Raw genomic sequence first — 72,089 nt, forward strand, 5'->3', positions numbered from 1 at the left:
TTTACCTTCCTCTGCAATTTTCTGGAAGAGTTTGAATAGGATAGGTGTTAGCAATTCTCTAAATTTTTGGTAGAATTCAGCTGTGAAGCCATCTGGACCTGGGCTTTTGTTTGCTGGAAGATTTCTGATTACAGTTTCAATTTTTGTGCTTGTGATGGGTCTGTTAAGATTTTCTATTTCTTCCTGGTCCAGTTTTGGAAAGTTGTACTTTTCTAAGAATTTGTTCATTTCTTCCACGTTGTCCATTTTATTGGCATATAATTGTTGATAGTAGTCTCTTATGATCCTTTGTATTTCTGTGTTGTCTGTTGTGATCTCTCCATTTTCACTTCTAATTTTATTGATTTGATTTTTCTCCCTTTGTTTCTGGATGAGCCTGGCTAATGGTTTGTCAATTTTATTTATCCTTTCAAAGAACTAGCTTTTGGCTTTGTCGATTTTTGCTATGGTCTCTTTTGTTTCTTTTGCATTTATTTCTGCCCTAATTTTTAAGATTTCTTTCCTTCTACTAACCCCTTGGTTCTTCATTTCTTCCTTTTCTAGTTGCTTTAGGTGTAGAGTTAGGTTATTTATTTGACTTTTTTCTTGTCTCTTGAGGTATGCCTGTATTGCTATGAACTTTCCCCTTTGCACTGCTTTTACAGTGTCCCACAGGTTTTGGGTTGTTGTGTTTTCATTTTCATTCGTTTCTATGCATATTTTGATTTCTTTTTTGATTTCTTCTGTGATTTGTTGGTTATTCAGAAGCGTGTTGTTCAGCCTCCATATATTGGGATTTTTAATAGTTTTTCTCCTGTAATTGAGATCTAATCTTACTGCATTATGGTAGAAAAGATGTTTGGAATGATTTCAATTTTTTTGAATTTACCAAGGCTAGATTTATGGCCCAGGATGTGATCTATCCTGGAGAAGGTTCTGTGTGTGCTTGAGAAAAAGGTGAAATTCATTGTTTTGGGGTGAAATGTCATATAGATATCAATTAGGTCTAACTGGTCTATTGTATCATTTAAAGTTTGTGTTTCCTTGTTAATTTTCTGTTTAGTTGATCTATCCATAGGTGTGAGTGGGGTATTAAAGTCTCCCACTATTATTGTGTTATTGTTAATTTCCCTTCTCATACTTATTAGCATTTGTCTTACATATTGTGGTGCTCCTATGTTGGGAGCATTATATATTTATAATTGTTATATCTTCTTCCTGGATTGATCCTTTGATCATTATGTAGTGACCTTCTTTGTCTCTTTTCACAGCCTTTGTTTTAAAGTCTATTTTATCTGATATGAGTATTGCTACTCCTGCTTTCTTTTGGTCTCTATTTGCATGGAATATCTTTTTCCAGCCCTTCACTTTCAGTCTGTATGTGTCCCTTGTTTTGAGGTGGGTCTCTTGTAGACAACATATATACGGGTCTTGTTTTTGTATCCATTCAGCCAGTCCTTGTCTTTTGGTTGGGGCATTCAACCCATTTACATTTAAGGTAATTACTGATAAGTATGATCCCGTTGCCATTTACTGTATTGTTTTGGGTTCGAGTTTATACACCCTTTTTGTGTTTCCTGTCCAGAGAATATCCTTTAGCATTTGTTGGAGAGCTGGTTTGGTGGTGCTGAATTCTCTCAGCTTTTGCTTGTCTGTAAAGCTTTTGATTTCTCCTTCATATTTGAATGAGATCCTTGCTGGGTACAGTAATCTGGGCTGTAGGTGATTTTCTTTCATCACTTTAAGTAAGTCTTGCCATTCCCTCCTGGCCTGAAGATTTTTTTATTGAAAGATCAGCTGTTATCCTTATGGGAATCCCCTTGTGTGTTATTTGTTGTTTTTCCCTTGCTGCTTTTAATATTTGTTCTTTGTGTTTGACCTTTGTTAATTTGATTAATATGTGTCTTGGGGTGTTTCGCCTTGGGTTTATCCTGTTTGGGACTCTCTGAGTTTCTTGGACTTGGGTGATTATTTCCTTCCCCACTTTAGGGAAGTTTTCAACTATTATCTCCTCTAGTATTTTCTCATGGTCTTTCTTTTTGTCATCTGCTTCTGGGACTCCTATGATTCGAATGTTGTAGCGTTTAATATTGTCCTGGAGGTCTCTGAGATTGTCATTTCTTTTAATTTTTCTTTTTTTCTCTCTGATTCATTTATTTCTACCATTCTATCTTCTAATTCACTAATCCTATCTTCTGCCTCCGTTATTCTACTATTTGTTGCCTCCAGAGTGTTTTTGATCTTATATATTGCATTATTCATTATATATTGACTCTTTTTTATGTCTTCTAGGTCCTTGTTAAACCTTTCTTGCATCTTCTCAATCCTTGTCTCCAGGCTATTTATCTGTGATTCCATTTTTATTTCAAGATTTTTGGATCATTTTCACTATCATTATTCGGAATTCTTTATCAGGTAGATTCCCTATCTCTTCCTCTTTTGTTTGGTTTCTTGGGCATTTATCCTGTTCCTTAACCTGCTGGGTATTCCTCTGTCTCTTCATCTTGTTTATATTACTGCATTTGCAAATATATTTCTGTATTCTGGCAGTTTGTGGAGTTCTCTTTATTGTGGAGTTTCCTCACTTTGGGTGGGGTTGCATCGGTGGCTTGTCAAGGTTTCTTGGTTAGGGAAGCTTGTGTTGGTGTTCTGGTGGGTGGAGTTGGATTTCTTCTCTCTGGAGTGCAATGAAGTGTCCAGTAATGAATTATGAGATGTCAATGGTTTTGGAGTAAATTTGGGCAGCCTGTATATTGAAGCTCAGGGCTGTGTTCCTGTGTTGCTGGAGAATTTGCATGGTATGTCTTGCTCTGAAATTTGTTGGCCCTTGGGTGGTGTTTCATTGCAGTGTAGGTATGGAGGCGTTTGATGAGCTCCTATTGGTTAATGTTCCCTGGAGTCAGAAGTTCTCTGATGTTCTCAGGATTTAGACTTAAGCCTCCTGCTTCTGGTTTCCAGTCTTATTTTCACAGTAGTCTCAAGACTTCTCCTTCTATACAGCACCATTGATAAAACAGCTAGGTTAAAGATGAAAAGTTTCTCCACAGTGAGGGACACCCAGAGAGGTTCACAGAGTTACATAGAGAAGAGAAAAGGGAGGAGGGAGTTAGAGGTGACCCGAATGAGATGAGGTGGAATCAAAAGAGGAGAGAGCAAGCTAGCGAGTAATCACTTCCTTATGTGCGCTCCACAGTCTGGACTGCTCAGAGATGTTCACAGAGTTATACAGAGAAGGGAAGAGGAAGGAAGGAGACAGAGGTGGCCAGAAGGATAAAAGAGGGGAATGAAAAGGAGATAGACAGATCCAACCAGTAATCAGTTCCCTAAGTGTTCTCCAACTGTCTGGAACACACAGAGATTCACAGAGTTGGGTAGAGAAGAGAAGGGGGAGGGAGGAGACAGAGGCGACCTGGTGGAGAAAAAGGAGAGTCCAAAGGATGAGAGAGCAGTCAAGCCAGTAATCTCGCTCCCAAGTAAAAATGGGTACTGAAGATTGGGTTCTTAAAGGTACAAAATTGATAACAAATACCAAAAAGCAAAGATTAAAAATCTAGAGTAGAGGTTGGATTTTCAAAAATACAATATTAAAGAAAAGAAGAAGAAGAAAAAAAACCAAAATCACAAAAATTATTAAAATATATATATATGAAGTTTGCTTTAAAAAATAGGGTCTTTTTTTTTTGAAAGGTAATAGTAGGTTACAAAAATGAAAATTAAAGGAGTAACAGAGGACTTAAAAGTTAAAAAAAGTTAAAAAAAAAAAGAAAAAGAAAGAATGATCATAAAAATAGTAAAAGTATATCTAGGACTTTCTCTGGTGTTGTGGGCAGTGTGGGGTCAGTTCATTTTTGGATAGTTCCTTGGTCTGTCTTATATTCCTCAAGATCTATAGGCCCCTTCCTACGTAGTTGGTACTAACTACAGGGTTTTAGTCTATTGCACCTGTCACTTCCAAGGCAGTTCCCTCTGTTTTAGCTTCTGTTTGCTGGTCTCTTCAGTGTCTGATTTCAGCCCTGACACAAGGCAGGGTGGTGGTGGACACTTTTTTTTAGGCTCACTTGTTCAGTCATGCTGTGGGGAGGGAGGGACACTGTAAACAAATAACACTAGCGTGTGTTCGCAGTGTCTCAGCCACACTGGGCCTGCCCTTGCTCATGGCACATGTGCCCTCCCTGCCCACACAGCTCAGGCTCTAGGTTGCTCCGCGGGGAACTGTCCAAGGCTGGCCCTAGGCTGCATTCACCTCCCAGGTCTAAGCTGCTCAGGTTCAGGCATGGCGCAGACTCTGTTGGGCCTGCGTTTTGTGCCCTTCCCAGGTCCGAGCAGCTCAGCTGATGAGGTGTTTGGTGAGCGCAGTCGCTGCGATTTATTGCCTCTCCTGTCCCTGCTGCTCGGTTTTCTGGGTGTACAGCTGGTGCACCTTCTCAGGCAGATGATGACTGTCTAGAACCCCAAGAAATCTTAGTTAGCAAAGAAGCCTGCTTGCAGTTTGATAGATAATGTCTCTCTGGGGTTGCGATTGCCCCTTTCCAGCTCTTGCTGCCTGTCACCGGAGGGGGATGGTCTGCAGCCGGCTAATTCTGTTCAGTCCTTTGTTCTGTGCGTGGTCCTGGTGGTGTCTTAGGGCTTTTCGTGTGGTAGCTATCCCACAGTCTGGTTTGCTAGTGCAAGTTAGTTCGCTCTGATTACCCTCGGGGCATTCAGGCCCAATCCTTACTCTAAGCAATGCAGCCTTCACCTCCCTGCCCAGCCCCCACTTGCTAGTGGCGGATGCAGGCGTCTGAACTGCCTCTCCACTGGGGGAGTTACCGTTGGGCTCGTAATCTGTGGGTTTTAATTATTTATTTATTTTTCCTCCCTGTTATGTTGCCCTCTGTGCTTCCAAGGCTCGCCACAGACTCGGCAGTGAGAGTGTTTCCTGGTGTTTGGAAACTTCTCTCTTTTTAAGACTCCCTTCCTGGGATGGAGATCCGTCCCTACCTCTTTTGTCTCTTTTTTTGTCTTTCATATTTTTTCCTACCTCTTTTCGAAGACAATGGGCTGCTTTTTTGGGTGCCTGATGTCCTCTGCCAGCATTCAGAAGTTGTTTTGTGGGATTTACTCAGCATTTAAATGTTCTTTTGATGAATTTGTGGGGGAGAAAGTGGTCTCCCTGTCCCATTCCTCTGCCATCTTAGGACCGCCTCTACATTTTCTATTAGAGTATAATTGATTAAAAATGTTGTGTTAGTTTCAGGTGTACAGCAAAGTGATTAAGTTATACATATACCCATTCTTTTTCAACTTCCTTTCCCATTTAGGTTGTTTACATAATGTTGAGTGCTATACAGCAGTTCCTTATTGCTTATCCGTTTTAAGTAGAGTAGCATGTACATGTCAATCCCAAACTCTTAATGTGAATAATGCTGCTGTGGACATTCTTTTTCTGTAGACACATGTTTTCATTTCATAGTGTATGCCTAAGAGTGGAACTGCCAAACTGTTTCCCTCAGTGGCTGCACCATCTTACAGTTCCACCAGCAAAGTACCAAGGTTCCAGTTTCTCCAAATCTTTGCCAACACTTGTCTGTTTTTTGTTTTTTTGAATAGCCATGCTGGTGGGAAAGAAGGGGTATTTCATTATGGTTAGGACTTACATATTTCTAGTGATGAATATTGACCACCTTTTCATGTGTGTTTACTGGTCATATGCATGTCTTCTTTGAAGTAAGGTCTATTCAAATTCTTTACCCATTTAAAAAATTGCTCTCAGAGAGAATAAAACACAAATTTAAAAAATGACCTAAAATATGAGATCTCTTTATATCTTCTGAATACAAGTCTTTCATCAGGCATGTGATTTGCAAGTATTTTCCTCCATTTGGTGGGTTACCTTTTCACTTTCTTGATGCATTATTTGAAGCACAAAAGATTTTACTTTTGATGAGGTCTAATTAATCAATATTTCTTCATTGCTAGTGCTTTTGGCAATACATGTAAGAACACTGGAGTGGGTTGCCATTCTCTTCTCCAGGGCACCTTACCAACCCAGGGATCAAACCCAAGTCTCTTGCATTGCAGGTGGATTTTTTACAGTCTGAGCTACCTGGGAAGCCCATAGGTAGGAAACCATCACCTAAAGTCATGAAGATTACCTCCTGTGTTTTCTTCTATAAGTTTTATATTTTCAGCTTTATCGAGTTAGGTCTATTATCCGTTAAGTTAATTACTCTATATGGTGTGAGGGTAAGGTTCCGCTTTAGTCTTTGCATGAGGACATCCAGTTGTCCCAGCACCATTTGTTGAAAATCCATCAGTTAATTTTTAAAGTCAAAGTTATCTTACAGATATAGTATATAGCATATTTGAGTACATTTTAAAAAAGTTTTTTCACTTGCTTAAATGTGATTTTTTTTAATAAAAGCCAGAATGTATCAGTTTATTCACAATGACTAGGACACTATCAGAAACATATTATATACTCAAATATTTAATGACTGGGCTTTTACATTATGCAAGGCTGCTAATAGACGGGGCTTCCCTGGTGGCTCAAATGGTAAAGAATCTACCTGTAATGCTGGAGACCAGGGTTCAATCCCTGGGTCAGGAAGATCCCCTGAAGGGCATGGCAACCCACTCCAGTGCTCTTGCTGGGAGAATTCCACAGATAAAGGAGCCTGGTGGGGTCACAAAGAGTTGAATACAACCAAGCAAATAACACTTTCCTTATTTTGGATGTTACATCCAATCTTCTGCTACATATACCCATCTATCACATCTTAAAAACAGCAACAAAGATGTTGCATGTAGGGGAAAAGAAAAAGAATAAAGTAGAGCTTTAAGAAGAAAAATGGGATAGAAATATATGTTCATCAGATTAGATCAGATCAGATCAGTCACTCAGTCATGTCTGACTCTTTGCGACCCCATGAATCACAGCACGCCAGGCCTCCCTGTCCATCACCAACTCCCGGAGTTCACTGAGACTCATGTCCATCAAGTCAGTGATGCCATCCAGCCATCTCATCCTCTGTCGTCCCCTTCTCCTCCTGCCCCCAATCCCTCCCAGCATCAGAGTCTTTTCCAATGAGTCAACTCTTCGCATGAGGTGGCCAAAGTACTGGAGTTTCAGCTTTATCATCATTCCTTCCAAAGAAATCCCAGGGCTGATCTCCTTCAGAATGGACTGGTTGGATCTCCTTGCAGTCCAAGGGACTTTTAAGAGTCTTCTCCAACATCACAGTTCAAAAGTATCAATTCTTCGGCACTCAGCCTTCTTCACAGTCCAACTCTCACATCCATACATGACCACAGGAAAAACCATAGCCTTGACTAGACGAACCTGGCCTGTGTAATTTTGAGGTTCTCAATCAGGGTAGTATTTTTGCGGTTGTTTCAGGGATGCCTGTGAGATAGCATCCTTGCTGAGAAGTGCTCTTTAAAACATGGTCCAAACTCTAAGGTTCTGCTCTCTCTTTTACAATGATATGACTGGGCAATGGTGACTTTATTTCCTGAAAAGTAGGACAAAAACAACTTCTGCACAGGATAATGGTAAGAATTAAGAGATATTGCCTTAGTCTGTTCAGCTGCTATAATAAAACACTATAAACTGGATAGCTTAACGGGCAACAGAAATTTATTTCTTGACGTTCTGAAGGTTGGGAAGTCCAAGATCAATGTGCTGGCAGATTTGTTGTCTTGTGAAGGCCCATTTTCTTGTTCATAGACAGTGCCTTTTCATTTGTGTACTCATATAGTGAAAGGGGCAAAGTTGTTCTCTGGGTCATTTTGTGTAAGCTCCTAATCCCATTTATGAGGGCAGAGCCAAAGGCCCCACCTCCTAATTCCATCACATAAATTTTGGGGGACACACATTCAATCTATATCAGATACCATACACTACAAAAACCCATTGTCAGTAATATATAAATACATGCTTCTTTATCCAGGTACTCTCAGAAGAGAGAGCAAGCAGTGAAAAATATAAGAAAGAGCCCTGTATGAGAAAGAACTGCCCTCTGAAAATGACCATAGACTCATACACTGATAGTTTTTCTTCAGGAGGGCATACACTATATCAAATAGAATTCTATTGGTCATGGAAACTTTCTAAATTGCTCTCTAAATTACTTCTCTATCTGGGCACTGGGCAGACATTTTCCATGAGCTTACTCAGTTTTTAATAGCAAGATTCACTTTTTCAAGTCTTTGTGTACATAGGTCTTGAACTCCTAAATCTTGCCTTCCTGTAAGCAGTGTTTTATATTGGAAACAAACTTAAATTTGAATCCCATGATTTCTAATTACTAGCTGTGTGACTTTGGACGTGTTGCTACAATGCTCTGAGCTTTAATTTCTTCAGTTATAGCTTTCTTTTCAATTGAATGTGGATAGATCAAAAAACTTAAGGAAACACTGAATAACCAGGACTTTAAAAAATAAATAAATAAAAAGAATAGAAAACCAGTGTGTAGTCTTGGAATCTAAGGAACCAATGGACTTTTTTTTTTTTGGTGGTAGTGAGGAGGCTCAAACACAGGCATCAATCAGTTCCAACTTTTTCTCCATCTCTATCACCAGGCTTCCCAAGAGAAACAAAAATATTCATTGGCCTAGTTTATATCATGTGCCTATCATATGCCCCTCAATTGACAGTCTTACTAAGACGTCAACAGATAATAGAGAAGATGGGCCATGAATTCATTTGCTCCATGAATATTGCTTGATAGGGCCTGACTACTGGAAAAGGGGCTCAACCAACCTATGGGATCTAATAGAAAGAAGACTGCAGTATTAAGTAGTTTGACGAAACTTCTTTCCAGCCCTTCTTATCTCTTTACTGGTGTCTCCAACTGGCCAAAGTCATCTGTAGCTTGATGGCAACAGAGCCCACTGATACAGTATATATGATGTCAGCCTCCTAGGTAACACAGTAGAGAAGAGAAGGCTGGAAAGTGGATCTGTAGGGGCTATTGAAAAATATTTGTGTATATGATGTCCCTAACACTTTCACTTGAAAAGCAGAGACATTACTTTGCCAACAAAGGTCTGTCTAGTCAAGGCTATGGTTTTTCCAGTGGTCATGTATGGATGTGAGAGTTGGACTGTGAAGAAGGCTGAGCGCCGAAGAATTGATACTTTTGAACTGTGATGTTGGAAAAGACTCTTAAAAGTCCCTTGGACTGCAAGGAGATCCAACCATCCATTCTGAAGGAGATCATGCCTGGGATTTCTTTGGAAGGAATGATGCTAAAGCTGAAACTCTAGTACTTTGGCCACCTCATGCGAAGAGTTGACTCATTGGAAAAGACTCTGATGCTGGGAGGGATTGGGGGCAGGAGGAGAAGGGGACGACAGAGGATGAGATGGCTGGATGGCATCACTGACTCGATGGACATGAGTCTCAGTGAACTCCGGGAGTTGGTGATGGACAGGGAGGCCTGGAGTGCTGTGATTCATGGGGTTGCAAAGAGTCGGACACGAGTGAGCGACTGAACTGGCCTGAACTGAACACTTTCATGGTAGCAAATTCTTTTTTCCCTCTTATTTAGAAAAAGACCTCATGATTTCTCTTATCCCAGAAAAAAATAAGTGTATATGCAATCCCTGGTTCAGGAAATTCCTAATAATTTGGAGGTGGCCAAAGGCATGAGTCAGCATGTTTCTCTCCTCTTCTTCCCTGGCACAGCCTGGTCTCAGCAAGGTCTGGCTCCAGCTGTGCCCCCTCCTTGAGGAGCCTTATGGAGGCTGTGGGTGGCATTTCCTCCTACGCTGGTGGCTCTCTGAGCTCCTGCCAAGACTGAAGGAAGCCACTTCAAAAGACACCACCACACCACTGATAAATGGAATCAGAAGGACCCTGCTTCAGCCCAGACTGTCTCTAAGCTCTTCACCAGGCCCCGTTCTCGAGGGTGCATTCCTTTTCTAACTGGATTTGGGTAATGATGGGGGGTCTCTTTACCAGGCAGCCATCTGTCAAGTACAGACTCAACCCCCAGCGTTAGGAATGTGGGGAGATGAGGGATTCAACTTGAAGATTAAAAAAATGGGGTTTCTGCCATGGCCTGCCTTCATGTTCTTTCTAGTTCCTATTTGCTAAATAAGGTTGGAATTCTTTTCAGGATATTCTAAGAAAAAAAGCTCACTTGTAATCTCTGAATGCATTAAGAATAGACTGACTCAAGTAAATTTACATTTTCTGCCATAGTTTTCAAGTGAATGCAATCACTGAGATTCCACGGTTTAGGAAAATAGACAAAAATAGATACTTGTAGTGAGTGAGTATTTCATGTCTTTTAAGGACAGCATGATATGGTGGGGAGAACACGGAAATGAGGCTCCCAAATCTGGATACTGTATTAGTATCAGTTGAACTTGGAAATGTCGTTTCTCCTCTTAGGACCTCAGTTTCAACATTTGTAGTGAGAGTTATATTTTTTAATACGGACCCTTAAGAAACTTGATCAGTATTCACAGGCTTGGAAGGCAAATTCCCTACTGTCTGGTTATTAATGAACTCATATCGCTTGGGGCACCCCTGCCTATTAGAGATTTTGTTAGCTTTTTCTTAATATACTAGGACTCAAACATTATGCAAAGTGTTGAGTTCTTTCCCTTACTACTGAACATGTCTGATATTTAACAGGGGTAGGAAATGGGAGAGAGTACCTTTCTCTGTTATGCAAAAGGAGGTTGTAGAGTTCAGTGTAGGATGGTGACCGTCTGGTAAGTGGCAACTCTGTCTGGATCCACTTCATGCCTTCCATTCCTATAGTCACTTTCCATTCCCAGAATGCTGCCGGTGAAACTCCAGGCTTCAATTCCTAGTTGTAGGCCAAAGAAAGACTTCTTAAAAGGTGAAAGAAAGAAAGAAAGAAACAAACAAAAAACCTTACTGACTCTTTTAAAGGAAACTTGGAAGAAATTCTAGAAATTCTAGAAAATAAATCTGCCTTAATCACTTTGGCCAGAATTAGCACATACCTCATCTACCTGTTAGGATCAAAAATAGTCTTTTAGGTGAACACATTGTCAGAGGATACATATTAGGAGGTAATTTTTTCAAGGTTTTACATGCACTTGTCACTCTTCCCAAATATCTCAGATCCATGTATGGATGTTGGTGTATACTTTCTCACTAGCTCTTTATAAGTCTTTCCTATAATATTTTTAATTAATTTTAATTGGAGGCTAATTATTTTACAATATTGTAGTGGTTTTTGCCATACATTGACATGAATCAGCCATGGGTGTACATGTGTCCCCCATCCTGACCCTCCCTCCCACCTCCCTCCCCATCCCATCCCTCAGGGTCATCCCAGTGCACCAGCCCTGATTGCCCTGTCTTATGCATCTAACCTGGACTGGCAATCTGTTTCACATATGATAATATACATGTTTCAATGCTATTCTCTCAAATAATCCCACTCGCCTTCTCCCACAGAGTCCAAAAGTCTGTTCTGTCTCTTTTTCTGTCTTATAGGGTAATTGTTACCATCTTTCTAAATTCCACATATGTGTTAATATACTGTATTGGTGTTTTTCTTTCTGACTTACTTCACTCTGTATAATAGGCTCCAGTTTCATCCACCTCATTAGAACGGATTCAAATGCATTCTTTTCAATAGCTGAGTAATACTCCATTGTGTACCACAGCTTTCTTATCCATTCGTCTGCTCATGGACATCTAGGTTGCTTCCATGTCTTAGCTATTGTAAACGGTGCTGTGATGAACATTGGGGGTACACATGTCTCTTTCAATTCTGGTTTCCTTGGTGTGTATGCCCAGCAGTGGGATTGCTGGGTCATATGGCAGTTCTGTTTCCAGTTTTTTAAGGAATCTCCACACTTTTCTTCATAGTGGCTGTACTAGTTTGCATTCCCACCAACAGTGTAAGAGGGTTCCTTTTTCCCCGCACCCTCTCCAGCATTTATTGTTTGTAGACTTTTTGATAGCAGCTATTCTGACTGGCATGAGATGGTACCTCATTGTGGTTTTGATTTGCATTTCTCTGATAATGAGCGATGGTGAGCATCTTTTCATGTGTTTGTTAGCCACCTGTATATCTTCTTTGGAGAAGTGTCTGCTTAGTTCTTTGGCCTGTTTTTTGATTGGGTCTTTTTTTTTTTTTTTTTTTTCTGTTATTGAGCTGCATGAGCTGCTTGTATATGTTTGAGATTAATTCTTTTTCAGTTGCTTTGCTATTATTTTCTCCCATTCTGAAGCTATCTTTTCACTTCGTTTATAGTTTCCTTCATTGTGCAAAAGCTTTTAAGTTTAATTAGGTCCCATTTGTTTATTTTTGCTTTTATTTTCATTATTCTGGGAGGTGGGTCATAGAGGATCCTGCTGTGATTTATGTCAGAGAGTGTTTTGCCTATGTTTTCCTCTAGGAGTATTATAGTTTCTAGTCTTACATTTAGGTCTTTAATCAATTTTGAGTTTTGTGTGTGTGTGTGGTGTTAGAAAGTGTTCTAGTTTCATTCTTTTACAAGTTGCTGACCAGTTTCCCCAGCACCACTTGTTAAAGAGATTGTCTTTTCTCCATTGTATATTCTTGCCTCCTTTGTCAAAGGTAAAGTGTCCATAGGTGCATGGATTTATCTCTGGGCTTTCTATCTTGTTCCATTGGTCTATATTTCTTTGTGCCAATACCATACTGTCTTGATGACTGTAGCTTTGTAGTATAGTCTGAAGTCAGGCAGTTTGATTCCTCCAGTTCCATTCTTCTTTCTCAAGATTGCTTTGGCTATTCAAGGTTTTTTGTATTTCCATACAAATTGTGAAATTATTTGAGTCTTATTGAAATTCATTATAGGTTTAAAGATGTAGGAATCACATTAGGCTGTTTAAGCTTATGTCACTTGCACCAACAATACTTTTCTATGAATCCCCCTTATTCCTTCCAAAAACTTTATAAAGCTCGAGCTTCCAGTATGTGACTTACTCTGCTGAACACAGATCCCTGAAACATACTGTCCAGCTCTTGCCCTGTTTCCCCTCAGTTCTTTGTGGGACTCATGTGATTGATCAGTTAGTTAGAAAGTTAGAAATCTGGAGAACAAGAATAAGGATAATAACCATTTATCAAGTGTATGTCATGTGCCGAGTGTTTCTGTTATATAACTAATTTTTATAACAACCTGTTGAAGAGGTTACTGTCATCCCATATCACCAATGAGGAAATTCAGGGTCAAGAGCCTATAGTAAACAGCCCAATTTCATTTACGCAGTGCTTATATGTGGCTCATAATCTTTTCACTTATGCATTCTCTCATTCAGTATTTCATTATACTTTCACAAAAGCCCAGTGAGAACACAAATGGCAAGTTGAGATTACAGCAAGGGTCAAATAGTCAATTAAGCTCTGTTTTATGTGATTTTGCATCTAATTCTTTTCAAATCTTCTCTCCTCCAGGACAAACAGGCCCCCTTCCTTTAACTCTCTCTGGAAGTACAAGGGTTTCTAGAACCCTTATCATAAAAACCTCCTCTCAACACACTCTGTTTGTTAATGTTATTCTTGAAATGCTGCTCAGATCTGAACCTATTAATAATTCTAGATGTAGACCAAAATCAAAACCAAACAAACCCTCATTCAAGATACTTTTATTTGTAGATGGTCAAAGAGAAAAATCACTCCAGTTAGAAGTTTTATTACTAGCACCAAGCGCTAAGCCTAGCACAAGTTGAACATTGAGATTTTGAAGGAACTTGGGTTGTGCAGTTGAGTGATATTTATTTAGTGCAATATGAGAACTGTCTACAGGTATCTGAAAGGTTGTCATGTGGAACTAGGATTCAAGTTGCCTTCATTGCATGTAGTAACCTTCTACTACTAATAATTATTACTGGAGAAGGAAATGACATCCCACTCCAGTATTCTTGCCTGGAAAATCCCATGGACAGAGGAGCCTGGTTGGCTGCAATCCATGAGATTGCAAATAATTGGACATGACTTAGTGACTAAACAATAATAAATGATAACTATTAACAATGAAGCACTTCCTAAATATCAGCTAAGTATGTGACCTGGAATATACTGTATTCCCTATAAGTTTATTATTTTGGAATTATTAACATTTTGAAACTATTATTTCTATAAAATACAAAAAGGCAGCTGAGGTTTGGAGAATCAAACTACTTAGGAGTAAGCAGTAATAAGAATCAAATCCATAGCTCTGCTCACTAAACCTAAAATAGTGAAATTACTGAAATTTGGACCATTTTTATTTCTTCCTAGGGCCTAGTTTCTCATCTGTAAAATGAGCAGTTTGAATCCTAGGGTTTATATACGCAGTTGTGTGTTGGAGCCCTTGTGGAATTTGAAAGATGATGGTTTTATTTTCAGAAATTTTGGGAACTTGTCTTAAACAGCATCATTTTTTATAATTATGAGACCCTACTACGTAGCTCAGGGAACTCTACTCAATGCTCTGTGGTGACCTAAATGAGAAGGAAATCCAAAAATAGGAGATATACGTGTATGCATGGCTGATTCAATTTGCTGTATAGCAGAAACTAACACAACATTTAAAGCAACTATACTCCAATAAAAAAATTTAAAAGAAACACAGCACCATTGACAAACTATATAGATTGCACCTTTAACATGTTACATTAAAATAAAGTACTCAAAATCATTATTTTCTAATATTTGACTTCATCTGACTATGATCTATTCTCTTTAGGATAGTGATATTACTAGCTATTGCACCTCCATGGGGGAAATATTATAAAATAGCTGTGCTACTGATATCTTTTCTCATTCAGTGGGATCATTTTATAGCTTAATATCTGCCAGATGCGAGTATTTACATGATGAAAATTGACAAATACCACTAATCAAAGTTTGGTTTATTGGGGTTTTTTGGGTTTACTCTTTTGTTGATTGTATTGCCTTATGAAAGGAAAAGAAAATATAATACAGACTAAAGGTAAAATGTCACATCTATAGGCATTTCATCTGAGTTGCACAAAAAGTAAAGAAATATCTCCCAATATTTGAAAACTATGATCCAGTTCATAAAAGAAAGCTCTCAATGTCTTTAAATGAGAGAAGTTCCAACCAAGTTTTTTTTTTTTCTATTTATTAACACAAATGAACATTAGATGGTAGTTTTCATTTGTCAGTTGTGATAGGTTAGCTATAGTGAAGAATTCAGTACAATCATTGAAAATATTTAGTGAAAGTCACTTGGCTTTAAAGAATTTATAAGTTATTTTTATTTAACTTGAGCTACATATCCGTTATAGAAATATATATGTTGTTTGGTTGTTAAGTTGTGTCCAACTCTTTTGTGACAGGACCATAGCCTGCCAGGCTCCTCTAATCCATGGGATTCTCCAGGCAAGAATATTGGAGTGGGTTGCCATTTCCTTCTCCAGGGGATCTTCCCAACCCAGGGATCAAACCCATCTCTCCAGCATTGGCAGGCGGATTCTTTACCAGTGAGCCATCAGGGAAGCCCCAAAGTATATCTGTTTATATATAAATGTAAATATTTCCACAGACACACTGGAGCTGGTTGGGAAATGCTTACTTGTACACAGTTAGACTGCATATAGGCCTCTCTCATCTTTGATAGTTCCGGAGCCTAACAAGAACCAGCAGGTAGAGCCCACAAGAAGCCAAGCACTGTGAAGACCTGGAGGGGTAGTGAGGTCCCTGTCACTATGCTGATGACAGAGCCACTTCATGGGGGAGAGGAGGACACGCATGATGTTGGGTCTTCTTCCTCTCCAATCAGAATGCTTCTTAGTAGCCATGGAAGAGGACACCAGTGTGAAAGATGGGGACGTGTATCAAGGAGGCAGCAGCTGATGGCTTGTGAGACTTTCAAGAGTCTTATTTGTTGATATTCCTTCATAAATGGAAACTTTCTGTGTGGCCAGGGTCAGAATACATGACTCCTTGAGCCAACTTTCTCCACTTCTGTGTATGATTTCTCAATAGCTGTGCATCTTAGGCATTATGTATTAGTCTCTCTCATGAGAGTTTAAGCCTCTTGGGTCTGAAGACTGTGTCCAGCTATAAGAGTTGCTCAAGAAAATCATTGCTTTTCTCTTTGATCTGAGTGAATTTGGAGGGAAATCAATATAAATCCAATTTGTTCTCTGTTTTAGTTCCTCAAACTCTAGAACTGCACAGAGATTATAGAAAACCTCTCTATTAATAAGTTCTCCCTACTGCCCCATTTATAAAAACAGTGGCTTTCTCTTCATCAATAGACAACATCCTTGTATGTTAACTGAAGATTACAATGTTTAACCTTCATGGTTTCTTAGAACTTCAGGACCACATTCAACTGAACCAACCAGTGAGTATATTTTCTTTTTATTGACTTGTTATTGATACTTAACATCCATGAAAAGCCAGGTAGAGAGAATTTGAATGTAAAAAAGCTAATTTCAATTGAATGCCCACTGGGTTTCAGGATTATTCTAAACACATTATGTTTGTGCATATTCAGTTTAAATCTTCACCCTTCTAAAAGGGAATCAATAGGCTAAGAGGTTATGATGGCTTGCTGCTGCTGCTAAGTTGCTTCAGTTGTGTCTGACTCTGTGTGACCCCATAGATGGCAGCCCACCAGGCTCCACCGTCCCTGGGATTCTCCAGGCAAGAACACTGAAGTAGGTTGCCATTTCCTTCTCCAATGCATGAAAGTGAAAAGTGAAACTGAAGTCGCTCAGTCCTGTTGGACTCTTCGTGACCCGATGGACTGCAGCCCACCAGGCTCCTCCATCCATGGGATTTTCCAGGCAAGAGTACTGGAGTGGGGTGCCATTGCCTTCTCCATGATGGCTTACCTGACACCAAACCAAACACCTTGTAGGTGGCAGACCTAGGATTTGAAGCCCAAGGCTTCCCTTGTGGCTTAGCTGGTAAAGAATCAACTTGCAATGCAGGAGACCTGGGTACCATCTGTGGGTTGGGAAGATCCCCTGGAGAAGGGAAAGTATTCTGGCCTGGAGAATTCCATGGACTACAGTCCATGGGGTCGAAAAGAGTCGGACACGACTGAGCTTCTTTCACTTTCACCTTCATTATAAATACCATTGTTTTTCATATAAATCCTACTAACTCTTTGTAGAAAGCTTCTATTTGCAAATAAATGTTTTAACATATATCCATAGGATAAATATTCAACTGTTACTTCTTCATAATTACATATATATTTACATATTTTGTAGCTTATGCAAGTTTATTACATCTCCTCAAACAACTCTTTTTTTATACTACTGATTAAAATAGGCTACAATATTTATCACAATTTGGCTAGTTCCCAAATATCTGGATTCCACACTCTGATATATATGTGTTATATTTTTCTTATTGTATTTATTGTGGCCTTCTAAGGTATGTGGTCCCACAGGTTGAAAAACTCAATTCTTTGTGTCAATAGCTTCTAGCTATAAATTTCTTTATCATAATTACATATTATAGGAAGATTATCATAGTGACAAAACAGAAAAAAGAGTATTTGAAAAAAAATGTAGAGATTACTTTGGCTGTTTTCGACTGACTCAAAGACATAAAGAAGAAACCAAAACTGGAGGAAAAAATAGACACATTCTGGATTTGAGCCGTTTAGCCCATTAAACCCAGGTGCACACAGTATATTCTACAAAGATTTCTCAAAACATTATAACCCACAGCCTCCTTGCATATAATTAAGTTCGGTTCCCTTTAGTCACTGTCTGCTTTCTCTAAGTGCCTCATCTTCATCTTTCCAGAAAAACACTTGCTACCAATTCTAGCCCTCAAGACCCTAACCGTAGCACCAGTGGCCCTAGGAGTGACCACTAGGGCACGAGGTGCAACAAGGTTTTTCTTGTTTATTTCGAGCCATTGTGCCTAGAGTTGTCAATACCACTGAGGGTATGATATGGATACTCTGCCACGATTCATGTCAATCAAGACCTCCCAAGAACCTGAAGAAACATCACGTGTGAAACCATTCTAATCATTCAAATCTCGGTATCCCTTGTAACTTCCTTACTTGTGGACAGCTGCTGAATTTGTCCTATGTAGCCTTAGCTCTTAACATCTTGTATGTGTGTGTGTGTGTGAGAGAGAGAGAGAGCGTTAGTCACTCAGTCATGTCCAACTTTGTGACCCTGTGGACTGTAGTCTGCCAGGCTCCTCTGTCCATGGAATTCTCCAGACAAGAATACTGGAGTGGGCAGCCATTCCCTTCTCCAGGGGATCTTCCCCACCCAGGGATCAAACCCAGGTCTCCTGCAGTGCAGGCAGATTCTTTACCATCTGAGCCACCAGGGAATAGACGGGTATATGTGAAACTGTCATTAACTGAAGTCTCCAGAAAAAAAACAAAAACTTAAAAAAAAAAACCTTATACTTTTAAAGTATTACTGGAAGTCAGGACCCAGAACTGCTGAAATGACTTTGCACATACACTCTTGGGAATTCAGTAATGGAGTAAACATAATTTGATCTTAGTCTCAAAGATAACTCCATATACATCAGCGGTCCCCAACCTTTTTGGCACCAGGACCGGTTCTGTGGAGGATAATTTTTTCCATGGACCCCGGGGGCTGGGAGATGATTTGGGGATGATTCACGCACATCGCACTGATGATGCACTCTATTTCTATTATTGTTATTACATCAGCTTCACCTCAGAGCGTCAGGCATTAGACCCCTGATACACATTATTCTGGTATAACTTACAAATCCCCCTAAAGCTGTATTCTGGCAATTCTCTACATGCATAGGTTTGAGGACACTTTCCTAAGAGGATTGAGAAACCAGTAACTATCTTTTAGAAGGAGAGTGATAACCCTGATGCTTTAAGGGCTTGTAACTGATGGAAACAAGAGTAATTCTGAATAATATTCAGAAAGTATATGCCTAACGAGCTTTAAAAAAAAATGGTTTCTAAGCCAAACTGGTGAGTTTTCCTTAAGGTACTTCTAAAAAGTTTTGAGAGACACAAAAGAAAAAAATAGAAAAGAAAATCTTCTCAAAGCAGTTTATACTTTGTTGTCTCCCTTGAGCATTTCAAAGAAGCTATTCAAAGCTAGTACATTTTAACATATAAACCAGGACTATGCAACTAGCCCAACTATCAATTTATGTTCTTTTTTTGAAACAACGTGTATTTTACAATTCACTCTCCCTTTTGATTATTACAACAATGACTTAGAATAATGTTTCTCTTAACTCAGAGGCTGTATTCTCATTACTCATAGCATCGTTGGTCATTTTTTTCCCCACCAGTGTTTGGCCCTCTACAGCAGGTATGGGGTTTGTGTTTTCACAGGCTAGTCTGTCTAATAAGGGCTTTAAGGCAGCACTAGTGAATATGTTCTCCTCTCTGTCTCTACTAAACGGCCACTTCCTCAATTTCCACTTCTACAAAGCTGGAATAATGTCACCTTCTCTGGTGGATGCTAGGAGGAACAGATGAACTAGCTCTTGGCATATGCTTTCTGCTTTGTAACAATTATTAGTTACTAACCCTGTCCTCTTCTCCATAGTCCTTTCCTATCTGTCCTTATTGCCCCTTTAGCTGTGGTGACTTCTGGGAAGTCACCAAAATCCACTGCTTCTGGATTTTTATTAAGAAGGGCTTATTCTCCTCCCACTTCCTGGGCCTGTTTTCTCAATTGCAAAAACACTTCTGAGTTATGATTCAGTCTGATTATCTTAGCATTGCTTGTAGTTTTTATGTAGTCTAGCTTTATTTTCAATGTACTGGGCTGTGATCTAAACAAATATTTCTCACATTTATCTATTTTTAAGGTGATATTTTAAAATTTAAAAATCAAGGTAAATATAGTATTATCCCAGATGGCAGATGAGGAAGTGGAAGCACTCAGCAGATACCCACTTTTCCCAAAGCTGTACAGCTATTAAGAAGGAAACCAGGAAATTGGACTTTAGATGACAAATCTTCTCCACCAATTCAACCCACTGTAGTGGCCTCTTGGGGCATCATCATTTCTAGGATCAATTTCCCTGGCTGAGTGGTGTTGACCATTCAGCACAGGTGCTGTGGCCATTAAAAAGCATTTCCATGGTCATTGCTGACTCAATTTCACTCACTTCTACAGACACTGCTTTCCTTCCTGTATTTATTCTCTTCTTTACCCCCTTCCTCTCCTTCTCCTTTTTCTTTCCAGCAATAATTGTGTTCTAGGAGATATATTCAGGATTGAGGATTCAGAAAGAATAATAAATTGCTGCTGGTCTGAAACATGACACAGTGTAATTGAGCAGAAGGGCAAAGGTAGATTGGATACAGGAAGACTATAACATCATGCATTATGTTCCCATGAGAGAACAAGAGAGTTAGAGACACAGAACACACACCAGGAGAGTCACACGGCCAAGCAGAACCATAGAGACAGGAAACAGAGGGGACAGAACCGTAAACTCTCCTTGGGGAGCCTTGGGGAAGGTTTCCCAGAAGTTCATATTTGAGCTGAATCTTGAAGTAGAGGAGGCAGAGTTTCATGTAAAAATATGGGGCATCCTAGACAAAGAGAAGACTAAGAAGGGGCCCTGTTTTGTGTCAGGAATGGAGCATTTCCTGGGACAATCCTTGGGGAAGGAGAGAAGGACTTAAGGTTGGAAAGGGGACTTTCAAGCAACATCTAAAAGGTCAGTGTGTCCATACTCAAGATATTTTGATCATTTCTGGTAAACACTATAAAGTCACTGAAGGATGGTCGGATTTATCTTTTACAAGCTTACCTTGCACATACTCTGGAGAAGAAACTGGAGTGGAAAACTCTTTTGAGGAGGTGATAAACCTTTAGCTAGAATCATCAAGATGAAAAGGGAGAGGGCTCAAATCAATAAAATTAAAAATGAAAGAGGAAAAATTACATAGAAATACAAAAGATCATAAGAGACTACTATGAACAATTATATGCCAACAAAATGGGCAACCTAGAAGAAATGGATAAATTCTTAGAAAGGGACAACCTTCAAGACTGAAGAAAAATAGAGAATAGAAAATATGAACAGGCCCATCACAAGTACTAAAATTGAAAGTGATTTAAATCTTCTAACAAGCAAAAGTCCAAGACCAGATGTCTTCATAGGTGAATTTTAACAAACACTTAGAAAAAGATAACACCCATCCTAAAACTCTTCCAACAATTGAAGAGGAAGGAACACTTCTATGCTTATTCTATGAGGCCACTTATCACTTTGATATCAAAACCAGACAAGGAGACCATAAAAAATGAAAATTACAGATCAATATCACTTATGAACAGAGGCAAAAATACAGTGCTAGCAAACCAAATCCAACAATATATTAAATGAATTACACACCATAATTAAGCAGTATTTATCCCAGGGATACAGGATTCTTCAATATCTTCAAGTCAGTGTGATACACCACATTAACAAACTAAAGAAAAAAAAAACATATTATCATCTCAATAGATGCAGAAAAAACTTTTGACAAAATTTAACACTGATTCATGATAGAACTTTTCCCAGGTCTACCTGCATTGCAGGCAGATGCTTTATTTTCTGAGCCACTAGGGAATCTCAGAGGAAACTTACTTATAAATATAATAATATAATATAAATATAATAAAGGCCATATATGACAAACCTATAGCTAACATCAGACTCTACAGTGAAAATCTGAAATCATTTCCCCTAAGATCAGGAACAAGACAAGAATGTCCACTCTCACCACATTTATTTAACATACGGAATAACCAACAAGGAACTACTGTATAGCACAGATTCTACTCCATATATTGTAATAGCCTATATGGGAAAAGAATCTAAGAAAGTGTGTGTATGTATATATATACACACATACACATACACATATATCACTATATATGTATAATGATTCACTTTGCTGTACACCTGAAACTTACATTGTAAATCAAACACACTCCAGTGATAATTTAAAACAAATATATTTTTAGCTTGCAGGCTTACAAAAACAGACAGTCGTCTGTACTTGATCTACAAGTTATAGTTTGGGGACCCTTACTGTTCAGCAAGGTGATTAAAAGTGCAAACTTTTAAAAAATATTCAATCTCTTAAGCAGACTATTTGTTTCCAAACTGCTCCTGTTGCCAATGGTGCATTTATATGTCCAGGTCAAAGAAACATTTACTTTGATCCTGCTTTGTTCTCTTATCTTTCTATCCTTTTCTTAGACTAGCTTCTTAAAAGAGTAATCTGTACTCCTTCTCTGTAGCAAATTGTGTTTTACAGAAATGGCTTCAATAATGCTACTAGTCTCTGATGCTCTTCCAGAATCATGCTGCCTCCCTTAACCCCTATCAAGAAGTAGTATTGGTGTTCCCTCCCCTTGAAACTGGACAGACCTCTGTGAATACAACTAATAGAATGCTACATAAGTGATGCTATGAGATGTACAACCTGGATCACAAAAGATAACATAGCTTCTGCATGTCTCTTTTAGGATCTGTGCCTGTAGATCCTGGGACTGCCATGCATGTGATGACTATTATCTCCTCTTAAAGGCTTTCATTAAACTTCTCCAAAGCAGATGTGGACACAGGCAAAGAAAGAGCTGTCCATGTGTATTCTGTGACTATGGTATAAGGTATATGGGGCAGAGAGTTAAAAGCTTAGGCCAGTGATGTCAGCAGAGCTATTTCATGGAAGATTTAAATAATAGGTTTTGGATCTCAGGCTGGACCTTGAGGGCAGTGTGTGGCCGTAAGAGAGTTTTATGGGTAGGAGGACAATGGACAAGTTACTTTTCCAAAGGGACCACTCTGATTGCAATAATAAGACTGCATTAGAAGGAAGCAACTGTGGTTTGGAGACATCATCTGCTGAGAAGCAAGCCTCTGGTGTGGTTTGAATAGGACTTAAAGAAGGGCAGTGGTCATGGGCATCCATATGGGAATTAGGATCAAGAGAGATTCCGGAGACCAACTAGGAAGAAGAACACTGCTTATTTAGTTAATCGGACAATTGATATTTTAGTATCTTCTACGACAGATATATTAATAGAATAGATCCCTCTTTTATATAACTAAACCCCTTAGCCTTTCTCTTTCTTTTTTCTCCTGTCAATATGCAGTGAGGTTCCCATGTTGGTGGTTTATCTCTGTTCTCTTAAGCAGACAATGGGAAACCGTTCCTTGAAAGCAAGATGCCACAGATAAGCTCCCAGCTGGCCCGATGTGGTGAAAGGGCTTCTGGGCTCCTCTTGCGTAGCACCTGCCCCTGTTAGCCACAGACCTGGTCCCCTGAAAACACCATGGGAACTCTGTCCTGAGGCATCTTCCCACTGTTATCTTGACCCCATCACTGTGTTCTGGGTTTTTACTCTGGGAGATTAAATCTTTACATGCCCGAGTGGAAAGATTGTATCCTTGTAATTTTTCACCTATATAATTTCTCAGCTGCTTTAGTTTTAACCAGTAGTATTTATGGCCCAACTGTAATTTAGAATACTTAGAGAATGCCAATTTCAAAGGACAGCTCTTTCAAATTGCCACTCAGAGCAGCTTTCTGAACAAGTGTAGTGAAGTGTGGTAAAATTGATCATTTCAGTCAACTAGATTTTTAGGTTACTCACTTTTTACTGCTCTGAAAGAGTAAATGAAACATTTGAAAGCTAGAATCAATCAATTACAGTCTAAATGTAGATCAAGGAGGAAGATACACAAAAAGCCATATTTATACTTTCTTTTGTAGACATGAACCTTGTAGAGGTCACTGAAGTTCTATTATAGAATGTTCATTTTACATGAAGTGGAAGTCACTGCTAAAAAACAAACAAACAAAAAATTCCTAACAAGATCCTTGGAATAGAAATTGGTGACAATAAATTAAAAGGTTGATATGAGACAACCGAAATACTCCAGTCAGGAAAGGGAAATGAAGTGAAAGTCGCTTAGTCGTGTCTAACTCTTTGAGACTCCTTGAACTATACAGTCCATGGAATTCTCCAGGCCAGAATACTGGAGTGGGTAGCCATTCCCTTCTCCAGGGGATCTTCCCAACCCAGGGATTGAGCCCAGGTTTTCCTTATTGCAGGTGGATTCTTTACCAGCTGAGCCACCAGAGAAGCCCAAAAATACTGGAGTGGGTAGCCTATCTCTTCTCCAGAGGATCTTCTGGACCCAGGAATCGAATCGGGGTCTCCTGCATTGCAGGCTGATTCTTTACCAACTGAGCTATCAGGGGGCTTTGTGAAATGAATACCTAAGCAGACCTAATCAAGTAGTGGTTTTTAAATAAAATCATTATTAATCACTGATTCAGAAAGTTCTAAGTCTTATGTAGTAGATATTCTGTGATTTTTCATTTCTTTTATTCATACCCGAGAATAGATTATAAAGTTTAGAGATTATAAAAACGTCTAGTAAAAGATCATGTTTTCTCCTTCAGTTCTGTTCAGTTGCACTGCTGCTGCTGCTAAGTCGCTTCAGTCGTGTCCGACTCTGTGCAACCCCATAGATGGCAGCCCACCAGGCTCCCCCATCCCTGGGATTCTCCAGGCAAGAACACTGGAGTGGGTTGCCATTTCCTTCTCCAATGCGTGAAAGTGAAAGGGAAGTCACTCAGTCGTGTCCGACTCTTAGCGATCCCATGGACTGCAGCCTTCTAGGTTCCTCCGTCCGTGGGATTTTCCAGGCAAGAGTACTGGAGTGGGGTACCATTGCCTTCTCCATTCAGTTGCACAGTTGTGTCCAATTCATTGCAACCCCATGGACTGTAGCATGCCAGGCTTCCCTGTCCATCACCAACTCCCAGAGCTTGCTCAAACTCATGTTCATTGAGTCGGTAATGCCATCCAACCACCTCATCCTCTGTCGTCCCCTTATCCTCCCTCCTTCAATCTTTCCCAGCATCAGGGTCTTTTCAAATGAGTCAGCTCTTTGCATCAGGTAGCCAAAAGATTGGAGTTTTAGCTTCAGCATCAGTCTTTCCAATGAATATTCAGGACTGATTTCCTTTAGGATGGACTGGTTGGATCTCCTTGCGATCCAAGGGACTCTCAAGACTCTTCTCCAACACCACACTTCAGAAGCATCAATTCTTCAGCGCTCAGCTTGCTTTATGGTCCAACTCTCACATCCATACATGAGTACTGGAAAAGCCAGAGCTTTGACTAGACGGACCTTAGTTGGCAAAGTAATGTTTCTGCTTTTTAATATGCTGTCTAGGTTGGTCATAACTTTTCTTCCAAGGAGCAAGCATCTTTTAATTTCATGGCTGCAGTCACCACCTGCAGTGATTTTGGAGCCCAAGAAAATAAAGTCTCTCACTGTTTCCATTGTTTCCCCATCTATATGCAATGAATTTATGGGACTGTATGCCATGATGTTAGTTTACTGAATGTTGAGCTTTAAGCCAACTTTTTCACTCTCCTCTTTCACTTTCATCAAGAGGCTCTTTAGTGCTTCTTCGCTTTATGCTATCTCTTCGATACCTGAAGAAATCAAAGCATCACTAACAGTAAAGTAAGGTTAAGAGTAAAGTAGGATTAGAGTATTTCTGATATTTTTCTTTAATCTTCTAATATGTACTTTGCAATTTCAAATTTAAAATCTTTCAAAATTTTTCTCACATTAAAAAAATGTTTTCCTAGGGGCAGTAAAAAAGAGGATGTAGGTCAGAATTTGATTGGGGATATCCAGCAGTAGTTATGATGGTATTTTTAACTGCCCAAGAATGGTCTGCTTTTAGGCACACCCTTGAGACATTGTCTACCTGACACCTTTTCCACACAGCCATCTATGACCAGTTCAGGCCATAGCTTCCCTCTCTGTCCTGCCACAGCAGTTGTCTACACTGGTCACTTAAAGCCCTCTTTTAAATACTAAGACTTCTTTCATGATTCAGCAGGAGCACCAGACGTCTGTTAGCAGGTCTAGATCCTGCTTCTCATATCACCACTTGTAGACAAGCATATTTCAGTTAAGTGTATTAGCCAGGGGGACATTGGGAAAACAGCGTCCACACTACGGAGATTCACAGAGGCAACTTAACGCACAGGTAGAATTTGTTAAGACAAACTGGAGACGGTGAGACAGCCAGAGAGTAACAGCAGCAGAAGGCCACTGGCAACAGAGGGGTTGAGGGAAGACGGGGAGACGTTAGTGTACCAGAGAGCAGAAGATGAGACAGGAGGTGCTAAACTGTGATGGGGCTGCCGTGTGGGAGCCCGAACCAACGAGGGAGGGTCTGTCTGGAAAGGATTTGGAACCAACTTCAGAAGAGATGCAGCTACCATCAGAAACACTGCCAGAAGCATATAGCAAGAGGGGAGAAATCCCCTGCTTTCTCTCCCCTGCTGACTTTGCACTTTTCCACCAGCGTCACCCAGTGGCCACATCTGCCTGGAAGCCAGCTGACAAGAACACCTGGAAGATGTAATCCCCAGTGCTCCATCCAGAGCAGTGGGTGGAGTCAGGGGATGACAGGAAAGATCCTGGCACAGCAAGCCATTCACCTTGTGAACCGTTGAAACTTCCTCAGTCAAATTTCAAAGCAATGCCTTTTTAACTTGCTTTTTAAGAGCATCTGAAAGTATTTAAACAACGTATTGACCAGAGACGTATTAATATGTCTTTTGTTGTTTAGTCACCAAGTCATGTCCAACTCTTTGCGACCCCATGGATTATAGCCCACCAGGCTTCTACCCAAACCTTAGTGACTAGAGTGTTTCAATATTCACTTACATAACAAATCGCCAGCCACAGATGTTAGTTTCTGTAAAAATCCCCTGGTCAATAATGTGTTAATTTGTTGATGGGGGGTAAAAATGGAAACTTTGAGAATACTTTGGATTAATATTTTAAAGATTTAAGATATTCGATAATGGAATTTCAACTTCTAGGGAAATAGAAAGTCACAAATATACAAGCAGATATAGGGACAAACATGTAGAACTCAATATTCATAATACTGGAAGTTAGAAGCAACCTAAGATAGATGTGCTATTTTCTGGGCTCTGAAGTAGAAGGGACAGTTTCTGCCTCTTGAGGGTATCGTATTCATTAGAATCAGTCTGCACTAAAGGACCTTGAAAGGAGGATGAAGTGCTATAGCGATCCAGGGTGAGAAGATGGTAAATATTTGCCTTCTTTCGGCTTCTAGATAAGTATGCATGGTGTGCACATTATATGAAACACAGAAAAGCTAGGAGGATTTTTAAAAATATCTGTATCCAAATAGGAAAATTCTTCCAGATGAAAACAATAAATTAATCTGCTTTCAAAATTTCAAAGCTCACACAGGAAAGAAAGACTGAGGTTAGGAGGTTAGGAACCTAGGTGGAGTAGCAAGAGGTGACATGCGCGTAATTAGCATCCAAGTGCCCTGAGAGTTCATTCCAGTTCTGGTTCTGATTCCAGTGGTGACCCCGTCCAGGCCTCCACCCCAATTTTCTGCTGCTCATAATGAAAACCAGAGCCAGTCCACATACACTGGCTGGGCATTTTGCAAATGAATGAACCAGCTTTCCCAGGATCTGAGGCCCTGTGTGTAACTCACTCCCCAGCCTGCCCACCCCACTGACAACAGTTAGCACAGTCAGACTCCATCATATTGAAGTCATGCTTCAAACTTCCTGTAACACTTAAATTAGCTGCCTAGCTTTGCACTTAAGATATCCCCTTGTCTACCCTGTACTGTCCTAAATGCTTTATCTTTCATGCTCCAAAATGCACAGTCCTTGTAAAAAAAAAAAAAAAAAAAAGCTCACAAAAAATACGAATTGCAGCTTCATGGCTTCTGTTTGATCTTTTACAATTAGCTTAAATCCCCTAACTAAGGAACATGAGTAACATGAGTGAGGAGCTTAGCATATGTTTTAGGCCATAGTAGGTGTTTAATACATTTTTGTTTTTTAACCTTGTTCCTATCCCTTCAATATGTCCTTGGACCCCAAAGGAAGGTACAATTTACCTTTCCTACAAAATATCTCATTTGTTCACCCCTTATGTCTTGGCTCATACGTTTTTGCCTGGAATATTCATCCCTGTCCTTCACGTACAGTTCTGTTGTGACTTTAACTGAAATGGGAAAGATACTAAAAAAAAAAAATTCAAGACCATGTTTTCTGTATTGCAAGTCACCAAAACCTTTTGACTTTGAACGGTATCTTTTTAACTTGTGTTTGTCTTACCCTCCATCTTCAGTGTTTTACCTATCTCTCTGAGACCAAATGTAAAACAATGCTTATATAAAATGAGAACAGATCTTACAATTAGACAGACATACCTAGGAAGTGCTTGAGACATTTTTGCTACATACTGTTGAAAGGAATGTTTCCTTTTCAGCAGGTTGGGACCATTAGCAGGAATGAAAGAAATATCCTAGACAAAGGAAGAACTATTCCAACGCCAGCCTCAAGCTGGAATGTGTTCTAGTCGAGTCCCTTTTCTTGCTTAGCAAGCACTGAGCTTCCTGTTTCTGGTTTGGACCTGAAGTGGAGGTTCCCAAATACCAACAGGAAGGTCATACTTGTGGTCTCCCTCCCTTGCTGAAACCCTGCTGAAGCCTGAAGCACTAGAATTCCACGTGGGTGTCATTTTCTCAAGAGACTTCCAGCTGCAGTTCCCAGACCAGAGGTGGGTCACTGTACGCTCTTAGATCCATAACCATTCTTCCTCTTTTACTTTTCTGAGATTCCATTATTATCTTGCCAAGTATGGGTTCAATAATTAAGAAGAGTTCTTGTGGGGAGGGGGTGGGATTTTTAAACAGAGGATAGAATCTCAATAAGTGAGTTGTGTTAGACTTCTGCATAAATCTATCCACTTATACACAAATATTGAATACTCATGATATGCTAGTTATTGTCTTCAAAGAGGGGTGTCCTTTCTAATTTTGAGAATCCACGTCTATGAGCTGTAGAGAGGCAGACTTCAGATGTGTAAATCAGATTATTACATAAATTCATTCATTCCACACATGTTTATAAAGACCCTGTGCATACTAAGTAACTGTGGTAGTCACTGGTGTTCCAAAAAGTGCTAACACTTTATCAAGTGCTAACCATATTCTAGATGCTTTTGCATATGTGATCTTAGTTAATTTTCACAGCAATTCTGGATAGAATCACCTCTATTTTATAGTTAATAAAAGTACACTTTGGAGAGGTTTTCCAACTTTCACAGAAAACACAGTCAGATCTAAGATTTAAGTCATTACTTGAACATTTATCTACTGATGGACATTTGGATGGCTTCCACCTTGGGTCTGTTCTAAAAAATATTCTTGTTCTTTTGTTGCACATGCAACATTTCTATTTTGGATATACCTAGTAGTAGAATTGCTGGGTTATAGGATATGCATATATTAAGCTATAGTACACATACCAGTTGATAGTTTTTCTCTACATCATTTTTTATAGTATGAATTAATTGATGTGAAGTGAAAATCACTCAGTCGTGTCCAACTCTTTGTGACCCCATGGACTATACAGTCCATAGAATTCTCCAGGCCAGAATACTGGAGTGGGTTGCTATTCCCTTCTCCAGGGGATCTTATGAATCCAGAGATCGAACCCAGGCCTACCTGCATTGCAGATGTATTCTTTACCAGCTGAGCCACCAAGGAAGCCCAAGAATACTGGAGTGGGTAGCCTATCCCTTCTCCAGGGGATCTTCCTGACCCAGGAATTGAACTGGGGTCTTCTGCATTGCAAGTGAATTCTTTTACCAGCTGAGCTACCAGGGAAGCCCAACTGATGTAGCAAATTGTATTTCACAAGGACAGATACAACAATATGTCCCATCCCACACACTTCTTATATTACAACCTTGATGCTTCCTCCAGCAAGTGGTGTATTCTAGCTCCTTCTGCTTGAACCTGAATGGGCCCCTGTGGCTTCCTTATCAAGGTCTTGTTCAACAGAACAGTCTGCAATTATTGAAATGTGCTGCCTATACAATATCCCATCACTTCATGGCAAATAGATGGGGAAACAGTGGAAACAGTGTTCAGACTTTATTTTTGGGGGGCTGTAAAGTCACTGCAGATGGTGATTGCAGCCATGAAATTAGAAGACGCTTACTCTTTGGAAGGAAAGTTATGACCAACCTAGACAGCATATTAAAAAGCAGAGACATTACTTTGCTAACAAAGGTCTGTCTAGTCAAGGCTATGGTTTTTCCAGTGGTCATATATGGATGTGAGAGTTGGACTGTGAAGAAAGCTGAGCGCTGAAGAACTGATGCTTTTGAATTGTGGTGTTGGAGATGACTCTTGAGAGTCCCTTGGACTGCAAGGAGATCCAGCAAGTCCATTCTAAAGGAGATCAGTCCTGGGTATTCATTGGAAGGACTGATGCTAAAGCTGAAACTCTAGTACTTTGGCTACCTCATGCGAAGAGTTGACTCATTGGAAAAGACTCTGATGCTGGGAGGGATTGGGGGCAGGAGGAGAAGGGGACGACAGAGGATGAGATGGCTGGATGGCATCACCGACTCGATGGATGTGAGTCTGAGTGAACTCCGGGAGTTGGTGATGGACAGGGAGGCCTGGCGTGCTGCGATTCATGGGGTTGCAAAGATTCGGACACGACTGAGTGACTGAACTGAACTGAACTGATACAATATCCACTAGCCATAGTGGATACTTGTAAGGTAGCTAGTATAATTGTAGAACTGAACTTTAGTTTTACAGTTAAATAGACATATATGTTCGCTGGCTGTTGTACTGGATGATGTAGGCTAAGACCAACAGAATATTGTGGAGTTGTTGCTGTGTGATTAATGCCATATGATGTATTCTTTTGGAACACAGCCACTTTATTGTAAAAAAAAAATCCCAATTAATTGGGAGTTTCAAGCTGACTGTAGGAAGTATCACATAGAGAAAAACCTAGGATTATGGATCGTAGGCACAGCTGAACTCCCAGTAGCAATCAAACCCAGCTCATCATCCTGAAAATGGGATCTGTAGCTCCCTGATGAGCTGCTCTGCCTGATGCTGAACAGTGCACACAAGCCATCCTTCCTGGTCCCTGCCTGAATGGCAGATTCATAAGCAAATACATGGTTTTGATCCTTTTAAGCCTCAACTACAATCAGCTTATTAAGCTGTATGTCTGGTTAGACTGGGACTGTGGTTATATGCATTTCAGATCTTTGTACTGGATTCTCCACATTTCTCCTCTTTTTCGATTCTCTTTACAATATTTTGTATTTTGGAGTGGTAGTATCAGAACTTACCCCTAGACAATGGAATCTTTAGCTGTTCCTTATAGTGTACAGCTCTTACTGACATTTGATCATTTTGCTTATCTTCTGTGAGTTTGGCAATGACCTAGAAATGATGCTTTATCTAGGACCTACTTTTATAAAGCAAAGGAGCACTTTCAGTGACCTTGCCTTTTATAACTCTAAAGCAAGACATGACAACAACCGAAAGAAAAAGCAAACAGGGGAAAAAACCAAAGACATAAAATATAATTTCCTGAGCTGAAAAACAAAAAAAAAAACAAAACAGAATACAGAGGGTGAAATACACCATATACTATATTCCAGGTAAAAATTAAGAAACTAGGAAACCATCTGAACATACTCTGTGAAATTTTAGAAAGGTAAAGATAATGAAAATAATTCTCAATGTAAGGTTGTGATCAGTGAGTTAGGAAGAAACAGTTCATCTCCAGAGGAATGTAAGTAAGCCTGACCAGGACTTTTCCAGAAAATCATGGAATCATGAAGAATGAACTTTATGATTCAACAACTCTATTTTCAAACCATTATGGTAGACGGAGTACGTATGTGCACATATATTAGAGCAACACCAAGACATCCTCAGATATCTACAGATTCAGAAAGTAGTTGTTAAGGAGTATGTCTAAAAATATACTTGAAGGTATATCACTAAATACATAGGATTAACCTTGATGTCCTATAGACCCACGTTTAAGAACTTGCTCTGCTTCATTCTAGTTGAGAGACCATAAGTCTTTACATTTTCTCATCAATTTCCAGGTTGATGCTACTCTTACACTCTAGCGCAGTGTGCCAGAACATGACTAACCAAAGTCTTTGACAGTAAAGGGAACTTTGGATGCCTTCTTGTATTCTACAGCATGTGCTTAGTGTCTGGGACATCATAAATGGTGAATGAAGGTAGGATAAATGACAGATTACAGGAATGATTACCAATACAACTACCTGCTTAAAACATATGCTAGCACTCAAAACAAGTTAAGAAAAATGATCAAGGCTATGAAAAATATATTGAAATACATATAACACTGAATCGAAGAAACAGGCAGAAATACAAAAATAAGACATTAGAATAAACAACCAGGTATATCGAGGTGATAAATATGAGGATCACTTTGCTTAATCTCATGCAAATGAATTTGAAATTTTGACTATAAAACATAATGTTCTAGAAAATATATGTAATGAAACAAGAGATTAATAAATTTGTCAAAAGCCATCTCAAAAAGCATCAGCATCAATTTATTTCAAAAGTAAATTTTTTTTTAGTATAAATGTATTTATTTTTTTAAATTTTATTTTATTTTTAAACTTTACATAATTGTATTAGTTTTGCCAAATATCAAAATGAATCCGCCACAAAATTCTAAAAAATATCTAAGGAATGCAATTAAATTGTTTGAAAGCATAAAGGAAGTGAAAGTTTCTAAAAGGTTTTTAACAAATATAGGAAATTTTTGGTAGAAAATGTAGTAAAGGCAGAATAATAAAATAAAACTACAGATGGATTTGCCTAATGGATATTGATGTAAAACTTCTAAAATGAGCTAGCTAATCAAATTCAGCAGCTTATTTAAAGATTGAGAGATACTCTTCAGGAGTAATTCTTTTAATAAATTTAATATATCAATATCTTTTCCATATTAATTACAGGTCAAGGCAGAAAAACATGTTTGATGCTAATGAAGTGCTTGGTAAAAATGCCAATATCATTATAGATTAACAAATTTGTATAATACTTAATTGGCAATGTGCCTAATTAATAGTTAAACATAAAAATGTTTCCATTAAATAAAGAAATAAGACAGGGATATTGATTATCACTCCTATTACCTAAAATTCTGTGGGAAATACTTTCCAATGATTTGAGAATGATAAATATGAGATTATAAAAATTTTAACATAGAAGTAAAAATTTAATTTACAAATACCTAGATAATTGCATAAATTTGTAAAACCCAAAATCAACTGGGAAAACTGTTGTGAATGATGGAATAATTTAGTAAGAAAAATTTAAAAACTGATATTGAAAATACTGTTGGCTTTATTTTGTTCAAATAAGATGTACTTATGTTAAATAAAAATCAGTTACTAAGTAAATACCCAGAGATAGGGGTAAGTAGGAATGTACTAGATTTATGTGAATAAACTTTCAAGTGCTCTAATAAAAAGGACACCAAAAATGAAAAAAAAATTTTTTAAGTGATCTAAGAAAGATTAAAATACATTTTGAATGGGAATTGATGCCCAGTTCTATTTAAAATAATATAATACTGTAAGGATTCTAATTTACCCTGTGTTAATGTATAAATTGCATGTGATCCCAATAAAATTACCAATAGAATTGTTTTTTATAAAACTAGGCATGATAGGTCTATAGTCAGGTAATGATTAGGCAGAAAATTTTGTAGAATATAAAGGAACAAATGACATTTTTACATTTTAAAAAGCTTCTGTAAGAGCTTGGTACTTTTACATTGTATATAAATAAAGAAACAAGATAGAGTCTTGACAAAGATTCAAATAATGTGGATATTTAGATTATGGTAATATCAGCATTTTAAATCAGTGTGTTAAAGGCAGAATAATCAATAAATGATGTTGGGACAATCTACTGAGAAAAGAACAAATTATCACATACAAAATTTAGCACTTTCCTGAGAAAGAAAAGTGAAAAATAAAGGAATCAGAACCCTTGACTTCAGACTATACTACAAAGCTACAGTAATCAAAGGCAGTATGGTTCAGGCACAAAAACAGAAATACAGATCAATGGAACAGGATAAAAAGTCCAGAAATGAACCCATACACCTATGGTCAATTAATCTTCTTGACAAAGGAGACAAGAATATACAACAGAGATAAGACAGTCTCTTCAATAAGTGGTTCTGGGAAAATTGGACAGTTACATGTATTAATAGAAGAATGAAACTAGAACATTCTAACATCATACACAAACTCAAAATGGATCAAAAGCCTAAATGAAGGCTGAATACTATAAAACTCTTAAAGGAAAACAGAACACTCTCTGACATAAATCACAACGTGTTTTTGAATGTACCTTGTAGCTTAATGAAACTAAAAACAAAAATAATCAAATAGGACCAAATTAAACTTAAAAGCCTTTCACATCAAAGGAAACCACCAACAAAATGGAAAGACAACCAATAGAATGGAAGAAAATATTTGCAAACAAAGCAACCAACAAGGGATTAGTCCCCAAAATCAGCTCATGCAGCTCTATGTCAAAAAAACAAACAAGCAAACAAAACCCAATAAAGAATGGACAGAAATTCTAAATAGACATTTCTCCAAAGAAGATATACAGATGGCTAAAAAGCACATGAAAAGATGTTCAACACTGCTAATTATTAGAGAAATGCAAATCAAAATTACAATGAGATATCATTTCACGCCAGTTCAGGATGGTCATCATCAAAAAGTCTACAACCATAAGTAACTGGGAATGGTATGGAGAAAAGGGAACCCTGCTGCATTGTCGGTGGGACTGAAAATTGCTACAGCCATTATGGAGAACAGTATGGAAGTTTCTTAAAAAACTAAAAATAGAACTACTATATAATTAGCAATCCCATTCCTAGGCATATGTCTGGAGAAAACCATAATTTGAAAACATACATGTACTCCAGTGTTCATAGCAGCATCGTCTACAATAGCCAGGACATGGAAGCAACCTAAATGTCCACTGACGGAGGAATGGATAGAGAAGATATGGTATATATATGCAATGTAATATTACTTGGCCATCAAAAAGAAATATTGCCCTTTGCCACAACAAGGATAGACTTAGAGGTGATTATACTAAAAAGTTAATTAAGTCAGAGAAAGATAAATATTATATAATATCTTACACACTACTATACATAGAATAATAATCAACAGGGACCTATGGTATAGCAAAGGGAATACTATTCAATATTTTGTAGTAATCCATATGGGGAAAAAATTGGAAAAAGAATGGATATATATATATATAAAACTGAATCACTTGGCTGTACATGTGAAACTAACACAGCATTGTAAATCAACTACAGTATACAATAAAACTTAAAAAATCCCAAATTTATCATTTATAGAAATTTACCAATAATTTAGTATACAGATTTTTGTACTTAACAGCAGTCACATTTTTCTAAGCGAAGTATTTAATTCAGAAATCACAAGACATTGATGAATATAACTTCATAAAAATTTGAAATTCTACTTGCCAAGAATACTAAATAAAATTAGTATAATATAAACAACTTGGGAAATACTTGTAGCAAATATGATAGGTAAAAATGCATAAATTTCTTAAATAAAATTCTTACAAATCAATTAATGAAAGACACTAGCTCTATATAAAATGGACAAAAGCACAAATGTTCAATATATATTTTTAATTTGTATTTATTTTTCTAAAGATGTTAACTTCCCTCAAATCAGAGAGGTATAATGAAACAAAAATTATTTTTTTTACAGAGTAGATATAATAAAATATTTTTGGTTCTTGTGAGACTATATTAAACAACATTCTCTCTCCCAAACTATTGTTGGGAACATTAATTAGCATAATCTTCTTGGAGGGCGACTTGACAGTATTTCCTAATATTCTTAAAACACAATTTATTTTAAAGTGCATGCATCATTTAACAACTTCACTTTCATCCTGCAGGCAATCAGCACATGTCAAAGGAACACACGTGAATCAGTTCTAATGAAGCGGATGAACCTAGAGCCTATTAACAGAGTGGAGTAAGTCAGAAAGAGAAAAACAAATATTGTATATTAATGCATATGTATGGAATAGAAAGATGGTACTGATGAACCTATTTGCAAGGCAGCAATGGAAAAATAGACATTGAGAACAGATTTGTGGACACAATGGAGTAAGGAAAGGGTGGGCTAAATTGAGAGAGTAATATGGAAACACATTACCATATGTAAAATAGGCCATGGGAATTTATTGTATGAAGCAGGGAGCTCAAACTGGTGCTCTGTGACAATGGGATGTCATAGAGGGATGGGATGGGGTGGGAGGTGGGAGGGAGGTTCAAGTGGGAGGGGACATAAATATGCCTATGGCTAATTCATGCTGAATTAATGACAGAATTAATGACAGAAACCAGCAAAACCCTGTAAAACAATTATCTTCCAAATAAAAATTAAGTTTTAAAAATGTGTATAAATATACATAATACAGTTGAAAAGAATATTTTTTGATAGACACAAACAACTGCTAACTATGATTGCTCTAGAAAGGGACTGAGTGCTGGATGCAAAATTCATTATCCTTCTACAGGCATTTTTACTCCTTGACATGTTTGCCACCATACATGTTCCTGATTTTTTTTACTTCGAAACAAAAACTAGTTATTAAAGAAAAAAAGTTCTACCTCCTCAAAAATATCTCCCAACTTAGACAGACAGAGTATTAGAAATTCTCTCTATGAATCAGACTTTGGGAAATTCCACGATCTGCTTCAAAGGCACTGTTAGAAAAAAATCCATGAAATCTCAGACTTAGCACCTACTGGTGAACTTCACATAGTAGCCACTTGTTTCTTCTTGCTCTGTGTCCAAAACTAACCAGGTCTGTCAGGAACACCCCCCATAGTGAGCCTTCTCTGTGCTTCCCTTTATGGAGCATATTGCTTTATATGCCCTAAAGATGCTTTGTAAGTCTCTAATCCACTTCATTGGAGAAGGCAATGGCACCCCACTCCAGTACTCTTGCCTGGAAAATCCCATGGATGAAGGAACCTGGTGGGCTGCAGTCCATGGGGTCGCTAAGAGTCGGGAACGACTGAGCGACTTCACTTTCACTTTTCACTTTCATGCACTGGAGAAGGAAATGGCAACCCACTCCAGTGTTCTTGCCTGGAGAATCCCAGGGATGGGGGAGCTTTGTGGGCTGCCGTCTATGGGGTCGCACAGAGTTGGACACGACTGAAGCGACTTAGCAGCAGCAGCAGCAGCAATCCGCTTCATATCTGATTTATCTCTCCAGCCCCCACAGAATATCTCTTAATATTTTTTTACATTGTAAACATTCTATAAATATCTTAATGAAAATGTAAATTAAAATTTTATTTTTAAAATTAAATTCAATATAAGGCATGAAAGGTACTCTTGTAGCACTGCCTAGCACTTACCATGACCTACGCAGTGTTCTAAGCACTTGACATATATCTGTAATATGTAACATACCTTGTTATTCTATATATTATATGTGACAATATATATATATTCACCCAGGTAGTACAGATAGAGATAGGATTTGAATCCATGCAGTCTGGCTCCATTGTGCACATGCTCTTAACCAATGCCCATCACCCCTGCCTGTCCTCAACCCTCTTTAATCAACCTAGATTCCACGATCCATAATTACATTCCTTCCTTCATAAAGAGGTTCATCCTTCTGGCCTCTCTTGCTCTCCTGTTCTCTCTGGACAAAACCCTACTCTGGTCAAGCCCAACTCGACTGTCTTCTCAACATCTACCCAGAAAAGACAAAGGGGCAGGATACATACACACAGCCTTGCTCATGGATCACAATTTCCATTTATAACCCAGAACTCCAAGAGGGGACTTTTTTTCCCACCCTGCAATCCTACTGTGTCCAGGTCTTATCACTCTTTTGCTGTCCTAGAGGGCTGTATACCCCATTTTGTTCCTTATGCCCTTCTGGCCCCACCCTCCCTGGGAGCTGATGACTTTGCTTCTTATTCTCTAAGAAAAATGTTCACAGGGGCTAGATTGTTAACATAAAACTATGCAGAACTAGGAGTAGTGCATAATAGGGAATGACGGGGACTAAAGCTGCCTGCCAAATCCAAAGCGATGGGAATGGTTAATGCTCTCAGATCCAGGCTAGTGTAGTCAGAAAGTGTGGCCTTTTCAAGAGAATTTGAAAATTCATACTTTGATGTAAATTTTTCTGATTTTAAATATCTAGTGAACAAAAAAAAGTTTCAGCAAGCTAGGAAATACCTTATAAACACCCCTTCTCCCGAGTTCATAACTCTGTAAAGAAACATGAATCAAGAAGAATTGGTCAGTATTTTAATATAATTTCAACGAAGACAACCAGCTTTCTAAGAACAGTTTCAATTCGAGCTACCATTCATTCTCAAGAACTTTCTCTTTAAACTTCTACGATCAGTTCATGGTCGAAGGAATTTAGGTCTATCTTAAACTTGAAACAAGATTATTTTTAATGTTGTGAGTATAGAGAAACCATGGGAGATAGTGTAGAACCCTGGAGCTAGTAGCAGGATTGTTCTCCCTGATTGGGTACATTACAGAACACCTATAAATTTATAATTTTGTGAGCTGATACTTTTCTTCCAGGAACACAGCCAGTCTTGAAACTTAGGAGCAAGTTAAGAGAATACATTTTTCTTAGCTCATTTTTCTCCCTCCCACATTAGCAAAGCCCAGTTCGAATTCAGAGGGCAAGGCACATCACTAATGTGATCCTTACATGCTGGCCTACCAGGGCACAGAAGAGGGTGGATAAGAGTGGGGGGTGGGCTTGGAGAGGAAAATGGAAGTTCAGGCAAAACTCCACCATAAGTCTTATAGAATAGCTACTATTCCTATTCTCTTTCTATATTGAGAAATCAGACAGGTTTAATGACTTACTCAAAATCACAAACACAAATTGATAGAACTCGCTGAGTTTCATAACTCTAAAGCCTAAAAGCATTTTTCTGTACTGTTTCTTCACCGTGAAATTCTCTACTATATGTAAAATTTGAAAAAAAAAATCACTTAAAGAATTCAATATGGTCTACATGTTAAATGAATTACTTATTTAGAAGAACTGATTTAGCAGAAAGCTGCAGATTTACATATTCAATACATATTTACTGAGTGTCTGTGATACTGTGTTCAAGGGTGAACAGGATATAATGTCCCTTCTTTCAGAGATAAATCTTAGAATCTAGCACAAGACAGTAAAGAAACAATATAAATACATAAGTAGAATTTTTTAATTAAATAATAAGTGATGTAAAAAAAAATTCCTAAATAAAGCACCATTGCAGAACAAGAAGTCAGATTATATAGTCCACCAGCACAATCCAGCCTACCACCTGGTTTTGTATGGTCTGTGATCTAAGAAAGGCTTTCACATTTTTTTCAATTGTTGGAAAAATATCAAAAATAGAATGATAATTTGTGACACAAAAAACTATAGGAAATTCAAATTTCAGCATCGATAAATAAAGTTTTATTGGATCACAACCCTGCTCATTTGTTCGTGTGTTGTCTGCAGCTGTTTTCATGCAGCTGTGGTTACAGTTCAGCAGTTACAACAGAGACCATATGGCCTGCAAAGCGTAAAATGTTTACTTTCTGGCCCGTTCCAGAAAGTGACCGTTTCGGGTACAACTACTTTAATTTGGGTGGTCAGGAAAGACATCTTGAAATGACTATGCATTGTGACATGGATGACAGAGAAAGGGGCTTTATTCCACATTAACTTGGGTTGTCCTACAAATTTTCCTGTAAGAAATAGTCTAACAACCATTCTTCCTGTTCCAGTACACCCTGAAAGGAAAATAAATGGCAGACTTGAGCCATCATCTGTCCATAGGCCAAGTTTCCAAAATATAGAAATGTTGGCTCCAACAGAAATATTTCCAAAAGGTTATATATGAAAACAAGGAGAGGAATTATTGTTATAACACCACGGGTGAGCTTTTTCAGCCAAAGATTGCATATGTTATTTGGATTTCAGACCATTGGATAGATTAATCAGAACTCTCTATAGAAGTGTTTGAACCAAAGGAAACTTGTCCTTTCTGCCAAAAGTCCACTGAGTCATTAACAGAATATAATAAAGATTTGAGGAAAGTTTTGGAAAAGTTGTCACAAATTCTCCACAGGAGGAACACCCATCCAGAAATGTTTCCAAATTCCACCCATATTTTAGGTGGAGACTGGGTTTTGCTGCTGTGTGATTTGAGGAAGCCTAAGGAAACCTGGCGGAGAAGGCAATGGCACCCCACTCCAGTACTCTTGCCTGGAGAATCCCAGGGACGGCAGAGCCTGGTGGGCTGCCATCTATGGGGTCGCGCAGAGTCAGATACGACTGAAGAGACTTAGCAGCAGCAGCAGCAAGGAAACCTGGTGGCTCAGAAGGTAAAGAATCTGCCTGCAATGTGGGAGACCTGGGTTCAATCCCTGGGTTGGGAAGATCCCCTGGAGAAAGGAATGGCCACTCCAGTATTCCTGCCTGGAGAATTCCATGGACAGAGGAGGCTGGCGGGCTATAGTCCATGGGATTGCAAAGAGTCAGACATGACTGAGCATTACACATACAAGGAAACTTTCTTCTCTGTCATCTGACTAATGCTTAGGAATTGCCTCTTAGACTAAGCAGAGAGAAAATAGAACAGGCCTCCTGAACTCTGCAGGACTGCCACTTCTCATTTAATTCTCATGTGAGAGGAGAACACATATGATTTTTACATTTCGTCTGTATGAAAACCATACAAATGTGAAATATTAGGTAATAAGAGGTAAGTAAGTATTATCATATCAGCTTTTACAGGTGAAGAAAGTGATGCATACAAAGTTTAAATACTTTGCTGAAATTTGTCAGGGAGCATTTAACAGGATGATTCCTGCATGCTGTTTTCTATTTCTCAAGGATTCTCTGTTCCTTATCACTTCCTATTCCAAGAATGAGTAAAGCTGCATGCAGTTCTCAAGACTGAGGTCATGAGATGAGACATGCAGTGACTCTTTTCAGCGTCAGTGACCTTGTATGTATTGACTATCCATATTGTGGCTATTGATAAAATTTCATCCTGTGTAATAGCTGAGTAATCCTCTTACTAAAGATATATAAGCCTGCATTTCTGCTAATAAAGCACATTTGCTCCATCAGAGCTTGGGTCCCCATGTCTTCTGCCTGGGCTTCTAAGACTTTCTCGAGAAAGGCACCCTGTGCCTTCACCCCCCTTGAGAGGGCGCCCAGTGCCTTCGTGAGAGACACTGTGTCAAGGACTTGATTGGTTCTCTGCGTAAACCAGGGAGTATCAGCCTCTTTCTCTCTTTCACTTTTCTTATCATCACCTCTGGACTGCCAGGTCCTGGTCCATTAAAGGACCCCAACAGAAATTCATATGACTAACACGTGAATGGCTGAAATATGAATCCTGAATAAACGATAATTCAGAGATTGTGGTAGCGATCATAAACACATACACACACACACATGACACTGCCAATGCCAATGTCTGTTTCTTGACACATGGGAAAATAAGTTTAATCTTTCAAAGCATAGGCTTTTTAGTGAACCAAGCCTGGATTGAAATTTCAGCTAACAAACCAATGTGAAAATTCATTTACTATCTTAAGTAACTTTTAGCAACTTCATCTATAAAAACTATTTTTAGCATGATTTATCTCTTATCCACCTTTACTGAGTGACTTTATCTGCCTTTTCATAATTTACCTTTTGCTGAACTCATTCAAGTTAATTTCCTTAAGACACAGTAAGTGTAACAAGTCAAATATTAAAAGACCAACACCAAAATAGACAAAAGATCCCAGGAGAAGAAAAAAGGTGAATATACTAATACAAAGACGAAGAGGAGAGGAGATTAAGATGACAGAGTAGGAGGATGCAAAATTCCCCTCCCTCCCCACAAACATTAAAAATACATCAATATGTGGAACAATTCTCACTGAAAACCAATGAGACTGTCTGGAAGACTCCTATATGACCAAGGTTGTAAGAAAGACACACACAGAATTGGGTAGGAAGGAAAGATAAGTGGTCAGATCTGGAACTGCCTCTGTGAGGGGGCTCAGATCAAAAGGGCTATAACGTGGGTAGAACCCCTCCCTGAGGAGTGAGCTTCACCAGCCACATATTGGGATCCTCCAGAAGACAGGTCCCCTTGGCTGGTTGGAGGGCCACCAGGACTAACATCAGGGCTGGAGGAAACCAGAACTCCACTCATGAGGAATGTGCATGCTTGCTCCTGAAACAGGGTGGGAAGGGTGGATGGAGAGTTCCTCCAGTGGCCGCCTGGTTTCCCCTGACTGACATGGCACATGCCCCACCCTGAGCTCACTGACCCCTCTAACCCTGCTTGCATCACAGCACGGTCCCACACTGGGGCGAAGGCTTCCACATCCTAGGTGAAAACTTGGTCTTGAGACAGAGAGGTGGCTCAGACCCAAAGCCACATCTGTCTGAGCAGGGCAGGGACAGTAGTACGGGTGCTTACACATGCAACACGTCAGAAAAAGCCCTGATCTCTTTCTGTGGCTGGACCCCCTCAGCCCCTGTCCTGACTTGCGCCAAGAGCCCATGCAGGCACCAATGCCCTGGGGTACAGTTCCACTCCAGGATGAGGGCAGCAAAGGCTGAAGGAGATCAGCTGTGAGGGACAAAGGAAGCTCAGACCTGCAGTGGTATCTTCAGGAGCAAGGTGGGTGCAGCCGTTACTGGTGTTTAGACAAGCAGTGCGTTGAAGCAGGCTGGGTCTCTGACCCTAGCTGAACTGCTGCAGCCAATGCCCCAACCCCCACGTTGCATGCCCACACCACCCATTGCTTCAGAACTGTTCCCATTTGGGGTGAGGATGTAGGCACTGAGAGGGAACAGAGCCAGCTCAGCCTCACCTCTTTAGGGCTTCTACTTTGGCAACATGGGACCTGTCTCCATCCCTCACAGGGTGATGATGGCTGTTGAACAGAAGGGAAACCTCCACTCACATCTAGCTCTGACTCCAGCCCCTCCATTTCCAGCCCCACCTTCTACCAAGGTTATAGCTACCAGCACACATTGAGGAAAGATTTGACTCATATTCATTCAAAGTCAGCTCTTCCACCAAAGCCGCTGGGCACACACAGATTCTATGTGGATGCTCCAGCATAAGGACTCCCCTTCAAGACCACAATAGGAAAGCATTTCACCTAATTTCATAGACACAGGGGAGTTTGTCCCAATTGAAGAGCCACAGAAAGTCCTACAAAAACAACTAATCAAACAGAAATAAGCAATTTACCAGGTAAAGAATTCAAAGCTTTCATAGTAAGAGTGCTAACTAAATTAAAGAATGGATGAACACAGTGAGAATTTCAACAAGGAATTAGATAATATAAAAAAGAAAAAGCCAGAACTGAATATAATAAATGAAGTGAAAAACACTTGAAAGGATTAACAGCAGAGTACGATATACAGAAGAATGATCAAGTGGCCTGGAAGATTGGATAGAAATCATCTAATCAGAATAGTAAACAGAAAAACACATTTAAAAAAATGAGAACAGTTTAAGGGACATCTAGGAAAGGTCCATCTAATCAAGGCTATGGTTTCTCCTGTGGTCATGTATGGATGTGAGAGTTGGACTGTGAAAAAAGCTGAGCACCGAAGAATTGATGCTTTTGAACTGTGGTGTTGGAGAAGACTCTTAAGAGTCCCTTGGACTGCAAGGAGATCCAACCAGTCCATCCTAAAGGAGACCAGTCCTGGGTGTGCACTGGTAGGACTGATGCTGAAGCTTAAACTCCAGTACTTTGGCCACCTCATGCAAAGAGTTGACTCATTGGAGAAGACTCTGATGCTGGGACGGATTGGGGGCAGGAAGAGAAAGGGACGAGAAAGGATGAGATGGCTGGATGGCATCACAGACTAGACAGATGTGAGTTTGAGTGAATTCTGGGATTTGGTGATGGACAGGGAGGCCTGGCATGCTGTAATTCATGGGGTCTCAAAGAGTCAGACACGACTGAGTGACTGAACTGAACTGAACTGAGGACAATATCAAGCATACAAACATTCACATTATAGGGGTCCCAGAAGCAGAAGAGAAAGAGAAGGGGGTCAAAAATGTATCTGAAGAAATTATGGCTGAAAACTTCCCAAATGTGAAGAAGGGAACAGATATCCATGTGCAGGAAGCACAGAGGGTCTGAAACATGATGAACCCAAATATAACCACACCAAAAATACTGCAATTAAAATGTCAAAAGTTAAAGAGAGAATTCTAAAAGAAGCAAGAGAAAAACAAAGTCATATACAAGGGAACCCTTCTAAGGCTACCAACTAATTACTCTGCAGAAACTTTAAAGGTCAGAAGGGAGTGGCATAATATACTCAAGGTGCTGAAAAGGAAAAACCTGCAAAACTAAGATACTCTACCCAGCAAGATTATCATTTATAGTTGAAGGAGAAAGAATTTCTCAGATAAGCAAAACCTGATAGTTCATCATTGCTAGACTGACCCTAAAAGAAATGTTAAAAGTTCTTCTCTGAGTAGAAATTAACAGCTATAACAAGATGGAGCTATAGGAAAGGAAAAATTCCACAAAATGAAAATATAGTAAACGCTGAGAACCAACCATTTAAATAAGCTAGTACAAAGACTAAAAGCAGACAATTGACTTTGACTATAATAATCAGTAGAGGAATAAACATGAAGATGTAAAACCAGAAAGTAGACAAGGATGCCCCTCTCACCACTTCTATTTATTGTAGTATTGGAAGTTTTGTAGTCCTAACCACAACAATCAGATAAGGAAAAGAAATAAAAGACATAGAAATCAGAAGGGAAGAAGCAAACTGTCATTATTTGCAGATGACACAATACTGTACATAGAAAACTGAAACATCTTCATCCCAAAACTACTAGAATAAACAAACACAGTTAAGGTGCAATATACAAGATTAGCATACAGGAATCTCCTGCTTTTCTATGCACTAATAATGAACCATCAGAGAAAGCAAGAAAACAATCCCATTTATAATCACCTAGGGAAGAATGACGGAGAAGGCGATGGCACCCCACTCCAGGACTCTTGCCTGGAAAATCCCATGGGAGGAGCCTGGTAGGCTGCAGTCCATGGGGTCACTAAGAGTTGGACGTGACTGAGCAACTTCACTTTCACTTTTCACTTTCATGCATTGCAGAAGGAAGTGGCAACCCACTCCAGTGTTCTTGCCTGGAGAATCCCAGGGACGGGGGAGCCTGGTGGGCTGCCGTCTATGGGGTCACACAGAGTTGGACACGACTGAAGTGACTTAGCAGCATCAGCAGCAGTAGGGAAGAATGAAATACCTAGGAATGAACTTAATCAAGTAGGTGAAAGATCTCTACTCTGAATACTCCAAACCATCGATAAAGGAATTTGAAAATGATGCAAAGAAATGAAAAGATATCATGTGTTCTTGGATTGAGAGAATGTTGTTAAAATGTCTATATTACCCAAAGCAATCTACTGATTTAATGCAATTCCTATCAAAATATCCAGGGCATTTTTCACAAAATGAGAACAAATGATCCCATATCTTTTATGGACTACAAAAGACTCTGAATTGCCAAACCATTCTTGAGAAAAAAAGAAGTAAAGCTAGAGGTATCATGCTCCCTTATTTAATATTATACAGAGGTATAATCATCAAAACAACATGGTAGAGGCACAAAACCAGCACACATTGATCAAGAGAATTAAAGAGATCCAAGAAATCCAAGAAATAATCTCACACATTTACAGTCAATTAATCTATGAAAAGGAATCTAGAATATAGAATGGTGAAAAGAGAACTCTCTTCAATAAGTAATGCTGGGAAAACTGGACAGCTACATGTGAAACAATGAAATTAGAACATTTCCTCACAATACGTACAAAAATAAACTGAAAAATGTAGCAAGGACCCAAATCTAAGACTAGAAACCATAAAACTCCTTGAAGAAAATATAGGCAGAACAGTCTTTGAAATAAAGCAATATTTTTTTGATCCATCTCCTAAGCCAAAAGAAAGAGCAGTAAGAAACAAATGGGACAAAACTAAAAGCTTTTGCACAACAAAGGAAGAATAGATGAAATAAAAAGACAACCTTCTGAATGGGAGAAAATATTTAATATTTCAAAATGATGTGACTTGTAGTTAATATCTTCAATATAGAGACAACTCATACAACTCAGTGTGAAATAAAAACTAACAACCCAAACAAAAAATAAGCATTAGAGTAAAGAGGACATGCTGGAGAAGGCAATGGCACCCCACTCCAGTACTCTTGCCTGGAAAATCCCATGGATGGAGGAGCCTGGTAGGCTGCAGTCCATGGGGTCGCGAAGAGTCGGACACGACTGAACGACTTCACTTTCACTTTTCACTTTCATGCATTGGAGAAGGAAATGGCAACCCAGTCCAGTGTTCTTGCCTGGAGAATCCCAGGGATGTGGGAGCCTGGTGGCTGCCGTCTATGGGGTCACACAGAGTTGGACACGACTGAAGTGACTTAGCAGCAGCAGCAGCAAAGAGGACATGTAGATGCCTGACAGACATACGCAAAACTGTTTAACACTGCTAATCATTAGAGAAAAGCAAATGAAAACCACATGAGGTATCATTCCACACTGACACCTTTCAGAATGACTATCACCAAGAAGTCTGCAAACAACGAACTTTGATAAGATGTGCAGAAAAGAGAACCCTAGTCCACTGTTGGTAGGACTGTAAATTGGTGAATCCACTGTGAAAAACACTATAGAGGTTCCCCCCAAAACTAAAAATAGAACCACCATGTGATCCAGCAATTCTATTGCTGGGTATATCCTAAGACAGTGAAAACACTAATTGGAAAAGATATAGGCAACCCAATGTTCATAGCAACATTATTTATGATAACCATATATAGGTATAGAAGCAACATAAGTGTCCATCAACAGATGACTGGAAAAAGATGCAGCATACAAACACACACACACAGGAATATTACTTGGCCATAATAAACAATGAAATTCTGCCATTTGCAATAAGGTGTATGGAGCTTGAAAGTATTATGTCTGGTGAAATAATGCAGTGAAAGACAAATGCTGTTTGTTATCACTTACATGTGGAATATAAAAAGTAAAATGTTTATAACAAAGCAAAGAAAGGCTCACAGATACAGAGAAATAACTAGTGGTTACCAATGGGAAGAGGGACATGATCCTATGGAGTTAAGAGATACAAAATACTATGTATAAAAGAAATAAGTAAAAAGCCTATTTTGCACATCACAGGGAAATATAGCCATATTTTGCAATAATTTTAAGTGGAGTATAATTGATAAAGATGCTGAATCAGTATATTGTATGCCTGAAACTAATATAATATAAATTAAGTATGCTTCGATAAAACAAATAAGTGAAACAAAAGAAACCCTGAACCAAAAAACCTAAAGAAGATCAAATGCATTTGTAATTAAGGAAATAGACACTAAAGCAAATATAATTTGGGGGTTACCTGATGAGTAAAATTTGCTTAGCACACAATTTAGTTCATTAACAAAGATACTTTTACCATCTGAGGACTGCTTTTATCTACAGTACCAAAAGGTTACTTGGAAAAAAATTATATATTTATATAAAAACATAAATTTCTAGTCTAAGTGTGACTTTTCCCCTAAACATGCCTCATGCCTCTGTACGCAGCAATGTACAAGAGAGCCAAAACGTGCACGAATTCTTTCCAAGTGCAGCTGAAGTCAATGCGATTTGAGTGCCTCAAGTGGTAAGTGGGTACTGAAATTTACCCAAAAGACTTTTACCTGACCAATTTTTACCCTAAGGCAGACCCTAGTAAAAACTATAGTGGCTTGTTATCAGAAGTAGTCCTACCTGTGGAAGTCGAGCTCTTCATCAGAGCACTGATAAAGTGGAAGGTATCAAGTTAACAGAGACTTACTTCAATCTTACATGCTTGGTGATCACAGATGATTTTAGAACATTTTATATTTTTCTTTCTTATGTAGCTCAAAGTTTTGTTAAACAGATTATGCTTGTATTTATCTTTAATTTTATATAATTAACCAAACTCACCCAGAAAGGCAGCTATGGAATCCTTTATCTTTTGGTCTTTTTACTACCATTATAGATTATTTCATGTGAATGAATATTATAATGTGAATCAGTATTTTCACCTGAATGGATACTATAATTAAGGGAGCCTTGTTTCAGAGTTATTTCAAATAGGTACAACAAAAGACTTTCTCTTTTCCTTTAAGGTTAAAGACAAGAACAGCAGGCATACTGTACAGGTGCCATTCAATTGCAATGAATAAAACCAATGTTACATAAACTCTATTCTGTTGAAGTAGGTGTGTTCCAACCTGTTGTCACTGATTTTTTGAAACCTTAGAAAATTTAAATTATTTTAATTATTTAAAAATTCAATGTCCTTGAATTATTTAGGTCATTAGCAGTTGTCTTGCTTCTACCATGTAAAGTATTTTCACTTAATTTTCTTCCAGATAATGATACCTGCCTGATTTTCAAAATATTTATTTACTGCTGTTAATACTTCATTAGATTATATTAAATTTTAAAAACTTACTTAAAATTACATAATTACTCTCATATTTTGTGTGCTTAATAAAACAGTGGTTTTTCTTAGCCACCATACAGACTAAAATTAACTTGACCTACAACTCCCAATTTTGGCAAAAATGTTAAGCACTGTTGGTTGATGTATAGATATATACAAGAACTCTGGAAAAATTTTAGTGGTAACTACTAAAGTTAAACAAATGCACAAGTTTGTAGTTTTCACATAATTCTAAGTAGGAAAGCACCAGCAGCCTTTGTGCCATATAGCAATGAGTATCATTCTAGCTCATCTAAACACAGGACAGCTATGCTTTAGTTGATCTAGGTAGGGCTTAGGTGGGCTTTTCTCCAGATCATGGGTCAAGTGCAAAGCCAAATTTCCCAGGTTACATTCTTTTCATAGCCCAAGTGGACAAGCAGAAACAGTATATGTCTCTAAGGCTTAGGTTCAAAACTGGCAAATAACAATTCCACCCACATTCCATTGCCAATGTAAGGTGTATGTCCAAGTCTGTTATCTAGAGAACAAATAAATTTATCTTTGCAAAGCATATTTCTTCCATGAAGATTTTGAAGATAGTTCAATGGAAACATAAGTGTAAAGAGAAAAAATATAGTAAATTAAAAAACAAACTAGTTAGAATCCAAAAACTTTGGGACAATATAAAATGATCTAACATGATTAATTCCCAGGAGGAAAGAGAGAGTAGGGAAAACATAAATATGTGAAGATCAAAGGCCAAGAATTGTCCAAAATAATAGAAGACAACAAATGACATATCCAAGATTGTCAGAGAACAGTAAGCAAGACCATATATATTACCAAAATTGACCCAAGAATAAAAGAGAAATAAATATACTAGTTACCACTAAAGAAATTAAATGATTAGCTTAAAACTTCTCAAAAGGAGAACATTAGATGGGTTCCAAGTGAGTTCAACACACATGCACAGATTATAACAGGTCATTCTAATCTTATACAGATATTACTTAATTATTAAACAAGTACAAGAGCCAATATAGAAGGATTTCACTGTAACCATCAATATAAAAGTATCAAAATATTTTTAAAAATTTCTTAGGAATTGAAGGATGGCTTAATATTAAAATATCTATTGACAGACTAATGAAGAAAGAAAAAGTAATAATCTGCACGGATAACAAAATACCCTTCGGTTAAATTCAGAAACTATTCCTAATTTTTAAAGCTCTTAAAATTTTAGGAATAAAAGAGAATTGCTTTGCTGACAAAGAATATATATCATAACTCTAGAGCAGGTAATATTTAACAGCGAAATGTTAGAACTATCTGCTTAAAAGTCAGAAATTAGACACATTTTTCTATGAAGAAGCAAACTGATTTACATGTAGATAATATGGTTATCTATCTAAACCATCTAGGTTATATGCATTTTTAGAATTAAGAATGTTTAGCAGACTTTCTATATTGACTATCAATAGGCAAAATATAGTTACTTTATAAACAGCAGTCACAGATTGTTTAAAAATAAAATATAAATAGTATATACCATTTATAAAATCACCAAAAAATATAAGAACCAAAGAACAACCCTAACAGAAGATACTGTTCATTGGGAAATTTAATTTTAATATTTTCTAAGCAATACTAAAGTAAGCCTAAGTCAATTGAGAAATATACCTATTTTTAGTCAAAAATAAATACCATAAACGTATCATTCACTCCAAAATGGTTTGTAAATAAAATTCAAGTTCAGCTTTTCTGTGGAATTTAATATGCTGATTTAAAAATATACATAGAACAACTATGAGTTGTTAACATAATTTTGAGGATGAATAAGTCTGGGGGAATTTTCCTTCATGACATCAAAATGTGTTGTGAAGCTACAGTAAATAAATCAGTGTGACATGCCCCAAGGTAAGTAAATAGATCAAAATAGACCCTATAAGCACATTCATGTACACAGAAAATCTGACTCAAGACAGCATATACCACCACACAAACAAGGTAGAATGAAATGTCAATAAAAGTATAATATCCAAGGTGATACTTACTTATCAGTAAATTTATAATCTAGAGATATTTATTTATAAATTAGCAGTAGTAAATATAAATGGATTTAAATCAAAGCTCTGTTTAACTGGATAAATAGAATACATTTAAAACTTAAGAAATATGGTAATATAATAAAATGGCATAAATCTGGAAACAATAAAAAAGCATGTGTTTGTTATGCTTGGGGAAGTCATCCACCTTTGGCGGGAGTGAAAAATGGTATAACCGGTTTTGAAACAATTCTGTAATATACAGCACAGCTGAAGATGTGTGTCATGTGATCTAGAAATTTCTCTGTGTCTATAATCTAAAGCAGCTCACTCTCAAAAGCACAAAGACCCATGTTTAAAAATGTGTATTGTAATAGTACTTATAGTAACAGAAGCTGAAAAGAACCTCAGGAGTCTTCTATGTGATACTAGTAATATCACTACTATAAATTATATTATTTTCATAGAATGGAATATAATACAGCACTTAACACAAATAAAAAAGAACTACATGTATTTGCAGGCTGTATTTCAGAAGCAAGATTTATCTGGAAAAAAATTAAATATGGCAAAATATTAAAATTTTGATTCTGGCCATACAGATATATGATTTTATGAAAGTCTATGCTTGTATGAATTATTTTATGATGAAAACACCTTTTCAAAAGCAGTTAGAACTGTGTTAGCCAAAAAGTTTGCTATTTCAATCTGGTCCCAAAGCCACACATTTTCAATGTTTTATAAAAATTCTGCTTACCAACTGAGAGTTTTCTCAAGTATTACATAGGAAACTATTGTTAGATGGAATTCCTGCGATGAACTTTCTAGGTCCAAAAGAATTCTGTGTAAAATACTGAATTCCTCCGTTAGGAATGAATTTTATCTAGAGGCACTCAAAAAAAGAAGGGATTTAAGGAATGACTATTTTTTTATATCACTTTATGGCAAAGTTTTGCTTTATTTTCAAATGAATACCTCCCCAAACTCCTATATATAAAGCATATATAAATGGATCAGTTCTGCCCCCACTAAATACTTTCCTGAACAAAAGGAAACAGAGCTCCTTGGAGAAACGGCTGATTCCAGTCTGAGGCAGGGATATATTTGATGAGCCTGGGACATCTTGTGCCAGGGTGAAAAGCCACACAGAGACTAATGGAGTCACATCAAAAGGACATAGGGGACAGTTTGAAGGAGCTCTCACTAGGCTAAGATGGGATATTTGGGAATCAAGAAAGAATAATGACTTCAATACATTAAATACATCACAGTCTACCATTTGCTAATGATGCCAAAAGAAACCTAAAACAAAATCAACAACCCTCAGTGATGACCACAGAGAGTGACTGGACACAAACACTATTCTGGAAATTCTTAAGTAGTGGGAAAGATGCAAACAAACAAAAACAGGAGACCCAGATGTCTGCCTCTTTATATGTTTTTCTTGCCCTGCCAGACTATGGTTTGAAAATGACTGAAGCAGGACATGTTTCTGTAGGACACACACATTTTCTCTAAGAACGTCCCAGCAAAGGGCTGCTCATACTGTCGGCCTCTGCCAGAGCGACGGTAGTGGTAGAGTGTCTAATCCCGATCCTCTTAAGATAACCATTAATCCTTAACAGCATTTCTTTTAAGAATACTTTTCCTCAACTACCCCCACAGATGAGGAGGATTAAGAGGTAGAACTAGCAGTCATAAAATTGTTACAATGATGTAATGTGCAGCACAGGGAATATAGTCAATATTTCATAATAAATTTGTATGTTGTGTAATCTATAAAAATATTGAATCACCATGTTGTCCATTTGAAACGAATATAGTACTGCAAATTGACTATACTTCAGTAAGTTTAAAAATTAATTTTAAAAAGAATACTTTTCCTTAAAACTAAATTTGTATTTCTGAAGTTTGAATACTTTTCCTTAAAGAAAACTAAACTTTGGATTTTATCCACTGGGTCCTTCTCTCCCATGAGGCATTAAAGATGAAGAGGCTATCAGTCTTCAACATGACCATCTTTCACATGGGTGCAGGCAGCCTTCAGGTGGCTGTCTGTCAGATCCAGGTTACACACCACCTGTTCCTCCCTTTAACTCTTGACCATATGACATAGTTTTTGTTCCTATCCCATCTGGGTCTACTGGGTATACTATATTTCATTCTATCTTTCTTTCATTTACATAAGCACTTAGAATTAAAGATGAAACTCCCTCCATGTGGAACATGACCAATCCAGCATAATGAGGAATTATTGTTAATATTTGTTAACATGTCCCATATGGTCATTTGGCTGTGTAATCAGGGCACAGAAAAGAAGCACTTGCATAATATTTCAGGTTTGGAAATCTGGTGCTACTCAGTAATCACTGCACAGTTTAAGAAAGTTACCAAGAAGGAGGAAGAATGATTTCACCCTTAGGACCTCATCATGGGTGCATTTCACACACATTGCAAGAGGATAAAAACCTGATGTTTGGAATGGCATTTTGTTTTCCTTCACGCCATGCAATTTGTGCCTGAGACTTGATGCTATGTGAGGGATGCTGAGAACACAGCCATTTTCTATACGTACTTCCTGAATATTTGGCAGGCTCTTAGTGAAATAATTACTGTATTGCTTTCATGAAAAATTGATTTGCGGTATTTTATTATTTGTTTCTATATGCATAAAATAGAAAACAAGAATAATATGTAATTGTGACAATTGTAGGGTGGCTGGATATTCTCATTTTGGGAAATGTTAAGCTTTAGAAGATGGCTCATGACCTGCAAAACTTTTCAAAACAACAGAAGGAATTATATGTTTGGTTCTTCAATTTACAATATACTCTCGAAAGATGAGATCCTTTAGGTCTGGGAAGGAAGTGAGAATTGAGAATAAATAAATGTCTCTATAAAGAAGACATCTCATAAATGCTCACTATTAAGTTTGTTGTTCTCATTATAGCATAAATAAAGGTCACTAAAAAAGGACCCCTAAAGACATTTCCTGAATCATAACTGATTCTGCCCACACTAATTTTTATACAATCTTTCTGATTCTTCCAAGTGTTTAAAATTATTATTTGATGCTGTTTAAGCTCTGTGTTTTTCTAAAATCACCACTCTGCCTTAGGTGGTTAGAAAATGAGAAAGAAGAGTCTCAGGAAATACACAGCAATAGCAAGGAGAGAGACCAATGGAATATTTGAAGGAATGAAGAATGAAAGGCTATAGTGTCACAAAACAAGCATGAATATGAATGTTTCATTTATTCAACAGTTTTTAAAACTAAATGAATACTGTGGGCCAGGTAATGTGCAAGGTGCCGGACATAATAATGGGTAATAAGTAAGTGTTGGTTTTCATGCAGTTTACATTCTAGTGGGGAAGACAGACATTGAACAAATACATTAAATAAAGACTTTAATTAACTTCAGTTGCTATACATGATATGAAGGTACTTTTCGATTTGTGATGAGAGTGAAAAGTCTAGTGGTCACATCTAGGGAGGATGGTGACACCAGTCTTCTTTTGGGCAACCAGAGTTAAACAGAGAACAGGGTCTAGCAAGGGGAGAATGGAGGCATGTGCATTATTTTATGTATAATAATTCTTCATCCAGAAAGCTGAGAGCCCTGAGAGCAGCTTGGCAGGTTGAGAGAAAGGTATCCTGAACAGAATGAAACAGTGACCTAATGTGAAGAGACTGCAGGGACAGGCAGGAGCAGGGTCACCCAGGGCTTTGCAGGCCATGCAAAGTTTTGCCTTAGAAACAGCGCCATCAAAGATTTTAAAGTGAGTGACATGGTTACACGTTTAAAATGTCATTTTGGTTATTGGAGATTGAAAGGTGAGATTTATTTTTTGTGTGTTGTTAGTTCTTTCTCTGTTGTAGCTTCAGGTATTTGAACCTTGCTGTATCCATTGGCAGAATCAAGGGAAGAGATTAAATAATTTTGAAGACAAAACAGCTCTTTAAGTCTGTGACCTGAATTACCCTGACATTCTTACTTTGTTCCTGTGCCTCGGCAAATCTGATTTCCTTTAACTGTTAGCAATAACTCCTACGCCTGCTCTTAAGATAATTTGCTTTTTAAGAACCACGTCTCAAAAGTACGATTATCAAGTGCAGTTATGAATGGTAAAGAGGGAACAAAATGATCATTTATGCAGATGATTTGATTGTCTCCCTAGAAATACTAAGCATCACTTAAAAACAATAAGAACTAAAAAGAGTGCTCAGAAAGAAGGCAAGATACAGATACATCTTCAAATAGTCAAGACATTTTCTACATATTAGTAGTAACCAAGTAGAAAAAAAAGATAAAAGCACTTTATAATAATCAAATACATTGTAGTGGGTTGAATGGTGGCCCCTTAAAAAATAGGTCTAGCCAGAACCTGTGAAAATGATCTTATTAGAAGAAGTGTCTTTGCAGATAAATCTTGAGATGAGTTTACCTGGATTACTTGTGCATGTATGTTTAGTCAGTCGTGTCTGACTCTTTGCAACCCCATGGACTAGAGCCTGCCAGGCACCTCTGTCCATGCAATTCTCCAGGCAAGAATACTGGAGTGGGTTTCCATTCCCTTCTCCATGTGACTCAGGGATCGAACCTGGGTATCCTGCGTCTCCTGTATTAGCATGTAGATTCTTTACTGTCTGATCCACCAGAGAAGTCCTAAATCCAACTACAGTATTCTTACAAGAGACAGAAGAAAAAAAATAGGTGAACAAAAAAGAGTGAGGGCCAAGTGAAGAGAGACAGAGATTGGCATGATGCATCCATAAACCAAGGAACTCCCAGAGCTACCAGAAGATGGAAGAGGCAGGGAGTCCTCTTCCCTCAAGATTATGGAGGGAGTGCATTCCTCCTGTCACCTCAGTTTTAGACTTTTAGCTTCCAGAATAAATTTCTATGATTTCAAGCTATCAAGATTATGATAATTTGCTGCATTATCCACAGGGAACTGATACAGCACTCAAGATCCTTAAATCTTCTTCTCCTGTGTTCCTAATCCCAGTAAAGAGAGAAACTACCCTCTTTTTTGGAGCATGGATTGATTATCTGGTTGCTGTCTCTTTGGGCTTCCCTGGTGGTTCAGACAGTAAAGAATCCACCTCCATGCAGGAGACCTGGGTTCAATCCCTGAATCAGGAAGATCCCCTGGAGAAGGGAATGGCAACCCACTCCAGTATTCTTGCCTGGAGAATCTCATGGACAGAGTCTGGTAGGCTACAGTCCATGGGGTTGCAGAGTTGGACACAACTGAATGATGAAGCATAAGCATATTTCTTGGCTACAGGAACTGAATGAACCAACATGCAGCTAAAATTATTCTCATCTCAAAACCTGATGCTCTAGGTTTTGTGGAGATGTCACCAACTCTATAATGAGGATTCTCACACTTCCCTATGGAGGTCCACATGGTGAAATACTGAGGTCTTCTGCTAGCAATTAGCTCCTATTTGCAAGCCATGTGAAGGAGTCATCCTGGATATAGGTCCTCCAAGAACAGCTGAGCCTCCAAATGATCCACCTCGAGTGGATACTTGAAACTTCCTCAGAGTCTCTGAGCCAGGACTACTAGGCTAAGCCACTTCTGAATTCCTGAACCAAAGACTGGGAGAAAATACTTACTATTCAAGATACTAAATGTTGAAATAATTTATGTTTTAGTAGATAGTTAGCCTAACTTCTTTGCTTCCTCTTTTGTTCATGTCTTTCTTTTATCCATTAATTCTCCTTTCTGCTCCTCCTCGTCTCTTCCTTTTACTCTATTCCCCCTTTTATATACTTCTGACTTTCCATCATCATCTCTCTCTTTTCTTTTGCCTTCCCTTACCACTCTCCTCCTCCCAACTTCCCTCCCTCCATCAGAAAGTTATAATGAATGCTTACTTCATGCTGGGTGTCCCAAAGCTATGGACATTAAAAACACAGTCCTGCCCGCAAAGGAGGATTTAATTCTCTTTAGGTTATGGACACAAAACAGATAATTTCAATGGTACTTTTTTTCTTGTTTAATAATTTCATGAAGTGGGAGCACAGGGGAGGAAGAGTCTAATTCACTTTGAGGTTCACCAGAGGGATGGAGACGAGCAGTGGAGGTGTCCAGGAAGGACTCGTTTTTACCAAGGTAAAAACATTTACAAAGATCATGAGGGCATGAGAGAGAAGGATCAATTCAGGGAAGTGACAGTAATTCTGCTCTTGCTAAAGCACAAGGTATTGAAGACAGAGTGAGAGATTGAATTACCATTTCATCCTGAAATAAATAGTAGGACAGTGATACCGTAAAATCTATGGTATCCAGTAGTCATGATTGGATGCGAGAGTTGGACTATAAAGAAAGCTGAATGCTGAAGAATTGATGCTTTTGAACTGTGGTGTTGGAGAAAACTCTTAAGAGTCCCTTGGACTGCAAGGAGATCCAACCAGTCCATCCTAAAGGAAATCAGTCCTGAATATTCATTGGAAGGACTGATGCTGAAGCTGAAACTCCAATACTTTGGCCAGCTTATGCGAAAAACTGGCTTACTGGAAAAGACCCTGATGCTGGGAAAGATTGAAGGCAGGAGGAGAAGGGGACGACAGACGATGAGATGGTTGGATAGCATCACTGATTCAATGGACATGAGTTTGAGCAAGCTCCAGGAGTTGGTGATGGACAGGGATGCCTTGCACGCTGCAGTCCTTGGGTCGCAAAGAGTTGGACTCGACTGAGTGACTGAACTGAACTGATACCAGAAAAAGTTTAGACTTGAACTACTTACATAAAGTTCTCTGAGCCTGGCTTTGCTCACCTTAAAGCATGAGTATATTGCCCGTCTCATAAAGTTGTGTGATAATCTGAGAAAGCACCTTATAGGCTGCCTGACATAGTAGGCGCCCAGTTTGTGTTTTCCTTCCTCCACCATCATACCTTTAAGACTTTAGACCTCAAATCACCCTTTGACATCTACTCTTCATTATAAAGATGTTGAAAGAATAACACTATGAGAGATATAATAATAAAGCATTAAGACTTATTTCTCTATCAATATATATTGAAATGAATGTTTCCCCCTTTCAGTGGTCACCACTTGCGTAATTAATAGGTTTCTTTTAACTTTATATCATTTAACCTTGGGGAGAAAATGGCTGGAGGATGGGAGGGAAAGAAATCACCTTTCTGAGACTTTTTGCTATAAGAGCCTCTCTTCCTGAGTACAATGATCAAGGATTTTGCTACAGTTTAGTGCATCCAGAATGTTCATGCTGAAAGCATTTCCTCTGGATAGTGATGCCCCTGAGAGGAATGAATTCCAGGTCAGCACATCCCTTCTTTATTAGAATTCACTGCACTTGCATTTGAAGTCCGGTGTGACTGCCTAGCCTTTTGAACTCTTTGGAAGAGGAGGTGTTGCGTGAATACCAGAAATTCTTAGATTTTCTGTATGAGATACCTACTTGTTCAGAATAGTTTATATGTATGCCTCATCTTTCCCTCAGATGCTGTTCCCAATTCTTAGTTTCAACAATTTTTACTCCAGTTTCCCCACCCCAGATCTGGCTTTTCCATCTTATGTCTGCTTAAGATTTTAGTTTTCTGGCTATCAGCCATTCAGTCTCATTTGAAAGGAATCTTCAAACTCTGTACATTTCCCAATCAGGTGCAGAGTTTAATGCGCTGAAGTTTTCCTTAGATTGTGTTTGTTCTTCTCTTATCCCTTGTGGATGAGGACGTGTGGAAAATGTTAGCTGAGGTTCACATACTGGGTTTTGGGGAGATCTGGCTGTGACATCTGTCACTATGCTCCTTGCTGCCTTAACTCAGATGATTGGCTGGCAGACTTAGAGGTATGGAGAGCAGAATTGTACCCCTCTGCACGGATGTATAGGGAAAAGCAATATGAAAAATGATTATGTCCACTCCCTACATTGCAGATGGGTAAAAAATTGAGACCTAGGACACTAGATAGTCTTAACCAAAATCTTACTTAGAAAGAAGCAGAGGGACTAAAACTCTTGGTTATTTTTGTCTCTAATTTGTAACCACATTCTTTGTAAGTGTGCAGAAAAATATGTTTTGAAGAAAATAAGATACATTTTGCAGTTAGACATAAGGTCTTTGATCCCAAATCTGCTCCCTTCTGGGGAGGTGACCTTGTGGACAGCACTGTTGCATGGATTGTAGATAATCTATGTACAGCACTTTGTACATTACAGACCCTCAATAAAATTTAGCTTGACCATTGACCAGGAGGAGAATGCTTGAAAAAGAATTCTGAGTTACACACTGCCAAATGGATATGGGACATGATAATCCATTGTGCTAATGGATTAACAGAGTTATGTCTGGAAGACTTATGAATACTTGCTGGCAACCTCTTCTGTAAGGGCTGATTGTACTCTGGACGCGGAAATGGATTGGTGGCATGCCTACCATGCATTTATATTCAACAGAAAATAATCAGATTGAACTATGTAAGTTCTTTGTACTATCCTCAGAGAGAAAGATCTTAGAATCTGGACAGGGCCAACACTTTTCTTTCCCTTGAGAGGGAATCCAGGCTACAACCAAAATTTTTGGGAGAAGACTAACTTTTCAGGGTATCTGGAGGCAATGTCATTCTCCCTGCAAACATCTTGCAAGTGTATCCATAGGAAAATGAATTCCTCTGGCCCTTTATCCTTCAACCTTTGCATAGAACCTAATAGTTCATGGAGCACTTTAATGTTTATAGGCTCATTTTTCATTCTCATAATAGTCATGTTAACAGGGCAAAGAGAATTATCCTTCCCGTTTTACAAACAAGAACATTCCTCAGCAAGCATCTGCATTGTTAGAGTACGTCAGAGACCCTCACAATGCACGTTCTTCAGTATTGTTTTTTACACTGTCATGCCTGTGAGCCCAGCTGTTTGTTTAAGCTTCCCTGACCTGCATCCTACCAGCTTCTCTACCGCACCTCCTGCATCCATCCCTCCACCTCACATTTCAAACACAGTAACCTCAATGAACACTTGACCTCAGATCACTCTACAGCTGGTTGTAGTGTGGATAAAATGAGTGAATACAGATTAAAATGTTTCAGATAGTGACCAGCTTGCAAATGGATCATGTTGCCTTTTATTACTTGTTTCCTGTTCCCTGTATCTAGAAAATCCATTTGAGCCTTCTTTGCCTAACTCTTAAACACCATTCAAGACATCCAGGGAGCACTTTTCTTTGGTGAAACATTCAATTACTCCATATAAGCTGCGTTACCTGGCCTTGTATGTTTTCACACTACTTTCCATTATTGCAATCCTAGTGCTTATTATAGTTTCTAATGGTCTATTATCTTTCCAACTTCCTTCCTGGATTCAAATATAGATCTGTTTTGTTCTGTGTCTTGTTCAAATTCATATGCTTGTGTCTTTTTAGCATCAATACACTTGTGACCAGTCTAGTGCCTCTTGTTGTTGTTCAGCTGCTAAGTCGTGTCTGACTCTTTGCGACCCCGTGGACTGCAGTGCACCAGGCTTCCCTGTCCTTTGCCATCTCCTGGAGTTTTCTCAAACTTATGTCCCTTGAGTCAAGTGATGCCATCCGACCATCTCATCCTCTGTTGCCCTCTTCTGCTCCTGCCTTCACTTTTTCCCAGCACTTTTGGTCTTTTCCAATGAGTCAGCCCTTTGCATTTGGTGACCAAAGTATTGGAGCTTCAGCTTCAGACCTTCCAGTGAATATTCAGGACTGATTTCCTTTAAGATGACTGGTTTGATCTCCTTGTGGTCCACGGGACTTTCAAGAGTCTTCTCTAATACCACAATTAGAAAGCATCAATTCTTTAGCTCTCAGCCTTCTTTAGGGTCCAACTCTCACATCCATGCATGGCTACTGGAAAACCCATAGCTTTGACTATATGGACCTTTGTTGGCAAAGTGATGTCTCTGCTTTTTAATATGTTGTCTAGGTTTATAATGGCTTTCCTAAGAAGCAAGCATCTTTTAATTTTGTGGCTGCAGTCACTGTCTGCAGTGATTTTGGTGCCCAAGAAAATAAAAACTGTTACTGTTTCCACTTTTCCCCTTCTATTTGCCATGAAGTGATGGGACTGGATGTCATAATCTTAGTTTCAGAAACTCCTTGGCTTGACTTAAACTATCTTTTCATCATCAACCAAACTAGAAAGTTATTGAGAAAGAGACTGCATCTCAATCCCTTCAAATACATCTAGCCCAGGGCCTTGACTTTTTGGGCATTTGATCTTTATTTTATATCAGGCCCTAATTAACTTTCTATCACAGGTACCCAAGAGAGTCAGACAGCCTCATGTTCCACACAGACTTCTGTGTTGCTTTTCTCAGGCACAGAGGTCATGGCCAGATATCTTGGTATCTTCTAGTGAGAGGAACCAAATACCTTCAGTTACCTTCCCACTGGGAGAGACAAAGTTCAAGAAGTGTACATCCTCTCTTCTTTACTTCTTTCACAAGCAGAAAGTACATGCCCGGGGCTCCTTCTGTTCACCATCCCACGTTTGAGTCTTGGTACTCACTTGACTTCCCATGAAGGAGATTAATTAGCCGTGAACCCAGCTTGTGCCCGGGCTCCCTGATTTGGGTTCAGTCATGGTAGTTTTAGGACTAACTAGAGACAATGCAATTGATTCAGAACATATGTGGGCTTCTCAGGAAATCCTCTGTAGAACTCATCAATAATAATAATTAAGAAACTCTCTGCTTGTAGGTTGACATAAATATAATTACGTGAGTGATTTCGGCTTTAAACACAAAGGTGCTTCCTGTTTGGGATCCCAAAACAATCTGTGAGCTATCCGTCTAACTATTTCTCGTAAAAGACGTCAGGAATAATAAAATGCTTCGAAAAGATTTATGAAAAACTTGGACTTCAGGAAATGTGAAGGGTACATGCATGTTTATGTATTTTCTGTTCCCAAAACTTATCAAAAGGAACCAAAAGTGACAAAGGATTAAGAAGAAATAAAACATTATTAACCCTGAGCCTAAGGAATGGGTACCTCCCAATACATTACTCTGAAGAGTATTTTCCAAACACAGCTCAATTTGAATCAAACAGAAAAAAAGGACATCACTTGCTAAATTTAGGCAAGCAGAAAATTTGTCTTTGCTAGTAAACAAAGTTGACTTCTAGCTCTAAATTATTTAATTTGTTCTAGAAAGTAGTAGTCAATGACTCTTGTCAAGAAGAATAAAAACGTTTAAAGATGAGAAAGAAGATAAAATTGTCATGATTTTCTAAGTGTACTTAGAAAAGAAAAATTAAAATCATTTTGAAAAATTTGAACAGAATTTTAAGGAGTCTGATGTTTTGTAATTGACACAAGTTTTTCTTAAAAAGAGAGTGCTATAAAGCTTTTAGCTCTCTGTTAATATTTGGACTTAACAATCTATATGTTTAATATGAATCCAATAAAAATATCAATTGATTTTTTTTAGAAATAAGTAGGAAAATAAGAATGGATATCAAAGGCTGCACAATGGGACTAAAGAGACACTTAGACTAACCTAAATATTTAGGTGTGCTTTAATGCTGTAACAAATCTGTTTCATTCTGGTCTACGAATAGACAGACAGTTGTTTAATTGGAGTCTATCAAGAAACTACATATGTGTGTAGACATAATATTTGATAAAGAAAGCATGTCAAGTCAGTGTAGACAAGAATAATAAGGGGTTTTTGGACAACTGATTAGCCATTTGGTTAAAAAAAAAAGATTAAGCTATACCTTCTAGCTCCCATTTACCTTAAATTAATCTTTGAAGTTAAATATGAACACCACAAGAGTAGGGTTAGAAAATAGGGCAAGGCCTTTATAAGAAAAGTTGACCCAAAGTTCTTGAAAGAAAAAAATATTAATTTGACTAAATAATAATTTGAAAGGATTTCTTTGTCATAAAGCTATAATCTAAGTCAAAAGATGAACATAAAATTAGAGACACTCATTTGCAGTATATGAAGAAAAAGGGGTTAATTTTTGTGATGTATATGTATTAGGATGTTTTAAAATCTTGATGTATGAAATCACAAATCACCAAGAAAATGACTCAAATCTCAAGAGCAAACTGAAAAATGACATAACTGGGCAGTCTACATATCCAAGAATTGTGAACAATTCATGGAAACCACAAGCATGGAAAGATGCTCAGTCCCAACTATTAACTCAAAACTATCAGCTACCACTTTTCAAAGATTACCAAAGATCAAGTAATCTGATAGTACAGAATATTGTTAGAATAGTGTAAAAGCATAAAGTGCTTCAGACTCTTAGTGAGGTGCTTTAAAATTATCTTTGAAACTGAATACATTTTGATCAACAATGTTATCTTCAGAAACTGATTCTGTATGTTAAATTTATAGGCATTCAAAGTCTTTGGTAAAAGAACATACAGTGTTGTTCTATTTGTGTATACTTATAGGGTATGTCTTAATTAGGTAAATGACATCAACCTATAGACCACAAGAACTCATTGCAACAGAAGTTCATTTCTCACTCATGTAGTTAATATGGGTATTCTTGATTGGTGGGGGACACTCCCCCACATAGTAATTCAGGGATATGACTGGATTCCATTATGTGACTCCAGTCATCTTTAATCTTGGACTTCTAAGGTCTCCAAAAGAGAGGGGAGAAAATGTAGCCACAAATGTTAATCATTAAGTGAGGATGAGGCTTATGTAAATTTTGTCTACATTCCATTGGCCAGATATCAGTTGTATGGCCACACCCACTCACATGGGAATCTATTAGACAATGTAGCCTACTTGTTCACTCAGAGGCAAAGGAAATGAATTTGACAAATAACTCTCCAACTCGATCCATAGTTACTAATAGGAAACTAGTTAAAAAGACTATTTGTTGTTGTCATTTAGTTGCTAAGTTGTATCCACGTTCTTATGACCTCATGGACTGTCACCTTACAGGCTTCTCTGTCCATGGGATTCTCCAGGTAAGAATACTGGAGTGTGTTGCCATTTCTTTCTTCAGGGAATCTTCCCAATCAAGGGATCAAACCCACATCTACTGCTTGGCAGGCAGATTCTTTACCACTGAATCACCCGGGAACCCCTAAAAGGATTATATATCACAACTTTAAAATGAAGTAACATAAATCTGTAAGAAAAAAGATCTATATTTGCATATACCAACATGGAATAATCTCCAAGATATGTTTTAACAAAAGCAAAGTAAAAAACTGTATGAGTAGGATTAAAGAAAGTTAATTTGAATAATTACAAAATAAATTGTTCTATTTAACTTGCTAAACAGATGAATGACAGAATCTCATCAAAGCAATGTTAAGAATGAAGAGCAGATTAGGAACCCTGTGGCCCTGAAGAACCCAGCATCTCTGTCACTGTCGAGTTGGAGGAGAACAAGATGGTGGAGGAGTAGGTGGACGTGGAGTACATCTCTCTCCACCTGTATACATCAGGAACATACCTTCAGATACAGAAGTGCATGCAGAACACCAGCTGAGAGCGGACAGGAGTGCCTGACCAGAGGAAAAAAATATATAGAGCCACGCAAAACTCGGTAGGAGGAAGGAACCAGGGGGAAACAGGAGTGTTAGTAGGACTGGACCTGCCCTCGGTGGGTGGGGGAACTGAAGCAGGGGTCCGATCCCCACATTGGGGCAATTGTCTGAGTCAGAGGAGAAAGATTTAAGGCTCACAGAGAAACAGCTGATCTGTGGCAGCCTAAATGGAATGAGAATCAGACAGTCCTTGCCACGGCCATACATGCCCCAGACAGGGATGCAGGTCCCCAGGAAGGTGCAGGAGCTGGAGTTTAGGGATTGAGGAATGTTCCTAGAGCAAGGGCTGCTGTTAACTGTGGACAGATGAATCAAGGGGAGGTGAGGGAGGAAATTGTGGTGGGAAATGTCTGTGGAGGAAAGCTGGGCAGTTATGGAAGCAAGGCGATACTGCTGAGTCACATGTAGAGGGTAAAGTCCTCACCATAGCCTCTCTCCCCCCACACGCCAGCATCTGCAGCTGAACAATAGAGAGACTGGCCCATCAAATGCCTGATGCACTGAACTACAGAGCAGGACCCCAACCCAGGTTGTTTCTTTAAGTGCCTGATGTGGAAACTACAGAGTAGGGCCCAAGCCAGGGTGCCCCCTCTATGTGCCTGATGCACCAAACAACAGAAAAGGACCCCAGGCAAGGGAGCCCTCTAAATGCCTGAATGGGCAGAGCTACAGAGAAAGACTGGCCAAAGAGGCCTTCTAATCACCAGATACAAGAGGCTGGAAAGAAGACTCTGATAGGGCCATAACTCCTGTGGCTGAGGCAGTCCATGTCGCCGCACACTTGGTGCCACCAGGGTCCCTGCAAGCCAAGCAGCTGCAAGACCTTCATGCTCAAACTCTCACTGAGGCAGAGCTGCCAGAGGCAAAAAGTCTTGCGTCTATGCACGCAGGGTTGCTTCATTAGTGTCTGACTCTTTGTGGCCCTGTGGACCGTGGCCGGCCAGGCTTCTCTGTCAGGGACAGGGGTTCTCCAGGCAAGAATACTGGAGCATATTGGCCAATACTGATGGCCATACCCTTCTAGAGCAGTATATTTCCTGCTGCTCTAGCCACCAAATCCCCTGAGTACCTGGTGCTGCCAGAAACCCTGCGACCCAAGCAGCTGCCCCACCTCCACACCTGGCCTTCACAGGGGCAAACCCAAGTCCTCCAGGGCAGCCTCAGGAGCAAACCCCAGTGGATGACCCACATGCAGAGGTAGAAATAAAACCACAATTGAAACCCAGGGGCAGTATGGCTAAGAAAGAAGACCCAAAACCTTCCCACCAGCTGTACAAACTGCAGATTAAATCCACACAATCAACTAGGGAGACTCTGTCTATATAGAACATATAAAAGCTCATTGAGAGCTCCCACAAAAGAAAACACATTAGTTATGATAGCTGGGACATTGGAGGCAAGAACACACAGGAGTAGGACCTGATTAAAATCTGAGCTGTCCCCAAAGCAGGTCCAGAGATCAGCACAGTGTGGGAGGGCATCCTAGGGAGGTGAGGTGGACTGTGACTCCCAGTGAGGGAAAGGACTCTGACAGCAGTGACTCAAGAAAAACATTTATTATTCTCAAGTTTTCACTTGTTCTGTAGATTCTTTTTGATTTTTTTCTTTTTTTCCTTTTATCTTCCCTCTGTTGTACTTGTCGATTTTATTGCCACTATGAAATCTACTTAAGCTTTTGAGCCTTTTTTTTTCCCCCTCAGTCACATTTTTTATTATTGTTATAAATGTCTGCCTCTACATGGGCTTTTGCACTTCTGTGCAATTTTCCTTTTTCTTCTCCTCTTTTTTAATTTTAATTTTTAAAACTTATTATTTCTACATTTATTCCTTTGCTTTTCCTACTCTTCTTTTCCCCTTGCAGTTAATCTTTAATGTATATAAATCTTTATTTACCTCTATTTAACTTTGCATATCTATTGTTTCTTTCTTTCCTTTCCTCTCAACGTATTTGTTAGTTTTGTTTTCATCGCTTTATTCCCCACTTGGCACCTTGCTTTAGTTTTGTTTTCTAGTTTGTGCTTTAATTAATTTTGTTCTGGTAGACATAATTTTGGATTTCCTTTGTTTGCTGGGTCAATCCACTGTACTTTATTTTTGTTGGACTCGTTTGATTTTTCTTATGGGTGTATATGTATATGTGTATATTCAGTCACACTTTTTATTGCTGTTATAAACCTCTGCTTCTACGTTGGGCTTTTGCAGTTCTGTGGACTTTTCCTTTTCTTTTTTCTTTCTTCTTCTATTTTTTTTCCTCTTTACTCTTTTTTATAATATTATTTTTTAGTTTTTAAAACCTATTATATTTTTTCTACATTTATTATTTTGTTTGACTTCCCTACTGTTCTTTTTCCCTTGCAGTTAATCTTTAATGTATATAAATCTTCATCTACCCCTATTTAACTTTGCATGTCTACTCTCTCTTTTCTTTCTTTCCTTTCCTCTCAACGTATTTGTTAGGTTTTTTTTTTTTTTTTTTTTTTTTTTTTCCATTGCTTTATTCCCCACTTGACACCTTGCTTTAGTTTTGTTTTCCAGTTTGTGCTTCAGGTAGTTTTTTTCTTAACTGGTAAATATAATTTTTGGTTTCCTTTTTTTGCCAGGTCAATCTACTATTCTTTATATTTGTTGGATTGTTTTGATTTTGCTTATGGGTGTATATGTATATGTGTATATTATACTATATTAATTATTTGCCTGATTTTGTAACTGCCATTTGTCTGGGGTTCATCTTTGATTTCTTGTTTTTGGAAATTTGTTTTAATCTTACTTAATGCCATAAAAAAAAATGCTTGTGGAATCTTTGTTTCTGACCAGAGATCAAGCCCTGAGCCTTTGGAGAGGGAGCACTGGCTCCAAGATCCTAGATCACTAGAGAACTAACCCTGCTGCTGCTGCTGCTGCTGCTAAGTCACTTCAGTCATATCGGATTCTATGCAACCCCATGGATGGCAGCCCACCAGGCTCCCCCGTCCCTGGGATTCTCCAGGCAAGAACACTGGAGTGGGTTGCCATTTCCTTCTCCAATGCATGAAAGTGAAAAGTGAAAGTGAAGTCACTCAGTCGTGTCCAACTCTTTGAGACCCCAAGGACTGCAGCCTACCAGGCTCCTCCACCCATGGGATTTTCCAGGCAAGAGTACTGGAGTGGGTTGCCATTGCCTATAGTGAGAACTCACACAAAGGAAACCACCTGAATATGAAACTGGGCATCACCCAACCACCAATAGCAGCCCATGCAGGATGCCTCATCTAAACAGCAAACAAAACAAAAATACAAACCCAATCATCAGCTGGCAGGATTATCACCTCACTCAGCCTTGCCATTCAGAGGAAAAGCAAACAAACAAGCAAAACTCAGCACAAATCTCACCCTATACTATGCTTTCACAAAACACTGGACCAAACTTAGGAGGACAGAAACCAAAAGGAACAAAGAATTCAACCTTGAAGCCTGGGAAAAGGGGACCTCAAAAACAATAAGTTAAAAAATAATAATGAAAAGGCAAGAGGGTCAATTAACAAAGATCTAGAAGAATTAAAGAATAAACATACAGAGACAACACAATTACTCAAATTAAAAATACTCTAGAAGGAATCAATAACAGAATATCTGAAATAGAAGGACAGATTAGTGAGCTGGAAGCTAAAATGGTGGAAATAATGTCTTAAGAGTAGAATAAAGTAAAAAGAAGGAAAAGAACTGAGGATAGTCTCAGAGACCTCAGGGATAATATCAAATGCACCAACATTTGAATTATAGGGGTCCTAGAAGAAGAAGAGAAAAAGAAAGGATATGAGAAAATTTTTGAAGAGATTATAGTTGAAAATTCCCCCAACATGGAAAAGGAAAGAGTCAATCAACTCCAAGAGGCACAAAGAGGATAAACCCAAGGAGAAATGTGCCAAAACACATATTAACCAAACTAACAAAGACTAAACACAAAGAAAGAATATTAAAAGCTGCAAGGGAAAATCAACAAGTAACATACAAAAGAAACCCCATATGCTTCACAGATGATCTTTCAGCAGAAACTCTGCAGGCCAGAAGGGAATGGCAGGATGTGTTTAATGTACTGAAAGGGAAAAATCTACAACCAAGATTACTGTACCTGGCAAGGATCTCATTCAAAATTGATGGAGAAATAAAAAGCTTTTCAGACAAGCAAAAGTTAAGATAATTCAGTACCACCAAACCAGCTTGACAACAACTTACATGGTGAAGAAATACAAGAGAAGAAAAAAGATCAACAAAATCAACACCAAACAATAAAGAAAATGACAATAGAAATATGCATGTGTGCGTGCATGCGTGCTTAATCCTTTCAGTCGTGTCCGACTGCCTGCAGCCCTATGGACCATGGCCTGCCTGGCTCCTCTGTCCATGGGATTCTCCAGGCAAGAATACTGGAGTGGGTTGCCATTTCCTTCCCCAGGCAATAGGAACATATATATCAATAATTACTTTAAATATAAATAGATTAAATGCTCCAACCAAAAGATACAGACTGGCTGAATATATACCAAAACAAGACCCATATATATGCTGTCTACAAGAAACCGACTTCAGACCTAAAGACACATATAGACTGAAAGTGAGAGGATGGAAAAATATATTCCATGTAAATAGGAAGCAAAGAAAAGCTGGAGTAGCAATCCTCATATCAGACAAATTAGACCTTAAAATGAAGGAAAAGTATAAGAGATAAGGAAGGACACTACATAATGGTCAAGGGATCAATCCAAGAGGAAGACATAACAATTGTAAATATCTATGAATCCAACACAGGAACACCTCAATACATAAGACAAACACTAACAGACATAAAAGGAGAAATTGATAGTAACACAATTACAGTAGGAGACTTTAACACCCCACTCACACCAATGGACAGATCATCAAAACAGAAAATTAATAAGGAAACACAAATCTTAAATGATACATTAGATGAGATGGATCTCATTGATATCTTCAGGACATTCAATCCAGATGCAGAAAAATATACCTTCTTCTCAAGTGCACATGGAACATTCTCCAGGATAGACCATATCTTGGGTCACCAATCAAACCTCAGTAAATTTAAGAAAATTGAAATCATATCAAGCATCTTCTCCGACAACAATGCTATGAGACTAGATATCAACTACAAGAAAAAAACTGTAAGAACCACAAACATATGGAGATTAAACAACACATTTCTAAATAACCAACAGGTTACTGAAGAAATCAAAAGGGAAATTAAAAAAATTTCTAGAAACAAATAACAATGAAAACACGACAACTCAAAACCTACGGGATGCAGCAGAAGCAGTCCTAAGAGGGAAGTTTATAGCAATACAATCCTAGCTCAAGAAACAAGAAAAAGATCGAATAGACAACCTAACTTTATACCTAAAACGACTGGAAACAGAAGAACAAAAAAACCCAAAATTAGTAGAAGGAATGAAATCATAAAGACCCAAGTAGAAATAAATGAAAAAAAAAAAAAAAGAAAGAAACAATAGTAAAGATTAATAAAACTAAAAGCTGGTTCTTTGAGAAGATAAACAAAATTGAAAAGCCTTTAACCAGACTCATCAAGAAAAAAAGAGAGAAGAATCAAATCAACAAAACTAGAAATGAAAAGGGAGAAGTTATAACACACAATGCAGAAATACAAAGGATTATAAGAGACTACTATGAACAACTATATGGCAATAAAATGGATAATCTGGAAGAAATGGACAGATTCTTAGAAAAGTTCAATCTTCCAAGACTGAACCAGGAAGAGATAGAAACTGTGAACAACCCAATTACAAGCACTGAAATTGAAGCTGTGATCAAAATTCTTCCATAAAGCAAAAGCCCAGGACCAGGTGGCTTCACAGGAGAATTCTATCAAACATTTAGAGAAGAGCTAATGTCTATCCTTCTAAAACTCTTTCAAAAAATTGCAGAGGAAGGAATACTTCCAAACTCATTCTACAAGACCACCATCACCCTTATACCAAAACCAAACAAAGACAACACAAGAAGAGAAAACTATAGGCCAATATCACTGATGAATGTAGATGCAAAATTCCTCAAGAAAATTTTAGCAAACAGATTTCAGCAACACATCAAAAGCTCATACACTGTGATGAAGTTGGGTTTATTCCAGGAATGCAAGGATTCTTCAATGTATGCAAATCAATCAAGGTGATACACCATATTAACAAATCAAAAGATAAAAACCATATGATAATTTCAATAGATGCAGAAAAAGCCTTTGACAAAATTCAGCACCCATTTATGATTCAGTTCAGTTCAGTTCAGTCGCTCAGTCGTGTCTGACTCTGCGACCCCATGAACTGCAGCACACCAGGCCTGCCTGTCCATCACCAACTCCCAGAGTCAACCCAAACCCACATCCATTGAGTCAGTGATGCCGTCTAACCATCTCATCCTCTGTCGTCCCCTTCTCCTCCTGCCCTCAATATTTCCCAGCATCAGGGTCTTTTCAAATGAGTCAGCTCTTTGCATCAGGTGGCCAAAGTATTGGAGTTTCAGCTTCAAAATCAGTCCTACCAATGAACACCCAGGACTGAGCTCCTTTAGGATGGACTGGTTGGATCTCCTTGCAGTCCAAGGGACTCTCAAGAGTCTTCTCCAACACCACAGTTCACAAGCATCAAATCTTTAGCGCTCAGCTTTCTTTATAGTCCAACTCTCACATCCGTACATGACCACTGGAAAAACCATAGCCTTGACTAGATGGACCTTTGTTGACATAGTAATATCTCTGCTTTTTAATATGCTGTCTACGTTGGTCATAACTTTCCTTCTAAGGAGTAAGCGTCTTTTAATTTCATGGCTGCAATCACCATCTGCAGTGATTTTAGAGCCCAGAAAAATAAACTCAGCCACTGTTTCCAGTGTTTCCCCATCTATTTGCCATGAAGTGATGGGACCGGATGACATGATCTTAGTTTTCTGAATATTGAGCTTTAAGCCAACTTTTTCACTCTCCTCTTTCACTTTCATCAAGAGGCTCTTCAGTTCTTCTTCACTTTCTGCCATAAGGGTGGTGTCATCTGCATATCTGAGGTTATTGATATTTCTCCTGGCAATAGTAAAACTCTTCAAAAAATGGGCATAGAAAGAATCTACCTCAGAATAGTAAAGGCCATATATGATAAGCCCACAACAAACATTATTCTCAATGGTGAAAACTGAAAGCATTTCCCCTAAGATCATGAACAAGACAAGGGTGTCCACTTTCCCTACTATTATTCAATATAGTTTTTTAAGTCCTAGCTATAGCAATCAGAGAAGAAAAAGAAAAAGAATCCAGATCAGTGAAGAAAAATAAAGGTCTCACTGTTTGAAGATGAGATTATAGTCTACTTAGAAAACCATAAAGATATTATCAGAAAATTACTAGAGCTAATCAGTGAATTTAGCAGGGTTGCAGAATACAAAATCAATACATAGAAATCATTTGTATTTCTATATACTAACAATGAAAAATCAGAAAGAGAAATTAAGGAATCAATCCCATTCACCATTACAATAAAAAGAATTAAATATCTAGGAATAAACTTACCTAAGGAGACAAAAGAAGTACACAGAAAATTATAAGACACTAATGAAAGAAATAAAAGACAACATAAACAGATGGAGAGATATTCCATGTTCCTGGGTAGGAAGAATCAATATTGTGAAAATGACTATACTCTGTAGACAATCACTGTCTACAGAGTCAGTGCAATCCCTATCATATTACCAATGGCATTTTCCACAGAACTAGAATAAAAAATTTCACAATTCACATGGAAACACAAAAGACCCCAAATAGCCAAAGCAGTCTTAAGAAAGAAGAATGGAGCTGGAGGAATCAAGCTTCCTGACTTCAGATTATACTACAAAGCTACAGTCATCAAGACAGTGTGATACCGGCACAAACACAGAAATATAGACCAATGGAACAAGATAGAAAGCCCAGAAATAAACCCATGCACCTATGGGTATTTTTAACAAAGGAGGCAAGAATACACAATGAGGCAAAGACAGCC

General features: G+C 38.4%; 1 long non-coding RNA gene across 1 annotated transcript; it reads left to right on the forward strand.

Annotated features, from left to right (window-relative positions):
- The first annotated feature begins 16,209 nt into the window (after positions 1–16,209).
- Positions 16,210–36,183, forward strand: LOC129626593 (uncharacterized). Its single transcript, XR_008702056.1, has 3 exons — positions 16,210–16,281; positions 28,248–28,535; positions 35,830–36,183. It is a non-coding gene; the product is annotated as an uncharacterized LOC129626593 (long non-coding RNA).
- The last annotated feature ends 35,906 nt before the right edge of the window (positions 36,184–72,089 follow it).

Source organism: Bubalus kerabau, chromosome 14, assembly GCF_029407905.1.
Source record: "Bubalus kerabau isolate K-KA32 ecotype Philippines breed swamp buffalo chromosome 14, PCC_UOA_SB_1v2, whole genome shotgun sequence".
NCBI lineage: Eukaryota > Metazoa > Chordata > Mammalia > Artiodactyla > Bovidae > Bubalus > Bubalus kerabau.